Here is a 72,089-nt window from a genome sequence, read left to right as displayed (position 1 = left end):
TGACTTCTGTGTCTCCCTCTCTTTCTGCCTCTCTCCCACTTGCACTCTCTCTCTCTCTCAAAAATAAACATTAAAAAAAATTAAAAGTCACTTTTATTAATAACAAGATACCATTTACCTTTATGGCTCTGAAGCATTTTCAGAAACTATGGATAAAGACAAAATATATCTGAAAAACATATATTATAAAACATTATATCACAGTATTATTGTGGGTAAACATAATAGGTTCAAAGTTACAGTAATTTTTTATGGCATGTTTTTCATGAATCTAGATATTAATATCAATTACCAAGATTCTTTAATCCTTTAAAAGGTAAGTTGTTTTTAATTCACAAAATGACACTTAGAAGTGCACGGCTTCTCATAGTGCGCAGGGGTGTGACTTTTAATTTTCCTCTTCATAACCCTGGGCCAAATATTCTTGGAAGGCATAACCACACCTCCAAATCTATTTAAGGCCTTTCTGTATTCCAAGTACCATCTATATCAATGTGGGACAAGTACAGCATATCCCATCATGAAGTGAGAGGGTATCTAATGGAAAGAGACACATATATAAGGAGATTTTTTATTGGTTGATTTGGGGCTGCAACTTCCCACAATGGTATTTTAAAAATAAACTTTGTTTAAAGAAATAAATCAAAAATAAATAAAAATAAAATAAGCTTTATTTTACATTTACAGAAAAATTGAGATGATAGTGCGAAAAGTTCCCATATACGCCATACCCAGTCTTGCCTATTAACATTTTCCATTAATGTGGTTAATATGCTAGAATTAATAGACCAATATGGGTATATTCCTATCAACTAAAGTCCATTACTCAGGCAGATTTCCAGTAGTATTTTTCCTTTTATAAAACATATTTGAAAAAAAATATATATATATATGTATATATATATATATTTGAATTTCCGAGGAGTTCAACATACTTAGATTATAATAATGCCCCTAATTTTTAAATAAGTTGTTGCCTATATATATAATATAAAAATGTATTTTAACCATGTAGATTGGGACACCTGGGTGGCTCAGTTGGTTGGGAGTCAAACTTCACCTCAGGTCATGATCTCATGGTTCGTGAGTTTGAGCCACACATGGGGCTCTGTGCTGACAGCTCAGAGCCTGGAGCTTGCTTCAGATTCTTTGTATCCTTCCCTCTCTGCCCCTCCCCTGCTTGGCGCTCTCTCTCTCTCTCTCTCTCTCTCTGTGTCTCAAAAATAAATAAACATTTGCTCTAAGAAATATTAGGTTATTATGGTAACATGGCTTCAATATTTTATCTTTAAATATGATTTAGAAATGACCATAAAAGATCTTTCAGAATCTGAAATAGAAAATGTGAAGGGCGTCTTGAGAACTACTATAGAATTTATTTTTAATTCCTCAAAAAGTTATTTTAAAGTGCTTCTATCTTTCTATCTATCAAAAATTTTGTTTCTGGTTTTGTTCTGTCTTAATGTGAGACTGTATCCACAGGAAACACAAACACATGTATGTGCAGGATAAAAGTGACTCTAAACCACCCCTTATGGAGCCTCACCCATGATGAGATAGAACGATAGAACGTAGCTGGTCCCCCAGTCGACTCCATGTTTCCATTTGTCACTCCATTTGTCACACTTGCCCTTTCAGAAGTATCCATTATCATAACTTTGGTGAGACCCATTTCCTTGCTATTCTGTATCATTTTGTTTCCCTCTGTTTGGGAACTTAATATAAATGTAGTAATATTATAGGGTTATCTTCTGTATCTTACTTCATTTGTTCAAAGTTTTCTCAGAGACTTTGCTGTGTGACTGCATGCAAAACTTTCTCATTTCCAATATCTGAATATCCCACAATGTTTGAAAATGCAATTTGGTTATGTATCATGCTGTTGATAAATACGTATATTCATGATTATGGCTACGATTATATCTATGATTATGATTGTGATATATATGATATATATATGATTATGTTGGTGTGTGTGTGTGTGTGGGGGGGGTATGTATGTGTGTGTTTAGGTTGGAAAGTGGCTTTCTTGCGATCTCTTTCCCTCCAGGAAGGAAAGAAGGCTGATGATACAGTCTTAACTTCATGTAAATATGTTGAAAATAAAAATTCTGAAACACTAATGATTTTGTTCAGTAATGAGTCCTTATGCATGGGATGCTTTTGGCCAGATGTCTCTATGTTAGGATTGCTTGTGTCAACCTAGTATCTGTAGATTTACAAGGCATGGTTCCTGGGAAAATTTTAAAGAACTCTGCAAATATCTGTATATAAAATAAAAAAATGTGTCACAGTATCAACTGATTCCTTCTGTGACATGCCTGCTGTGCTCATTTAGACACATCATCTTTCATTCTCAGCAATCAGCATGTGTCTGATGGAGAAAATATCTGGGGAGTTGTGTGGAGTCTTCTGGATCGTTCTCTGCTTCTCCTGGGTCTCTTCATTGCTTGTATCCTAGAAATTATTTGTAAAATGTGTTATCGGGTACGATCTTGGATTTGTGTGAGTCTGATTGCCACAGTCCTATCCGTTATGCTATCTCAGGAGTAGACACAGCTCCTGGGCCTACACATGTGCATTCCAGCTGCTGTAGAAGTAGCTGAGAGTAGCTCACCACATCCTGCTCTGTAAAACCGCCCTTGGCTGGTGAGAGCCACTTTGCTTGGAAACACCTGGATGGCTTTGCATTGTACAGCTACCCCAAAGTTTCTCCCTCACTCTATTCTCTTGAAACTTGACATACCCAGCTTTATAAGCTACCTTCTTTCTTCCTTCTGCCCTTCTCCTAATGACTAGGCAGAGTAAATCAACTTTGATGAATTTGTCCCTTCTTTCCCTGTTCACCGAGCTCCTCATGTCTGTGTCTCATTTTTTTTATTACGTTTTATTTTTTTAAGTTTATTTATTTACTTTGAGGGAGAGAGAGAGAGAGAGAGAGAGAGGGAGAGAGCACAAGTGGGGGAGGGACAGAGAGAAAAAGGAAGAGAGAGAGAATGCCCACTGTCAGCATGGACCCCGATGTGGGGCTCAAACTCAAGAACAGTGAGATCATGACCTGAATTGAAACCAAGGGCTTGCATGCTTAACTGACTGAGCCACCCAGGGGCCCCTGTTTCTCTATATAAGACTTGCTCAAACTTTTAAAGTTGCTTCACAAGCAGGTGGTCTTAACTCAGTAAATACCAATAATTGGTGATTGTGCTGATAGTGCAATAGTGGGTTTGGCTTTGGGCTTTGTCCAGCAAGGCCAAGGATGGCAGAAAGGATTACTCCACACTCCATGCAAGTCAAGAGAGGTGAGTGGGAAGCTACAGGAAGTCTTCCCGAACTGCTCTCAAGCTCCCATATTTATTAAGGATACATTTAGGGAAACATTGCACAATATGTCAATGGGCTACATGCCAGAAAGTATGTACAGAAAGCGTGCAGAAAAACAAGTTAAGGCATTCCCAAGACTACAAAAGAGAGGACGTTGAAGGCAGGGTGGAGAACAAGATAAGATAAGATAGTCCATAGATAATATGGTCTAAGGAATCCATGAGCACAGGCAGAACCCAAGTCCTCGAAACATTAACTAGACAATCAAAGCAGGGGTCTCTGTTTTCAGCAAGGCCAGAAAGCAGTGTTCTGTTTTGCAGTGCCTCTCCTGTAATCTCTTACCCAGGATGTAGCTATTTAATTTCCCACAGATAGAAGTTGGTAATAATAATAATTGGTAAATAATTTTTAGTTTTTCATTATAAATGCAATGGCACTATAATTTCTTATTCATGCATTTTGCTAATTTTTCTATTAAGGCCCTATGTTTTCATTAGTTTGTACAAAGTACAAAGTATATGGTAATGACTTTAATTACTATGTTATATATCTCAGAGATACTTCTTCATTCTTTACTTTCAGTGACTGATTTTTAATATGTTACCTCTCTTTCTCTTCCTGTTGTTTTTAACCTATGTAAGCATGTTCAAGTTTGCATTTGCGAGGAAGTATCCCATCAATATCCCTGTGTCCCCTATATTCCCAACCTTCCTTACAATTAAGCTGATCATGAATTTATCCTTGTTAATCGGGTGAGCCAAACTATCACAAATCACTTCCAGTTGCTTCGCTGGGAGGAGAGCTCTCTGAGATGGTGGAACCACAGAAAACAATTGGCCCAGGCAGTAGCCCAGAAGAGTTTGGCTTCTATTTGAGTGTTACCTGAATGAGACACATGCAAATACACAACACTTTCCACTATGCTGAGATTTCAGGAGTCAGTGGCTAAGCAGGTAGCTTCTCATTCAGGCTACAGGTCAAATGTGAATTGTCAAAGCCTTTGAGAAATGGCAATGCTTATGAGAATTAGTTGCCTAGATTCTCATTATTCTCACCATATGATTTTATAATATACGTACAACACAGAAATGCATATAAGTGCATTTATTACAGTCCTACTTGGGGTGATATAATGGAAACACAATGAATATGTATCAATCGTTTAAATATGTGTTGATGTTGCAAACTGTGGAATATTACGCAACCACTAAAATAATGAATTTGATCTGTAACAGCCGAATAGGAGACATTTTTATGATATTTTAGTAATTGAGAAAATGAAGGCACTAATTTTGCGTGTAGAGAAATGAACTACAGTCAAACAAAGCGTGTGTGGTATCTATAGTTGCTGGGTAACAACGCGCTTTTGTGACTATGTGATAAGGGTAAAGGGACCGGAGGATGTGTGTCAGATTCCTGAAAGTTGGATGGAAAAGAAGGAAAATATGAAATTCAGGAGGCGAAAAGAATAATACTTATTGAGACAACTCTAAATTAGTGCCCAAATAAAAAATAGAAAGGGGGGTGGGGAGAGAGAGAGAGAGATGGAAACAGTAACTTAGCTCTACATTCCTTGAACCAAACAGTAAGAAACTAAATCACTCATGCAGTTCTGCAAGCTAGGTATTTTATTCCTAGTTGGGGGTGATCCAGGGGAATAAAACAATCACTCCACATACAGGAGGGAGAACACAGAGGTGTTTGTAGGAACATACATACACGTCTTCTGAAGGCTCCTTTCACTTACCTTCTTGGCCTTTTCATCATTTCATGGAGGAAAGCATACATGCCTCTAAACTCCCTGACCCCAAACTTTCTACCTGTACTAACTGACTCAAATTTCCCGCCGCGAGTAAAACCGATTTCTCTGGTGATGGATATTGCCGTAGTCCATTAGAGCTGCTATCAGGAAGTACCACAGCCTAGATAACCGAACCACAACAGGAATTTATTTCTTACAGTTCTGGAGGTTAGAAGTCCAGGATCCGGGTGTGAGCTTGGCTAGGTGAGGACTCTCTTCTGGGTTGCAGACTTCTTAGTCTAGCCTCACGTGGCAGAGGCAAGGGAGCCCTGCCAGATCGCTTTCATAAGAACATAATCCTATTCGTGATGCTCTACCCTCATGATCCAAGCACCTCCCAAAGGCCTCCCGTCCAATATCATCCCACTGAGGATGAGGATTTTGACATATGAATTTTGAGGGAACACAAAGCATTCAGACCATAGCAAATATTATCTCACAAAACATGTCAATTCTGTCCTCTGCTTCTTGAATGATGTCTTCCTTTAGGTTGACCGTGTAAAAACATATTTGCGAATTTATTTTATTCCTGAAAACAGAAACAGATTTCTATTCATAGAATTTATCTAGAATGCCCACTGACTTGTTTGTTATTTACGTATTAGGTGCCTATGATGTTGGAATAGAACTGTACATGACAGCGAAAACATTCTGGGCAGGGAGACCATGAGTGAATTCTCAAAAGTCATCAGGTAGTGACACATGATATGAATAAAACTGCAGTAGGTCAAAGGAATAAGAATGCCTTGGATGGGATGTGTTTATGTTTTAAATAGACCAGTCAGGGAAAGACTCCCTTATAAGATGAATTTGGCAGAAACTTGAAGATACAGATGAGGTAACCACAGACTTCCTTGAGAAAGAAAATTTCAGGTGGGAAGAATCAGAAATGTAAAGGTCCTTTGTTAAGATTACTTGGCCATAAGGAGATTAGAATTGCATGAGGTGGAAGAGATTATGGAGTGTACTTGATGCGGTCAGACTTTTGAGGTCATTTTAAGGACATTGTGTCTCACTCTTACTCTCATAGGAAACCACTGGAGGTTTGACTGAAGATGTATGCTCCAACATATTTTAAATGGGTCATTCTGCATGCTGTATTAATAATGAGATATAGAGAAGCTGATATAGTGAAAGCATAGGGAAAGATGTTTGCAGTAATATAGAAGAGATGTGATAAAGACTCGTAGCAAGGTGTTAGCATCGATGGTGCTGAGCCCTGAGGCGAAATCATTCATTTCTGGATGTATTTTTGAAGGTGGACGTTACATATTGTTGATATATTGCATAGGGGTTGGTGGATTAATATAGGAACTCAGGCTGATTACAAGGATGTGTAGACTGACAATACCATGTACTCCAAGGGAAATATACCAAAAATACCAATTTTGGGAAGGAACACAGGAGTTTTGTGGGTATTCATGTAAAATTTATTAGTGGTGAAACTAATAACACAGTTGAGTCAAGATAGAGTTAATGGAAGGAGATATGGAGACGATTAGGAATGTTATACAATGGATCAGAAAGGAATGAATGTCAGAGAGGAGAAGGGGGGTAAAGTCTGCGTCCTGGGGTATTCCTGTGTTTAGAATTCGAGGAGGTGAAGACACACCATTTCTTTGTCTACAAAAATACTCATATGGAGAGGACTATAGGCGTATGGATTTCGTACTGCATAGGTGAATTTCTGATACTTCCTTGTAATACTCTTAAACTATTAATTATTTCTTTACGCAGTGTAATTGTTCTTCTACTGATTTTTTTTTTGCCAGAGATTAGTGATTGTCTTTTTAATTTTTCTTTTCCACCCTTAAAATACTTAGCTTGCTGCCTAACATATAGGAGGAGTTTTTTTTTTTTTTTAATTTTTTTTTCAACGTTTATTTATTTTTGGGACAGAGAGAGACAGAGCATGAACAGGGGAGAGGCAGAGAGAGAGGGAGACACAGAATCGGAAACAGGCTCCAGGCTCCGAGCCATCAGCCCAGAGCCTGACGCGGGGCTCGAACTCACGGACCGCGAGATCGTGACCTGGCTGAAGTCGGACGCTTAACCGACTGCGCCACCCAGGCGCCCCAGGAGGAGTTTCATCAACGTTTGTTGAATGGGACCTCTGGATATTTCACTTTAGCCTGAGTGAGTTAAAGGTTACGGTGACAATGAGTCAAGAAAACCTGGGTTATATGAAATATTCAGAATCTGAGCAGGGAATGTAGATGCAAATGAGTGGTTCTTTGGATGCTATGAAGTCATCAGATTGTAATAAGAGAAGTAGTGAAATTGTCACTGACAATAACACCAGCTGGTATGAGACACACTAGTTGGCCAAAGCAAAAGGGAAAGATTTTCTAGGCCATCATTCTGCTCCTTCATTTTAGCAACAGCTTATTATAATGCTAATAACATGCATTTGTGAAGAAAACATGTAATAAAGTATAAATAAACTAGCAAGTTGTGTTTTATAATGCTCAAGCAATGTATCCAAATGTGCAAAGCGTTTGGCTACTTTGTTACAGATTTTATTTTATTTTATTTTATTTTATTTTATTTTATTTTATTTTATTTTGCAAACAAGAGCACAACATTCATCAAAGCCACCAATTCCTAGCAGACCACAATGACTTTTGAACACAAACAGAAGATTGAATGCAATTCCTTTCTTTGAACGGATACTGATTTTTCCTCAACCTTCCTAAAAGTCTTAAGAGAAAATAGCCTATTAGCTTAGAGAGATCGATATATTTTTGGATAATTTACACGTGTGGAATTATTTCTGTGAGAAGAGAAAAATCAGTGTTACAAAATTGGTATCTTAATTTAGAGAGACAAAGAAATTCTATGAATAGGTCTTGGTGTTTTATCTCCGTTGTGTTATTTCAATGAAACTTTTATAAAACTTAATAGTGCATTATACACAGGGAAGCAATTTTTCTTTATTAGACTACAATGTTTTACGGATGCTGTAGGTTAATTGTGTCAATGTTTCAACTTAAGAACTATAATTAATACGACCCTTCAATTTCCCTGTGGGCACAGGTATTCCTGGATATACAGATAAAATGCTGTGACTAGTTTCATAATTGAGAAGCAAACTTCATAATAATGAAATGTTCAGAAACTGTGAATAGAATAACGATTACTTCGTGAAAAATATAATTTTTAACACAGCAGAGAGGACTATAATACCGTTGTGCAATTGTTGGATCTAATAGCGGGTACAAGTTTCATTTGAATTTAAGTGGATGAAAGAAATTTAAAGGAAAAATATCTTTAAAAACTTTTCACAGGAATATGGAAAAATAATAAAATGAATCTGAGTTGAATGGTACCCCCTGCGAAATGAAAAAAAAAAAATAAATAGAATGAAAAAAAAAACCTCACTTGTGCAAATTACTTTCTAATTTGAATACTGCTTGTTGATTGGTGTTTCCCCAAACACTGGATGAATCTTTCAGATTTTGGGATGCCCTGGTGGCTCAGTCAGTTAAGACTCTGACTTCAGCTCAGGTCATGATGTCATAATTTCAAGCCCCGCATCCAGCTCTGTGCTGACAGCTCAGAGCCTGGAGCCTCCTTTGGATTCTGTGCCTCCCGGTCTCTCTGCCCCTCCACTGCTCATTCTCTGTCTCTGTCTCTGTCTCTGTCTCTGTCTCTGTCTCTCTTTCTCACACACACACAAATAAATAAACATTAAACAATTTTAAAGATTTCTGCTCATACACTTTAAAATTTCAGAAAATCAGGGTGTTCCTGAAGAATAAATGTAATTCCAACAAATGCTAGAAGGAATGCCAAATCCAAAACAGACTTCATGAAAATATAACCTGCACTTCAAATTATTTCTATCTATCAAAAAGAGGTGAGAAAATGTTCTAAATAGGTTCTTTGCTTTTTGTTGTTGTTGTGGGTGAGGTGGAGTCTTGTAACTCCCTCTAAGTTCTTCTTCATCCTTCTTTAACTTAGATTTATACACACACACACACACACACACACACAAGATTTGGACAACACAATGAAGCCTTAATTTTAATGATAAAATAAGCTATAAATAGCAACAGTGCTTTAGATAACTCACCAGACCCGAGTGTTTTGGGCTATTCCTGAAGTTCTGTAGGTCAGAGATTGTTTATTATTATTACTTCTAACACTCCCCCCACCCCACCCCTTTGGCTGACAGGGAGACAATTGGCACACTTTGTGTTTTCTCTACGTCCACCTAAATTCTGAATCTAGAATTTTCTGCAACACCCTGCTGGTAATTGGAGAATTGGAACATTCTGAACTAGGCTACAATCTATGGAGATGTGAGTCAGCTCTCAGTATCCGGCCTCGATTTGGTGAAGCATCCCTGTATTTGGAAGTTTTATTTCATGGATTGCAACTTGGATCTATGGTGTTTTTTAACCAAAGGCAAATGGAGCACCCTAAAGGGAAAGGAATAAGCCAGGAAGCATAACTGTGTGAGCAAGAACATTCTGAGGCAAATGACAAAGGTCAATGTACCATTTACTGTAACAGATTGCTAGCCTATTTTTCAGTGTATTTTTTCAGGAAAGAGCTGATCGAAAAAAATAAAGTAAAAAAAAACAAATACCAAACCAAAGCACATTCCCACATAAAACTATGCAAGAATGAGAAGAGCGGCAGCGTGAGACTTCTACAGATATTGCCAACATTTAATAAAGTCTATTAATTAGGACAAAAAACCAAAAACCAAAAAGTAGAGAACAGAAAATTTAAGTACCGCAAGATGGAATAGAAGGAAAAAAAAGTGAACAAATATATTCGGGAAATGATCCCAAAGAAATTTTCTTTAATTAAAAAAAATTTTTTTTGATGTTATTCATTTTTGAGACACAGAGCGTGAGCAGAAGGGGGCAGAGAGAGAGGGAGACACAGGATCCGAAGCAGGCTCCAGGCTCTGAGCTGTCAGCACAGAGCCCAGTGCGGGGCTCAAACCCACAAACTGTGAGATCGCCATCTGAGCCAAAGTCAGATGCTTAACCGACTGAGCTACCCAGGCACCCTGATCTCAAAGAGATTCTTAAAGTAAGCACTCTAAAGAGGATCTCAAGAAAGTCATTGGCTTCTAAAACACAAGCCTAAGATCCAGCAGTCTTTCAGAGCAGAGAGGTACCCACGCAGAGATAAAGTCCTTGCAAGGAATCAGCTAATTTTGAGGCACAAAACTTCCCTATCATCAATTTTCATGTCTACTGCTTCCTGAATGCCTCCCTTTCTCCCCCTCTTCCTTTTTCTCCTCCCTCTTATTTGCGGGGGTGCTCTTAGCCTCTTAATTCCCCACCCCCACCCCTGAGTCTGCAAGATCAATTTTAAAAGTATGTGTTCAATACACATTATAATTGTTGAACTTTGATCTGAGGATTTCCCCGTTTGTGCCATAAAATACAACTCACTGCTATTGTGCTCCCCCTAATCACCACTGATGAGGGGCTTTGGGAGCCTGTGCTGTAGATGTCCTTGAATGTCCAAGGCATCTTGACATACCTTCATGTTAAAATGTGATTGCCTCATACAAATACAGTTTGCACAGTTAGTTTTAGTAGAATATATTGTTGCAAAACTAAGGTGATTATCAGGACTTCTACCACTCAGGGTATTTTTGTCTAAGGCACCTGCTCCCTGGATGATACATACTCACACAGTGTTTTGCAATTTTCAAGAAAAGAACAAGGTTTTCATGAAATAAATGGAACAGACTTGGTTGTATTTGGGAAGGAAATCAGAGTACCATTTGTGATTCTTTTAATAGGGAGGTACAGAAAATGCAAAGGATAATTCTTTGATATGGAATATGATCATTGCTTTTCTGAAATACGACATTTAGATCCGCTACGAGACCGTCTTGAGAAGTGGGAATAAATTTGTTAAGACTTGCTCCCTAATAAAAAAAAATATTTAAGAATGTGTTATCAATCCGCTTTTGAAAAAGAAAACCTGAGCTAACTTAGTTCAAAAGTTATTGCATATTTTTATTAAAATATAACAAGCAAAGGAATGCATACATATATGCTGAGATTTTTATATTGTAATAATGACTAGGAGAAAGAACTGTTATGCCAAAGGAAAAAAAAAACTATTAAGATTAAAATACAGCTGTCAGAAATCTTATTCTAACCTATCTGAAGAAATAATGAGTATCTCCAGGCACAGACTCACGTAAACATTATTTCACCCTTGGCAGAGGGTATCTAGGATACTAATGGAGGATACCTACCTAATAGAATACAGAAGGCCTCACAGAAAAAAATCATATAGGGCACCTTTATACATTGTTTTAATTAAAAACCTTAACTGAAAATGTGCAGCAACATCTCATTATATTTAAAGATGGAAGCTTTACTCTGTTATATAGATGATAAATGTCATTCCAGATACTTTCTGTATGTCTAACAAAGGTAGTTTTTAAGCCGGCAAAGAGGACAGACAGAGCTTCAGGAAGTTAATCCCTGTTTATACCCATAAAATTTGTCTTCTCAGAGGTCTTATGAAATCAGAGAGAATTGGGTCCATGAAACATACACAGACACACACAAATACATACGGCATGAAAGTAACTTTGGAAAAAAAAATATGTTTAGAATTTTCAATGGGAAAAAAATCAAAACCTACAAAAGGAAACAAGGTAAATTTTAATGAATTTATTAGAAGTTATACTTCTTTCTCTTCCCATGTCCTGTATGTGTGTCCACACAGCCCTATGCTTATGTATAATTATTTTGAACAGTATGTAAATATAAAATAACAACTCAAAGTTGACTTCCCTGTTAATCACAGACCAGACTTCTCATTGTGATTCAAAGCCTGAACCTCGCTGCTTCCTATGTTACCAACTTCGAGTGATGTCTATTGATGCTTTTTTGTGAAAGATATAAAACTTATCTCACAATAGAACTTCTCAGAAGTATGTTCTGTTACATTGCCAACAATTGTGCCGTTATTTTTAGCTGTTTTATTCATTGTATCAGTGACTTTAAATATTGTAAGTAAAATTGTCTTACCTTTTCTTCAGTTTTAAACAAAGTCTCATCTGCTCACATTATGGAAGATGAAGAAACCCATGCCTTTATTTTTCTTTCGTCGGTCTTTTCAGCGTTATCTTTCAGCCTCTGTACACTATATTTTTCTGTACTTTTAAGTTAACATTATTTATAATTATTGCACTTACATCCTTTCCCAAAATGCTTTGACCAGTGGTAATGACATAACTCAAAAGCAAGGACTAGATTTTGTAATACAGGGGTTGCCTAAGGTACAGCCAGGGAGTGGATTAGGGCTGGATAGAAGAAATATGACATTATACCACTCAGCCTGTGGCACTTGATGGAAAATATCAATAATAAAAATGGATAGTCAGTGGGAGATAGAAAACAAAAATATATCGTCATAAGAGGTAAAGAAAAAAAAGAGACATATTGCCATTAGTACAAAATACACATATAATTTTAGCTGTAGGTTATTTGCAGACTCCCTTTGTAAGCTGAAGGCTGTCCCCTTATATTTTCCACTTTGTTACTTTTTTAACAAACGGATGCTGAATTTTGAGGGTCATATGATTTTTTCATTTTCAGTGTGTGTTGATCAGGTGAATTACATGAATTGGCTTTTTTTGGATGATAAACCAACATTGTATATTTGGGATTAAACCAATCTTGTTCATGTGTATTATCTTTTTCAGATATATGGCTGTGTTTTGTTTACTAATATTTTGGTGAGGCTGTTTCTTTCCCTATTCATTAAGGGTATCGATGAGTAGTTTTCTTGAGGTGCAGTATCTTGGTTGGTATGGTTTCAGGGTTACATCTAGCTCACAAAACAACTTGAGAAATGTTACTTTCTCTTCTAATTTCTCAATCAGTTTGTGTAGAGTTAGTATTAATTCTTCCTTAAACATTTGGCAGAGATCAATAGTGAAACTGTTTGGCCAGACGTTTTTTTTCTGTTTGGATTTTCTTTGAAACTTCTTTATCTTGAAATAAGTTTATGCTAATTGAAGAATTGAGAAGATAGTACAGAGCTCCTATAGACCCTCATTCAGCCTCTCCTCCAGTTAACATCTTACATATTTAGGGTGCAGTTCTCAACACTAAGAAATTGACTGCCGTGCACTACAATGAACTATACTACAAACTTTATTCAGATTCTACTTGGTTTTTCCCAATATCTTCTTTTGTTTGCTTCCACGATCCAATCCAGGATACCACATTCCTTCTGGATTTTGTGCTTCCTTAGTATTACACAGTCTGTGACAGTTCCTCAAACTTTTTTGTCTTTCTTGACCTTGGACAAGGTCACTCTCTTTGAATCTCTTAATTTTCACCAACTGGGAGTTCTCTGATGAGTTGGTGATTCACTTCAATCTCCAACCTCATTCCTCATGCCAGAGATTGGGGTTGGAACATAAAGTTCCAACCTCTAATCACATAGTTGGCTCCAGTGGAACTTTCCAAAAGGCACCTTATTAAAATAAAAAAGGACACTTTTTTTTTATTGCTTTTATCACTTAGGAAATTCCAAGACTTTTAAGATTTCTCTGCCAGAAACAAGGGTAAAGACCAGACACATATATATATTTTTTATTATAAATCATTGATATTGATCACCTCCATATTATGAGTTTGTATGATTTTTACTGGTGGTTAGAATGATCTTATGAATATTTGAGAAAATACTTCAGAGCCTCATTGTATCATATCAGAGGATACAGATAATAAATGTATCTTATTACTGGTGACTTTAATCTTGATCAGTTAGTTAAAGTTGGGCCTTCCAAGTTTGCTCACTGTAAAATTACTGTTTTTCTATTTCAATACTCTATTCCTTCAAAATGAGCCACTAATTACAGCCCACACTCACCCTAAGAATTGGGGGATCAAACTTCACCTCTTTGAGGGAGAAGTCAGAGAAACTGGAGTAACATGTGTTAACAATCACAGAGATTAGTAAGTATTTTGGGGAGATACTTTGCGCATAAAAAAAAAGATCTTCAACAATTATTTGCAGATGTTCTAGTAGCAATTTTCTGTTTTTCTTATTCCCTCTACATTTTTAAATTAGAATTTTTCTAAAAGGATGAGCTGGATTTTTTTCTCTCTTTTTGTCCTTATTATAGGCCTCTTCGGAAAACAACAACAAGAACTTTTTTTCCACTTCCCTACTTTTTGGAACCTCAAGAAAATTCATTTTGCTTTTCCCTGCCTCTGTTTAGGGGTAATGATTTCTCCAAGGACCTGGGGCTGCTGTTAATGGAGAATGATATTTAAAAGCCAGGATCAGCATTTGTTAGGTGTCTTTTTGGTCCTGAGATGTTGTTTTTCTAAGCCCTCCAATCAGGCAGTGCTATGAAATGTAAGTATGTAGACTAATCCATGTGTACACATATACATGTATTTATCTGTGTGTATGTATACATATTTTCCTATGTGTGTATGAATGTATAATAGTATGTATATATAGTGTGTATGCATACATGGTACATATTTGTGTGTATACACGTATTTAAATATGAATTTATATCTCTGTCTCCAATCTAGCTTACAGGACTCGAATTGGGTAGTTTTTAATAATATATATAACTTACTTACTATGTACCATATTATTAGATTTCCTATATCTTCCTGATTGAGTTTTGGTAATAATTGCTTTTCAAGGAGTCTTCCAGTAACTTAAACTTATCAGGTTTAATGACATAATGTTCTTCGTAATATTCCCTGTATTATCCTTCAATGCCTGTAAAGTCTGAAATTATACCTTCTCTTTCATTTCTAGTATTGGAAATTTGTATTTTGTTTTTCTGATGCTTATAGCTAGAGGCTTATCACTTTTATTGATAATTTCAAGAACTATCTTTAGTTCATTAATTATCTCTACTCTTTATCTGTTTTGTTTCATTGATTTCTGTCTGCTTGTGTTTAATTCACTTTCTTCTATTGTGATTATGTGGTTGGAAGTAAAAATCATTGATTTGAGGCTCTCTTCTTTTCTAACGTAAACTTTATGCTATAAATTTCCCTCTAGAGACTGTGTTAGCTGCATCCCACACTTTTTAGTATATGATGCTTTCATTTTCATTCACACCAAAATGTTTTATAATTTTTCTTGTGCCATTCTCTTCTATTTGTGGATTATCTGGAAGCATGCCACTTTATTTCTACAGAGGTAGGCATCATGCAGATATACTTTTGATAATGATTTCTTGTATTTTTATTATTTTAAATATATTGAGTTTTGGTGTCTGGCCCACAATATGGTCTGTCTTGTTCACTCAGTCATGGATACTTAATAACATACATTTTCTGTGTTTCTGTCTGTGAAGCTTCACTTAGCACAGTGCCTTTTGCCCCTCAGCTTTATTGAGGTATAATTGACAATAGAAGTTGTGTATACTTAAGGTGTGCAACATGAGGTTGTAATTTGCATATGTATTGTGAAGGGATAACAAAAATCAAGCTCATTAACATTTCCATCACTTCACACAGATATCATTCTTTTGTGTGACTGGGGAGAACACTTAGGATCAACTATCCTACCAAGTTGCAAGTGTACAATTGTATATATTGACTGTAGTCTCTGTGCTGCACCTCAGGGATCTAGAATTTAGTCTTCCTGCATAGCCGAAACTTTGCATCCTTTGACCAACATTTCATTATTTCCCCCCACTCATTCTTTCTGTTAGCAAGCTCACTTGTGTCCTTTGTTCAAATTAGGTAAAGTATTCTTTTGGGAGGAAGTTCGATGCATAGGACTTCGCCAGTGGAAGACAGATTAAATTTTATACCCCACTCACTGAGCAACTCTGCAGAGTTTACGAACGATAAAACTGGTTTATGGTTGTCTCATAAGCAGTCATCTGTGTCCCCGATACTTTATTAAAATTTATTAAAATGTGAACAATCAGAAAAGCACAGAGTAAAGAGCAAAGATGTCTTTAATTTACCCACAATTCAATGCGTTCAAAAGACTATGAGTAAACAGTAAAGATCTTTTATTGTTAATCCAAGAGTAACTGACATACAGTGTTATTTAGTTTTAGGAGTAAAACATGGTGATTCGACCATTCTCTACATTGTGCAATGCTCAGCACAGTAAGTGTAGTTACCATCTGCCAGCAGACATAGTTGAGTAAAGATCTTTAAACTCAAACTGTAGCCTTTTTAATTAGATGTAATCTGTGTTAACTGTTTTGTGAGTTTTATCCCAGACATTTTTTCTGTTCTACATCAATTAAAAAATAGTTACATAGATATCTCTTCTGTACATTTATTTCTTATACTCTATCACATTACAAATAATTATTTATTCCTAAAATATTTATTGAATTCCTGTTGTGTGCCACTGTTATAGAAAATTAGAATATATCACTAAACACATGCACACACATACACATACACACATACAAACTTGTTCTTACCGAACTAACATTTTAGTGGTGAGATATGGACATAAACCCTAATATAAAAAAATTTAAATGTGTATAATTGTTATAATGTACAAAATGCTACAAAAATAAATCTAGGTATGGAGAAACACAGGACTGAGGATATAGGTTTTGTTTTGAAATTGTAATTTACTTATTTTACAGATTATTTGGAATAATATTTTTTATTTTATTCAATTATGTTAATTTTTCAACTTAACTTTTTTGGGAGAATCCTTATTAATTTTCTACCTCATATTTTACTTTGCTTGAAATTGTTTCCTTCGTTCTTTATATGAAAGCTTAAATAATTATTTTATATTTTTAAATAATTTATATGAATTTAATCCATAATTTCATATTATGGATTTCTCTGATTGGCAGTTTAGCTAAATCCTATCAATATTCCTGAGCAGAGTTCGTTTTGTTGTTTATCTTAAATAATTTGAATTCTTCATTAGCTAGAGTCATGTTGGAATGCGTTTTTAATATTTAAATGTAAAATGTGTTTATATATCTGTGTATGGTATTTTTTTGTCATAATCTGGTAATATTGCTTTGTGGTCAGTGATCGTGACTTGCACAAAATTTGTTTTGGAAAAGTAGAGAGTTTTCCTTAAAGATATATTCTGTTCAGAACTTCTTAGCTGTCCTTCAAACATTCCTTATCTTTTTACTATATTTTGTAATCCGTTGATTCCTAGGAGATGTATGTTAGATTCATCTGTCATAGTACTATATTTGTTAAGATCATCTTATGTTTACTCGCTCAGTCTTGTGTACCTGGAGCTTGTGTTGTGATAAGAAAAATTCTCAGCTATTGTATCTTATTGGTGGATTGTAAACTTTATGATAAGAGGTATTACTTCTCCCCTTTGTATCAGTTGTATTGAATTCTATTTTATTTGATGTTTCTATTAATACAGGTTTTTGTTTTTGTGTTTGCCTGTTCCATTCCTTCTCATCATTTGTCTTAAGAAATCCCCAAGGTGCTTTATTTAAACTAGTAATATCTTTTGGCGATTACTAATATGTTTGCCTTACTACGGGATGTCTGAAATCATCTTCTCCATTTAAGATGTGTGTGGTCCTGAGAAACATGAACTTTTACATGCCCCAGCTTCTGCATGGGAAGTTATGAGAGTTAAATCATTTAACATAGGTAAAACTGTAATATTATTGTTTGGCAAAACTGTAATATTATTGTTTGGCAGGCTGAAAGCATTCAAAATCATGACTCATTTTTAATATTTGAAACATATTTTATCATATTTTAATTGATCAACATTTCATCATTCAATATTTTAAAATATATTCACACTTAAAATGTCTATTTCTTTCGAAGTTACAACCAAATTTACAATACAGAAAAGAAAAGCCATCTTGACCTACCAGAGTGGCATTAGCTGTGTAGCCTTTGAAAAGGAAGGAACCCTGTCTTCCTTTCACCTTTCTTCTCCAGAGGAAAGTCTTGGGCTGCAAGCACATAATCTAAAAGCATGCAGAGACATTGCGAGGATTGTTCAAATAGTTGACACAAACTCCAAAGGGACTAGTCTTGTCAAGTGTAGAAGATGTCTCAGCACATAATTTTTTATAGGGAGAACTCTACTTCTTGTTTTCCAGAATTGTTACATTTATGTTTAAAATAAGTTTGTACTTAAACTAAGCCTTGGGATCTTGAACTTGGAGGTACATTGGAAGGACGCTTGATCTCTGCTACTAGGCACTGAGGCTACACACGAATAAATACTTTATGAGCACCTGTCACCCACCGCCGTAGCGCAGTGGCACCCATGGCTTTTCCATCTTCATTCCGTCTACAACGTCCAAAGGTACAAAGTCTTTCACTCACCACCGCCATTTAAAAAAAAAAAATTAAACATTTTTATTCATTTTTTGAGAGACAGAGACGGGGTATTAGCTGGGGGTGGGGGGCAGAGAGAGAAGGAAACATAGAATCTGAAGCAGTCTCCAGGCTCTGAGCTGTCAGCACAGAGCCTGACAGGGGGTGGGTGTGGGGGGGGGTGGTTCAAAGCCACAAACTGTGAGATCATCTGATGGAGTCACCCAGGCGCCCCTCACCACTGCCAGTTCTAACTCCATGACTTAAACACTTAAAAATCTGGGATGCATTTTAACAGTGTTATGCTTCTGGAAGTATGCCATTGAAACACACATCCAAAGAGAGTTTTTAAAATTAAAAAATTGGGGGTGCCTGGGTGGCTCAGGCATTAAAGCCTCCGACTCTTGATGTCTTCTCAGGTCATGATCTCACGGTTGGTGGGAGCGATCCCAGCTCCCTGTCTGGCTCTGTGCTGACAGACTGGAGCCTGTTTGGGACCCCTTCTCTCTTTTGATGCTCCCCTGCTCATGCTCGTTCCCTCTGTCTCTCAAAAAAGAAAGTGATAAATTAAATTAAACATATGAGAACATGGTAGTCATATTAGTCTGAAATGTGTTTCTTCTTTCCTGAAAATATTTTGAAATTCTTCCAAATCAGTCTTCCTCCATTAAGAATCCATCACATTCTTTTAATGTTTTTAGTGGTTACATGGTATTCAATAATATTTAAATGTATCCCGTTACCACATTAGTTTCCATTTTTTTATTATAATAACAATAGCACTTTAATTAATACACACATGGATTTCTCTTTTATTTCTGTAAGATAGACTCCTCAAAATGTAATTAGGACCCTAAAGGTGTATATATTCTTTGTCAAATTATTTTCTAAACTTGCTGTGGTAATTTATGTCCTCCAAGAGAATAACAAAATTCCTCTCTCCGTGAACTTTTCCAAGCACTCAAAGTATAAAGCTTCTATAGGAAGTCCTACGTCTGAGACAATGTTACTTAATAGAACTAGCTGGTTGTGTGATGTAAAGCCCATAAATGATTTTTCAATTAGATTTACTTCATCAATCATCTCTGAAAGCTATATATCACAGTCACTCATTATGTTGTGGTTTTATAACCTTATCTTTGTAGCTTAAGACTTTTGCTTTATGTATTTCACTACTATTGTCTTTGGCTCATTAAGATTTATAGCTGATCTGGCTTTCTCAGAGTGTGGATATTTGTTGAGCAAAAACACTCCTGGGATTTTCTTTAAAGGCTGCTGTCCCTTCATTCCTATTTATTGGGTATTTGTTTTACCAACCTTACAAATTTATTTGCATTTGTCTGATGTATATTGGACTATCCCATGACTTTTTCACTTTGCTTTATCATTGAGTTGATGCAATAGTGTGTGTGTGTGTGTGTGTGTGTGTGTGTGTGTGTGTGTGTTTAATGTTTATTTATTTATTTTGGGAGAGGGGCGGGGGGAGAGAATCCCAAGCAGGCTCTTTCCTGTCAGTGCAGAGCCCAACACAGGGGTCAGTCCTCACAAACCACGACCTGAGCTGAAATCAAGAGTCAGATGCTTACCTGACTAAGCCACCCAGGCGCCCTTGAGTGGTTGTATTTTTATTATGAAGCATATAGCTGATATTTTTTCTTTAATCTAACTTAAGGATTCATCATTTGACAGGCAAATTCAATCCAGCTTTTATGTTGGGTTTTATTCCTTGACTTTTAGGTTATCACTGAATAAGTTCTTCCTTTACGTCAGCCCCACTGTTCAGGCCAGGAAGCAATGATTACCCCAAGCTACATCACCACTAAGTACGATACTTGTCATAAAAATGCTGTATGTCTTTGCTCAGATCTTTCTAGGTAGTGACCAGAATTCACCATATAATACCTGCGTACTCCAGTTACCTACAGATCAATCTTTCTTGTAGATCCTTTATCACTTAAACTCTCTGTAGGCATTGCCTTATCTTTTGCCATCCATTTCCCTATCCTTTCCAAGCAAACTGTCTGCCGTCCATCTTGAATTCCCTCTTTGACGAAACTGTGTCTCAACCCTGTTGTGAAAATATCACTTCTACCTACTTTGTCGAAGTCGTGTCTTGATATTGTCTACGTGAACCCATGCATATTGCTACCAGCTCAAACAGAGCAAGTATCCTTCATACTCCACCTACTTTAAGGACAGAAGTTGGAGCATGAGGATAAAACTTCCTGCTGTTTTGCAGCTTTTATTATGCAGCCATATAATCTTCTTTCTATCTCAAATCTATCACCTACAGAATCCCCTTTATTTTCACACTTTATGGATAATTCGAATACTGACCTTGTCTTCCTATCCACTCCGATTTCCGTCAAGACTTTGAAAGTATCAGAACCCATTGCATGATCCATTTAACACCTTAGCCTCAGTTTTTGACATTTTCCCCCTTGCTTCGTTAATTTATTCTCACAGTCATGGCTTAAGTTGCAGCTCACTTTCACATAACTATAACTTGGGGATATGTTAGGTAAGATAAATGTAGACAAAATATGTCTAAGACCAAAGGACGTGGTAGGAAGTGTGGCAAGCAGAAGACAAAAGAATAAAATAATTAAAATTCAGAATTTGTATAGGTTTGTTTACCCAAAATAGATAAAGCAAGTCTTCACGTTGCTGTCATCCTTTACGTAATTAGTTTGGATCTTTTGACGAAGAACAATGACTTCTGAAAACACCTATTACAAATATCTTACACATCAAACTCTGCCTCCTATTTTTGCGGTCTCCTAGTTCTTGCATACTTACTTGTGTAATTATTGGATTTCAGTGGGCCTTCCAATGAATTTACTGCCCCGATCCCACTCCCCACACGTTCCTTCTAATCTCATTTGCCTCTAGTTTAAACTCACTTGCCTAGTGTAGTTGCCATGGTCCACTTTTAACTTGCTTCCTTCAAAATATATATAATCCCTGTGTGTGTCTTTTTCTCCATCCTAAATAACTGGGAACACTTCAGGGCAGTTGATCATATTTTCCCTTTTCTGTGTTTTCTCTAAAAAAATTGAAGGTTCCACGCAGGTTCTGCTTTAAGATGAACTGTACAAACCTCAGATGGCCATACCCCACCCCAGCAGTTTTAATTAGATGACCTAGTAAGTTATGTTTTGATATTCTGGGGTAATAGTATTAAATTTTCTCTTCTCTCCTCAAACCTTCTACTTTTCCAAAACAATTGTGTGCAAGTATCATTCAATTTACTACCAGGAAAGCATTTTGGGGGCACCTGGGTGACTCAATCAGTTTAGCGTCCAACACTTGGTTTTGGCTCAGGTCATGATCTCATGGTTTGTGAGTTCGCGCCCTGTCTTGGGCTCCGCACTGACAGTGCAGACCCTGCATGGGATTCTCTCTCTCTCTCTCTCTCTCTCTCTCTCTTGCTCTTTGCCCCTCCTTTCCTTGTGCTCTCTCTCTCTCAAAGTAAATAAACTTTTTGTTTTTTTTTTTAAAGGAAAGCATTTTTCCTGGTCTTGTAAATACTTTGATTCCTTCCATACACCTTCTTTCCACCTCATTATCAATTTTCTATTCTAGCAGATAATACATAACCACCTTTTTCAATCTTATTCTTCCCCACACATTCCCTTCTCTGGCAAGAGAATTACCAACCACCTTCCTGTCCAATGCCAACACCTAGGAATCATATATAATTGTGATCATTCTCTCACATCCCAAATACAATCTCAGCAAGTCTTGTAAAATTATTAAAAATTATTGTAAATATAGTCAATATCTCAACTCTTCCATTACTATCTACCTAGTTCAAGACAATGTCTTTTCTCATTGGAGAACTACTTGTTCTAACTTGTAGTTAGAAATTCTAGTAACTTGTAGTTACCAGTTCTAACTAAAACTCCCTATCCACTCTTATCTCCTACAATCTAATGCCAACAACACAGATGGAGTGGCCTCTTAAAAAGATAAGTGACATTGCTGGGTCATAGGGTAGGTCTATTTTTAATTTTCTGAGGAACCTCCACACTGCTTTCCAGAGCGGCTGCACCAATTTGCATTCCCACCAACAGTGCAAGAGGGTTCCCGTTTCTCCACATCCTCTCCAGCATCTATAGCAGCACTCTCAACAATAGCCAAATTATGGAAAGAGCCTAAATGTCCATCAACTGATGAATGGATAAAGAAATTGTGGTTTATATACACAATGGAATACTACGTGGCAATGAGAAAAAATGAAATATGGCCTTTTGTAGCAACGTGGATGGAACTGGAGAGTGTGATGCTAAGTGAAATAAGCCATACAGAGAAAGACAGATACCATATGGTTTCACTTATGTGGATCCTGAGAAACTTAACAGGAACCCATGGGGGAGGGGAGGAAAAAAAAAAAAAGAGGTTAGAGTGGGAGAGAGCCAAAGCATAAGAGACTGTTGAAAACTGAGAACAAACTGAGGGTTGATGGGGGGTGGGAGGGAGGGGAGCGTGGGTGATGGGCATTGAGGAGGGCACCTTTTGGGATGAGCACTGGGTGTTGTATGGAAACCAATTTGTCAATAAATTTCATATATATATATAAAAAAAAAAAGATAAGTGACAATAGGGGCTCCTGGGTGGCTCAGTGGTTAAGCGTCCGCCCTCGGCTGAGGTCATGATCTCACCGTCGGTGAGTTCAAGCCCTGCGTCGGGCTCTGTGCTGACAGCTCAGAGCCTGGAGCCTGCTTCCGATTCTGTGTCTCCCTCTCTCTCTGACCCTCCCTCGTTCATGCTCTGTGTCTCTTTGTCTCAAAAATAAATAAACGTTAAAAAAAAGATAAGTGACAATATAACATTCTCAGGCTTTAAAACTTGCCAATGATTTCTCATCTTAATGAGGATAACTTTTCAATTTCTTTCTATTTTCTAACAGATTCTACAGGTTTTAGCCACTGTTACCTTTCTGATATCATCTCCTGCTATGTTTAACTTCATTTTTTATATTCTAGCAATCTTTTCGCTATGCTTTGATTATGCACACAAATTCAATAATCCCAGGAAATCAAACAAAAGTTCAAATTTATTGCTTGTTTTTTTTTCTTGAACGTGTTCTTCCTAGTTTTTTTTTTTTATAGATACTTACTCCCCATGATTTTGGTTTTAGATCAAATACTCCATTATTAATGAGACCTTTCAAAACTATTCAAGCTAAAGCAACATCCTCCCTCTACCCTAGGAATTGTCTATCACATTGCAATATTTTATTTTGCTCCATGACACTTTTAAAATTTTAATGATTTTTATTTGTGAATAAATTGTGCCTCCTCTTAAAAATATGCTCTCTGATGTCAGGGACTTGTCATCTCAGTATCCTCAGAGCTTGAAATGCATAATAGAAAAAAAATCAATAAATATTAATCTCTTTTGCATAAAAGCATGCTATCAATTAACAGGCAACCCATAAAATGAAAAAAGAAAATATCTAATAAGCCAAGCGCCACAGATACGGTCAATAGAATATGAGAAAATCTGTCCTGGAAGGTGGAGAAATAGTTACTTGCTTTCCCAAGAGCAAACCAAGAGAGGCGTCTCTGTGAGACTGTGCTACACTTTGGGATGCCACTGCCCATCTGTAGACACAGAGCAGTTTACCTGTCGAAATTATTTGGGCAAAGAGCTGTAAATAATTCAAGTCTCAATGTTTGAGCCACTAATTTGCCACACTATAGACCCTCTCCTTCCAGGAATCTGTTTCCAAATAGTGTTTCCGTTAATGTTTAAGCTTCTTTTAATTTTCTTTATAGTTAAGCTTCTTTTACTTGGTTTTTATGTTACCAGCAGCCAAAAGCATCATAACAATCATGAACTCTCTTATCTGCTCTCCTTCACAATAAAACTTTTCAAAACAACTGCACCTGCTGTCTTGTCTCTAATTTCTTACTTTAGTTCACTTTTAGCACACAGCAATCTTGTTACAGCCTCACTACTCCAGAAATCTACATATTGTGTTGTCATTAATGACCTCTATGTTATGAAGTTCAATGAAGAACGTTGTATTCTCATTACTTTACAAATTCCAGAACTTCCAACTGCAGATAGCTATCTTCCCCTTCCTTGCCTTCTTGATTTCCTTGGAAATTCCATGAGCATTTAATCTCAGTTTCCTGTTCTGGATATTTCTTCTCTTTAAATTTAGGAGTGCCCTTACGGCCAGTTTCTTCACCTTTAAAAAAGCTTCTAACTCTCCCCTTTTGTCCCTTCCCATGACTTTAAATAATATATTTTGTGCTTGACTTCAAATACATATCTGAAATCTCTCCTGGGAAATCTGCCTACTTGGCAGGTCAATTTGGATGTTTAATAGGATCACAAATTTAGTAAATCTAAATCTGAGCTCTTTATTTCACCCTCTTGAACCACATCGGTTCTTGTGCCTGTTTCCAGTAAAAGGCACTGCCATATGCTGGGTTATAAGGAAGAAAGAAAGAAGGAAAGCAAGAAAGCAAGAAAAGGAAAGAAAAGAAAGGAAGGAGGGAAGGAAAGAAGGAAGGAAGGAAGGAAGGAAGGAAGGAAGGAAGGAAGGAACAAAGGAAGGAAGGAAGGAAGGGAGGGAGGGAGGAAGGGAGAAAACAGTGAGTTATTGACCATGTTTGATATAAACACCCTAATTTTCAATTTTATAGTAAGTCTTGACAATGTTAGGCCATTATCACAGGTGTCTCCTCTGCTTTGCTCCTTCTTTTCTGGCGACATCTTGTTTCAATCTCCCATAATCTTTTACCTGAAAAATCAACGCCATGATGATTCTGGATATGACTGATTTGACTGGAAGTTGAATTGTGAATAAAAAACAAATTATGCAGATTAACAAAATATGTGATGAAATGAGCACCAAAATTAATCTGGGTAAATTATATTTTTGCGCTCACAAACTAAAACTGGAAAATATGAATGAAATGACACATTTGACAATAGGAGCTGGACATAAAGGAGTGAACAGGACAAAAAAAGTGCTAGAGTCAATCCAATGAAGGGTCATGGTAAGATACATTTATAAGGAAATAGTTATAAGTAAGCAGGCATCAGATAATAAGAGATATATACAGACCGGAAGAAAGGCCAAGCCAATCAACTATAGAAGAAAAATGTGAAAAGTAAGTAAAGAGATAACCTTGTGAAAAAGAAACGGTATGTGAAAGAGACTGAGAAAGAGAGAGGGAGATTTCTCTACCCAAAGTAGTTTCAATATATCGACTTTTTTTAAAATGTCTTATCAGTTGAATGTTTGCTTATTGGCAAAAGATAATAACTATTGTGTCCTTTTATTTTCAATGTAACTCTGGCACAACGTTCAAGAGGTAGGCTGAACCTATCCATGTTTGCTGCCGTGTCTCTCCCCAGATGTTAATCCAGGTTGCTCTGCCTTCCACATCACCACTCAGGATGTGCCATTGCTAAGTGCTTGATTAGAGACATTTTGGGTAGCATTAATTTCCTGGATATTTTAAATAACTAGCATGTAATTCTTTCTGCACTTAAAATTAAATACGTGCATATGAAATAGTTTTGATTTATCACTTTAGAATCTCTTAATATCATCAAACTAACAAAAAAACTAAAATAATCCAATATTAAAACACAATATATATCACAAATCATGTGTGAGTGTGTGTGTGTGTGTGTGTGTGTGTGTGTGTATGTGCTAAATGCATGTACCTTATAACCAAAACAATTGTTGGACTAAGTTTAGGTATATGAAAGTTGTAAACATTTGAATTTAAATTTGGCCAAAGTGACCTATAATCTCAATAATCATATTTTAAAAATATTTTCCTGGAGCTATGCTCTAGTAAAGTAAGATGGCAGCTGTCAGGGAAATTGTCGGTGTATTAAAGGACATGTGTCTTTTTTTTTTAATACATTTTGCTGAATTTTTTCTTCCTGCGTGGTTTGCCCAAGAACATACAAGAGGACATTTTTTAAAAAGATACTGTGAACTGGGGCTCCTGGGTGGCTCAGTCGGTAGAGTGTTTGATTCTTGGTTTCTGCTCAGGTCATGACCTCCTCGTTTGTGGCAATGAGCCCACGGGGCTCTGTGATGACAGCTCCTCGGATCCTGCTTGGGATTCTCTCTCTCTCTCTCTCTCTCTCTCTCTCTCTCTCTTTCTGTCCCTTGCCCACTTGTACTCTCTCTCTGTCTCTCAAAGTAAATAAATAAACATTAAAAAAGAAGAGATACCACGAACATATTTAAGAAACATGTTCATGTTGTAGAGGCTCATTAAGGAAAAATCGGCTTCCAGTTTCTGCTCCAGTGTATAAAGAGCTTGAAAATTATTCTATCTGAAGAGTTAAAAAAAATCTGAACAAACTGAACATCAAGTTTTTCTCAAACCTGTCAGAAAATTAAGATCACAAGGGAAACCGCTATGCCCCAAATCGGAAAGACAGACACATGGAATCACAACTTACTGGAGCAGAAACCTCTGTGGGGATCAGGGTAGGGGCAGGATCTGAGCTGTAATTCACGCATTGCTGTAGACTCAGGGTGTAAATCTGAGAGCTACTCCGTCCCCAGCGGTGTCCACTCTAGAAAGAGTTCCTCACACTTGTGTGACTTTTACCCCCAGGATCACTACCAGGTTTTCACAGTGAAGATCGGAGGAAAAGCCCCCATGCTGCCCCCCAGAAGAAGGGAAAAGCAGTTATTCTGAAATATGCCCAAAGTATTCTGTCCTTAGCAAGGCCTACCCTAAAGAGAAGCTGTTTATCAGAGCCTGACCAAAAAGGTTTCATCAAAGGGGCACCTGAGTCGTTCAGTCAGTTAAGCATTTGACCCTTGGTTTTGTCTCGGGTCATGATCTCACATGAGTTCAAGACCCCCATTGGGTTCTGCGCTGACATTGTGGACCCTGCTTGAGATTTTCTCTCTCAACTCTCTCTCTGTCCCTGCCCCACTTGCACTGTTTCTCAAAATAAATAAATCTAAGAAAAAAATAAAGGTTTGTCAGAACCTGACCAGCTTGGGTGAGCAAGTACTCCCCCCACCCTCCGCCCCTGCTAGCCATCCTATCCCACCTAAGCAGGGGCAGGGGGATGGAGTAGTGAGAAGCACTTTGGAAGTTCACAACTCAGAAGTAGGGCTCACTGAGACAGAAACCTACTTATGATACTAGAGGATGTTTCCCCTCCCAACATACCTTCTAACCATATCCCCCAAAACCTATTAACCAGAGTTCCTTTTACCCAGTACATCATGTAGAGTTATCAAGGATAAATAACAATGCATACTAAAAGACAAAATCATAGTTCGAAGAGACAGAGTAATCTTCAGAATCACACTAAAATATGGCAAGGATGTGGGGTTATCAGACCCAGGAATTTAATAACCAGGTTTAATATGTTAAGTACTATAATGGAAAATCAGACAACATGCAAGAACATATGTGTGATGCAATTAAAGAAATGGAAATTTTAGATAGCATCACAAAGAAATGAGTGAAATAAAAAAAAACTGTAAGAGAAATGAAAAAATGTGTTCTGATGGGCTCACTATTACACTGGGCATTGCAGAGGGAGGAGTCTGAGTTTCAGGTTATGCTAATAGAAGTTTCCAAACTAAAAAGCAAAGAGAAAAAAAAAAAAGAAAAGAAAAACAGAAAAAAAAAAAAAAGGAAGACAGAAACAGGACATCAAGAACGAGGCATGGGGCAAGGACAGAAGATGTAATACATGATAATAGCAATGCCAGAAGGAGAAAAGAGGAATGAACATATGTTTTGAAGCAATAAGGACCAAGAATTTCAAAAATTCATGGCACCAATGAAAAACCGGAGATTGTCAGAATGGGTAGAAAAATAAGACGCAACAACATGTTGTCTATAATAAACCCACTTTAAATATGAAGACTAAAAATAAACGGATGAAGGGCTACCTAGGTGGATCAGTTGGTTAAGCACTGACTCTTGATTTCAGCTCGGGGCATGATCTTACGGTTCGTGGGTTTCAGCCCCACATCAGGCTCTGCACCAACAATGCTGAGGAGTCTGCCTGGGCTTCTCTCTCTCCCTCTCTCTCTGCCCCACCCCTGCTTGTGCACATGCTCTCTCTCTCTCTTTGAAAATAAATAAATAAGCTCAAAAGAAAAATAAAAGGTTAATGAATAGAGAAGGGTACATCACACTAACACTAAATGAAAAGAAAGCTGGAATCACTATACTCATTTCAGACAGAGCAGGCTTCAGAGCAAGGAAAATTTTCAGGGAAAAGAAGGTATTACATAAGAAGGAGACACAGCAATCCACAATGTGTATGTGCCTGACAACAGAGAACCAAAATGTGTATGTGCCTGTATGTGCATTTAAGGATTCCCGTTAAAAGTATTAGAATAAAAAGACACAGAAATAGATATTACATATTATCTCACATACAAGTGAATATATATGCTTAAGATGCATTTAATAAGTTTAAGAATATATACCTTCAACAAATTATGAACAAGGGGACGCTCTCTTAACATATAAAATACTAGTCTCTAACCAATATCTCACAATCTGAATGCAGAAACAGATATGCCTATTAAAATCAGAATTCACAAGGATTTAATAATTCTCTGATTTTTGAACAAGTTCAATCAGAACTTAACACAAAATAATAGGAACAAATATTTTGTAGGAAAATGGATGGTTGAAAATACCAATTAAATTAAACATTTTTCAAAAGACTGTGCAGGACCCCCCCCCCACAATCAAAACAAAACAAAACAAAACAAAACAAAACAAAACAAAACAAAACAAAACAAAAACAAAAGAACTGTATAACTTTACTTAGGATTTGAGTAAACATGCAAATAAATGCCATTTTCCTTAAAGGGAGAATTCAATAAAAAAACCTATTTTTTTTTGGTAGCAGACTTAGGTTCACAGCAAAATTAAAAGGAATATTTCCTATCTATTTCCTATATATTCTATGTATTTATCCTATATGTTCTATATATTTAATATATATTCTATATATTATCTATTCTTAGATGTTTCCTATATATTCTTTGTGTTCACATATGCATCATCTCCCCCACCACCAATATCCCTCACCAGAGTGGTATATTTATTCCAACTGGTGAACCTATATTGATGCATCGTGATCACCCAAAGTCCGCAGTTTACATTAGGATTCACTCTTGGTGAGGTACAGTCTGGGGGTCTGGATTTGTGTATAACGACATGTGTTTATCATTTTGGTACCAAACTGGATAGTTTCACTGTCCTAAAAGACCTCTTGCTCTATCCATCCCTCCCCTAATTCCTGGCAACCACTGATTTTTTATTGGCTCCATAGTTTTGTCACCGCAAGAATATTATATGGGTGGAATAATAGAGTATAGCCTTTTCCAGTTGGCTTCTTTCTTCTAGTAAATGTATATAAGGGTCCTGAATGTCTTTTCATGGCTTGATATTTCATTTCTTTTTAGCACTAAAGAGTACTCACTCATTGGATGTACAACAGTTTATTTAACTATTCACCTACTGAAGGGCATTTTGGTTGCTTCTGAGTTTGGCAATTATGAATAAAACTTCTATAAACATCCGTGCACAAAACTTTTGTGTGGACATAAGTTTTCAAATGCTTTGAGTATATACCAAGGAGTGGAATTGCTGGGTCACACGGTAAAAGAATGGTTTTGTAGGAAACCTCCAAATTGTATTCCAAAGTGGCTGTTCCGTTTTGCATTTTCACCAGCAGTGAATAAGGTATCACCAGCATTTGGTGTTGTCAGTGCTCTGGATTTTGGCCATTCTCATAGTGTGTGGCATTATCGAAGTGTTATTTTGATTTGTGCCTCCTTGATGATACATGATGTAGGGTATATTTCATATGCCTTTCACCATCCGAAGATCTTTGGTGAGGCATCTGTGAGAGTCTTTGGCTCATTTTTTAAATCAGGCTATTTGTTTCTTACTGTTGAATTTTAAGAGTTCTTGGTATAATTTGGATGACAGTATTCTATCAGATGTGTCTTTTTCATATATTTTCTCCCAAGCTGTGGCTTGTCTTCTCATTCTCTTGACATTGCCTTTCTCAGAGCAGAAATTTTTAATTGTAGTGAAATCCAGCTTGCCAATTCTTTCATGGACTGTGCTTCTGGTGTGTCTATAAAGTCATCACCATATCCAAGGTCATGGACATTTTATCCTATGTACTTTCTAGGAATTTTATAGTTTTGAAGTTTACCTTTAGTTCTATGATCCATTTTGAGTTTATTTTTGTGAGGGAGAATTCAATTTTAATTATTTATTTTATTTATTTATTTTTTTTACATTTTGTAATTCTGTTATTTTTGAGAGAAAGAGAGAAAGACAGCGAATGAGCAGGGAAGGGGCAGAGGGAGAGGGAGACAGAGAATCCAAAGCAGGCTCCAGGCTCTGAGCTGTCAGCACAGAGCCTGATGTGGGGCTTCAACTCATGAACTGTAAGATCGTGACCTGAGCCAAAGTTGGACGCTTGACCGACTGAGCCACCCAGGTGTCCCTAATTTAAAATTTTCCATTCCCCTTCCAAAATTATTGATAAATTTCAGAACGTTTCAACAACATATCTTTGGAAATTTTAATAGATTGACATAAGAATCCTTTTTCTTTCTTTGGGAAAATACTCATAAAGTAACACTTTTTATAGTTTGAAAATGAAGAATGGTGAGAACCCAATGCCTTTTTTGATTGTATAACAGAAATATTATGTTTGAAATAGGCATGATAATAAATAAGTAAAACGAAGGACTGTGTCAAGAGAACACAGAAAGAAAAAAAATTAAGCATTTAGAAAACAATAAGTATATCGTAGAGAATAATGTGAAGTTGATGTTTAACAAGTAAGCCAAATACAATTGTTGAATACCTGAAGAATATGGCTGAATAATTTGTTGATAACGTAACGTCATTGAAATTAACCACAACATGTCCAACTGCAAATGAATGTTGCAGTGCTGTCTTCCCTTTCTTGGGGATGATATGGTTACTCATCCCTGCTCTTCAAAAATGTCTACTCCATATCCCTTTCTGCAGTAGTGCTTCCACACCTTCAAATTTTACTCTTGTAACTTAACTTATTTCTTTAACGAATAATCTTACTGGCTACATGATGTCTCCACGCCTGCACTACTTTAATGTGCAGCCTGACTCACAAAATTTGCAGGCCCTTTTTGATTTGTTAAAAAAGAAATCTGTTAAGAATGATATGGTGTGTCCAGCTTACATTAGGTGACATCCTGTGATAGAGCTATGACCCTCTAAACTAATTCTGCAGGGTTTATTAATATAGAACAAAGAGTTCTCAAAGAGAAGAGACTGCTGTTAAGAAATATGGCAAGTGCTGTTCATCTCCTAAAACAATGTCCCAACTTCTCTTTTACCTTAGTGACCAAATTCTAATTTTGAGGGGTGGAGAGCACTGAAAATAAACTCATCTTTCTAAAGATTCTTTGGAGATAGCTACAGGCACATGAAACATTTCTGACAAAAGTAAAGTAAACAGAAGTTTACTGGATGGTCCTCCTAGGAAGATTTTTTTTTTCTGATCAAAAATATGGCAAAGAATAAAGCTAGAAACCTCAATCCTTGATGATTTCTTGAGCAACTATATTTTCTTGGAACCACCCATCTCTTCACTTCTATTTATGGTAAATCTCATTTGAATAAGCAAATTGCAAACTATATTTACACTTGATTCATGTAGTCAAATGCACGTCTAACTAATATAACATACTTTGAACATATCTACTACACTTCGCATCTTTCCCACCTGAAACATGTAACTTTATGTTTGTGCATATAGTCCCCAAAGGCTTTGTCTATATTGACCAACTCTAGCATATGTATTCACTACAACAGTCAAACTTTCTGAATGAGAGGTAACACCTGTCTTATCCCCCTACTAAATGTGGATTTGATGTCATGGGGTCATTTCTTTCAGATTTCACAGTAATAATGAGAGACAGGCTTATAATCAGTATTAGGTGTATATAATTCTCATCTTACTATCTATTGATTAAATGATGTTGATATGTACTATGTCTAACAATAATTAACTGTATTACTATAGAACTACAGTGATAACAGACAAACACACAGACACAAAATGAAACAAAGAAACGATATATAGAATTCTCCAAAATACAACCATATTTCAATTTCAGTAACCAAACATATCAGAGCTTCTGCTTCCTCTGAGCTAAGAACGTACAAATGCAAGATAGCCTTTGAGGAAAGCCACTTGTGGATTGTCAGGTAATTGTGAATTACCACCCAAGAACATCAGTTTTTATACAGTTACCAGTTAATGAGCTGATTTCCATATTCAGAATTGCTGCTTTGACTATTAATGGCTGCTACGGAGATATCTCTTCTCAACAATCTCAACAAATCAGGGATTCACTTGCGTGGAAATAATGTGATATACCAGGACATCTTAAGCAAAGTACTGCTGACTTTCTTTTTGGAGGGACAAGATTTTGTGCTGTAGATGTTTGAATAAGCAGAGATACCCCCGTTCAGTAGGTCATGGGGTCTTCTGGCAATATGGCCTTCTTGAAGCTTCAGTGAGAATTCTATCAGAATCCTGCTTGGCAACAAGTTTTAAACCAAGAAGGGGTATGGTTCTGCAGTATCCCATTTCCTTGCTTGATTCTTGACAGACTGCCTGTTCTAAACAGCTGTATCTGGCACAGAAGGGAAATGACTGATGGGCTTCTATTGCTTGGAAACAATATGGCACAGGACTCCATCTTCCTGCACTGTTACTCGCTTAATGGTCCTCACATCAGGCTCCTATTTAGAAACTAATGGCGGACACTAGATGCAAGGAACATTTGCGTATCACCCCCATTCCCCAACCTCCCTTAGCTCGAGAATGAGAGTGAACATCACTGGGTCAGAATGTGCTAAGAGGTGGAAAGTTGGGTCTAGAAGAAATACCCAATAAGGACCCGTGATGCCAGAATCTCTTATATCTCCCTTACATTCCCATTCCCATTGCCAACTTCTTTGTCTTTGAAAATATCCGTGCATTTATGTCTCAAAAAGCTAGTGCAACACAGATTTTGACTGTCAGTCAAAAAATACCTAGCTAATTCTCACATTTAAAACCTGGTAATTGTTCTTCAATAGTTTCACTTTCTGCTTCAGACAAATGGAATTTCATAATTTTGCATAATTATCAACTTTTACCATTGGGCATTTAGCCAGGAATTCAGGAATTTGTGTTCTTTTGAAGTCTAGTATAAATGACACGCACACACACACACACACATATATATACATATGTACACACACATATATATGTATATATATGTGTGTATATATATACACTATGATAAGAAGCTATGAGAGTGTATATATATGTATACACACATATACATACACTCTCATAGCTTCTTATCATTGGCTACAAATGTCACCAATCTCTCACCTTTACTGGTAAAGGGGTATAAATTAATGGAAGTGATTTATTATGAAGCTCTTTTCTCACTACAAGACATAGAATGGAGTCTTTGCAAACCAGTTTGTTTTTTTACTATTTTTCACTATTCTCACTTCATTATGATTCATTATTTATATTTATTTTCATTTCATCCAAGGCTCATTGAATCATGTTCATCACTAGCCACTCTACAGAAAACCTTTATGTAAATTTTTAAATTTACTAAACTTTCCCAGTAGTAAGACAGAGATCTATAGCACAGAGTACAATATTTATTCCCCATTTTCTGTGGCCAGATTCCCTTGGACAGAGCACACACTGTATACCTGCATGTGGTCGCCACGACTATAGCTACAAAACAGAGCACTGCACAGACATTTTCAAATTTAAAATAAGAATTAATAAAAAGGTAAAGGGACAGTTTATAGAAATGAGATGCAGGAATAAAAGATAGATCTTGGGGAAACATAAATGTCAGGAAATCACTATCTTTATCTTCCTGCATGGCTAGGTGATCTGTAGACAATGCTTTTCTTTGTCTTCCTTGAAAAATACCACGAATTTTGGTTTGTTGTTTCCTCATGGGGTCTCTTCCGCTTTTCTACTTTTGTTTATTCTAATTTTGCCTTTTCTAAGGCTTTGAATGGGCAGTGTATCCACGTTGGGCTCTACAGGACAGGAACTTTATGCCAAAGACATCTAGCTCTACATTATATAATTACTGTGTTTCTTCATTAAGAGCTGATAGCAAGGGTGAACTTCAGCAAAAGGAACGTGGTTGGACAAGCATGCCAAGCACGATGACTTTCACTAGGTAAAACTAAGCTGTTCAGAATATACATATACTAACCTAAGCTGAAGAGCAAATAAAAGCAGGTGACATAATTACCATCTAAAGAACAACTAAAAGTTTAATATCCTTAAAATATTCAAAGGTCTTCTCAATCAAAGAGAAGGGTCACAGACGACATATAACAGGCCCCCAAAATATGCAAAGACAAATCAGCGAAGATTTTTTCAGCTGATTAAGTATGTGGCTTCACTAATAATGACACGAGTTATATGAGACCAGAGGGAAAAGATAAGTTTTTCCCAAAAAATGGGTGTGGGGAAACTGGATACTTAATTATAAAATAAATAGAGATAACTTTGCCTTTTTTTATATATCAGGTAATTCCCAACCATATCAAAGTTTTAAATGTAGAATTTAAACTCTAAGTATTATACAGAAAACACAGATGATATTTTTAAATGGACAAACTTTTATAGTCAAGACATATATCTTACAAGGAAAAAATGAAAAGATGGGTAAAATTTGCTATATAAAATAAACATTTTCCTACATAGGCCAACCACAATTTTTTTAATCCATGTTGGAAGAAAAATATTATATAATACATGACATAAAACAATTTTCTTAACTCTAAAAACCTTAGTGATCAATGAGAGAAACTATTCAGGAAAGATGGATTAATGACGTCAATAGAAAATAGGTAGTAAAGAAATATAAATGACAACCATATGAAAGCATGTTCTATCTTACTGATGATGCAAAAATGCCAAATAGAACACCTCTCATATATTGAATTTGTAATTATTACAAATGATGATAATACATATTGTTAGTTAAAGCATGAAACAAGATTTCTTCTTAAACACTTCTGGGGAGAACTGAATACCCAGTGTAAGTTCTGTCTCCAGTCATTATGGAGTAACTCGTATCAGACTGGTCCTTTTTCTAAACCAAAAGAAAACTAAGCCAAACATAAGAAATAATTTTTTTTCCAGATATTAAATTTAGGCAATGTATGGTTCTGATCACATAGAGAAAGAAGGTAAATGAGGTGACTGTATATTTGTGTATTAGTTTCCTGGGTTCTGTAATAAAGGACCACAGGGTAGCTTCAAACAATACTAAATTCTTCCTTCAGAGTTTTGGAAGCCAGAAATAAACAATCAAAGTGTAGGCTATGCTCCCTTTGAAGTTTCCAGGAAATAACTCTTCCTTGCCTCTTCCTACCTTCTTGTACTCTCAGGCATTCCTAGATTCCTTTGGTCTTTGGGTTTGTGACAGCATAACTTCACTTTCTGTCTCCAATTTTTCTTTGTGTGTCTGTGTCTCTCTCTGTCTTCTCTGATGAAGTCACTGGTCATACTGGATTTAAGGACAACTTTAATCCAGTATGACATAATATTAACTCATTACATCTGCAAAGACCCCATTTTCAAATAGAGTCACATTCTGATCTGCAAAGACCCCATTTTCAAATAGAGTCACATTCTGAGGATTCAGGCTGTTATTTTGAATCCCTAACCCTCAGTATGGCTGTATTTAGAGATAGGACCTTTATGGAGGTTATAAAGGTTAAGAAAGTCATAAAGTTGTGACCCTGATAATAGAATTGTTATAAGAAAGGGCCTTTTTTTTTGACAGCTGTATGTCAGGAAGGGAGGCCTCATCAGAAAATGAACCAGCTAGCACCTTGATCTCAGACTTCCTAGTCTCCTAGAACTATCAGAAATATATACATATATATATATATATATATATATATGTATATATTTATGAATTTAAGCCACCTGGCCTATAATATTTTGTTATGGAAACCTGAGCAGACTAAGACAATGGTGGGTATGAAGTTTGGGGAGATGCTATTCATTCACTTGTTTGGCTTTGTGCCTGAATATGTTTTCCATAACTGAGCACAAGTGGTGAGGAAAACATGCAAACAGAGCACAGTGATTCCCCTGAGTTAAAAAAAGAGAAAGAGATCAGAATTTAGAAACACTATAGTATCTATCTGCATTTGATGACGGAATCCTAGAAAGGGGGAATTTATATGGAGAAAGAGTTGTCCATATCTGGACTGGTGGCCTTAAGTCTTTGTCTGAATTTTAAGCTTCATAGGCATAGGATAAATTCCATTAGGCCAGGAAAATTATAATTACCCAGGAGTTATAAGATAAAGTATTATCAGATTGTACATAGGGCTGGGAAACAATCAAGTACCCAGAACCACAATGGAGAGATGTCTGTGAGCACCTTAGGCATCTAGCAGAATGGCACGAAAGGAGTCATACCTGAGTCATGGGTGCAAACACACCAAACAGTAAAATCTACTTTAAACTTATCCTTCCAAAAATTAAAAGCCAAGTCTTAAAAAGACCGCAAGTAAATGGACTTCCTGCTAAAATTAAATTTAAACCTTTTTTTAAAGGAAATATACCAAATCTAGATGCTCAATAGTGAAGAATTCACAATGTCCAGGAACAGAAATACCTAGTTCATGGGAAAGAATAAGAAATGACAGAGATAATGGAATGAGTAGATAAGGACGTTAGACCATCTATTATGAATATGCATAATATTTAAAATAAAACTTGGCCATAATGAGGTGAGCAGTGAAGTAAAAAATAATGAAGTGGAAATTACGGAGCTAAAAAATATAGTATTCCAAATTAAAATTTCACTGGATAAACTCATTGACATGCTAGACAATACAAAGGAAATTTGTCAATTAATTTTGAAAACATCCAATAAAAAATATAGAAAGTGAAACTGAATAATAGTTTTTAAAAAGGACAAAAAGTATAGAATACAATATTCGATCTAAAATCAGGTAATTGGGATATCAAATATCACTATCAAAATGGGGTTATAAGGTATATTTAAAGCAAGCATGTTTGTCAATTTCCAAATGTAATGAAAATTATCAGACCATAAATCCAAAAAGTTTGACATATTTTAGGGTGGGGCAGGGAAAGTAAGAAAGGCACTCCTCAGTTAAATTGCTGAAAACCAATGATAAAAAACACATTACATGCAATTAGAGAAAAAAGACAAATCACAGGCATAAAAGAATAAGAAAGTTCATTGATATCATATCCAAAACAATGAGAGTCAATGGACAGCAGAATATCTTTAAAGCACTGAAAAATTACCCCATCAACTAGAATTCTATATCCAATTACAACATCTTTTTTTAAAATGAGGTAAATTAGGGGCACCTGGATGGCTGAGTCAGTAGACCACGTGATAATCTCAGGGTTGTGAGTTCAGACCCTATTTTGGGTGTGGAGCCTACTTAATAAAATAAAAGATAAAATAAATGAAGTGAATTAAAGCCATTTTTAGATATAAATAGCTGAATTATTCCCCTTTATACCTCTAGGAAAGGAAATGTTATTGGCAGTTATGGCTGTGCACAAGTAATTGATATCCTGGGGGAAACTGAGTCTACCCACAGGGATAAACACCTCCAAAAAATGAGAAATATATACATTAATGATAAAGACTTTTGTTTCCTTCTGTTCTAATTTCCTTAAAAGATTACTTAGAGCAACAATGATTATACTGTAGTATGGAGGTTTAAAAAGAATATTGCTGGATGTTTCTTTTTTTTATTACTTATTTTTTAAATGTTTATTTATTTTTGAGACAGAGACAGAGCACAAGTGGGGGAAGGGCAGAGAGAGAGGGAGATACAGAATCTGAAGCAAGCTCCAGGCTCTGAGCTGTCAGCACAGAGCCTGACGCCGGGCTCCGAACTCACAGACCACCAGATTATGACCTGAACTGAAGTTGGACGCTTAGCACACTGAGCCACCCAGACTTCCCTGGATATTTCTTATGTTATATAGGAGGATGCTTATTATTTGGAGGTAGATTATGATTTTTTTTAAGTTTATTTATTTTGAGAAAGACAGCAAGGAAGGGGCAGAGAGAGAGGGAGAGAGAGAATTCCAAGTAACAGCGCAGAGCCCCATGTGGGGTTCGATTCCACAAACACAGAGAACATGACCTGAGCTGACATCAAGAGAGGGGCGCTTGGGCGACTGAGTGACCCAGGAGTCCCTGGAGATTGTGGTATTTTCAAATGCACATTGGGAAATGGAGATAATCTACCACAAATTTAAAGAAAGAAGTGTAGCTAATAATCCAATAAGAAAAACAAATGAAATACTAATGAATTATCAACCAGTCCAAAAGATGTCAGGAAAAGGGACTAAATGACAGATAAAACAAACAAAGCAAATACTAAAATAGTAGATATAAACCCCATAATTTTGAAAATTATATTAAATTTCAATATTATAACACTACATTTAAACTCAGTTTTTTCAGAACAGATGAAAAAAATACAGATCTAATTCTGTGTTGTTAAAAAGGCTCACACTGTAAATCTAAAGAACACAGACAGGTTCAAAGTAAATGAATACAAAATAAATATCGCATAAGCAAAAATGACAAGAAAACTGGTATAGCAATGTTAATTAAAAAAGTAGAATTCAAAACAGGAAATGTTACTAAAGATAAAAATGATATTTATAAAGCTAAAAGGATCAATTCATAATAGCCGTCAGGAGAAATGTGTATTTTCCTAATAACATGAAAGTAAAAGGTGAAAGATATAAAAAATATGATTGCAATGATAGTTGGAATTTCAACACTTTCTCAATATCCAAAAGAACAAATAAACATCTAAGGGGACAGTAGGAGATTTAAAAATCACTGTCAACCTGATTAATCTTACACAGCAGAGTGACCAGCTTTCGTGTGCTTTTATTGTAACTTGCTTATATCCTGGAATTGTCACTCAGCATTAGTACTGCGTGGCGTGGAGTGCTTATAATTCCAATAAGCTTCTCTCTCCTTTCTCACCACTTCATGGGATAATTTTCTCCATATTAGCAGAATGAAATTTGCCAAAATGTTTGGAGTTGTATCAATCTTCTCACACAATATAATTCTTACATTTGTATACACTCATTTCCTTTACTTCACTTATATTAATTAAATTATTTTACTCCACACATATTGATTGTATGACTATTTAATATGGTTGGTAAATGTTTTACCATAGGAAATCATGATTCTTCAAAGTACTTGTGATTAATGATCAGTTTTAGAACTTCTTTAAAATAATAGGAAAAATGGCATTCATCACTACCAGAGTCCAATAAGGCAGAAAACAAATATTATTTTGCTCTTCATTATAAATCCTGAGCTTACATTTTGATGGACCTTAAGTTGCCATTCAGCAAGTTTTTTGTTTGCTTGTTTTGAATTACTGAATGAAGAAATGTATTCAGGATAAGAAAATATTATAAAGATTGAAATATAGTATTAGAAATTAAAGAAAGTAATTTTCTCATATAGTGTCCCATTATTATAAGAAAGATCAGAACTGGGAAAACTGAATAAATTTTAGTATATATATACTGTATTGATATACTGGTCATGCCAACTTTCTCCACATTCTAGGCCAATTTTGGATCCTTTTATTGGACGTGGTTCTCATAATTTAGCAGTTCATGTTTGCTTGATCTAAGCTTTACAGATGGCACAGTTTAATGTGCATAATGAACAATTATTTGCACGATTAGGACATATGAATGGTGACTTCTTGACATTTTGCTTTATAAAAAGGACGAAAATAATTCATTGCTGTTTGAAACCAAAGTATTGTGATATTTTATGCTTGAGAACATTGGACTTTGAAAACTGATGCAGAAGATACAATCATTTGCATACGTAGCGGTAGCTATGATTTTATTTATTTATTTATTTTATTTATTTCATTTTGCTTAAAAATACCACCACCTAGAAGTTAAACATAAGTTTTGTAACTTTGCTTGTTTCTTTCTTTGTAGTTGGCGTTCGTCCTATTTATTAAAAGAGTAGAGTGTTGAAATAAAGTTACTACCAGGCATTAAAGCCATGATGCAGCATGAAATAGATGATAAAAAAAAATAACATAAGAATTTTCAGCAAAGATAAATGATAGGTTTCAATCACCTACCACATCCTTTTAGGTTATGCTAAGTTGAATTAACTTTAAACAATAGATCAAATGCTTTATAGTGAATTCAAACTCATTTGGGGTGCGTTTCATTTTCACCATTATTTTCTTAGAAACTTATGGATATATATGACTAAATTAAGTGGCTTATAATTGAATTGGGGTACCAATATCATCAAAATAATTATTTTTTCTTGTACATCTTAAAGATCATCTCATTATGCAAATTAGGTCTATCAGTTATTATGTACATCCTTTGGATAAGAGGCAATGTATGATTAGGTTTCCAGAATGATGCATCTGTTCTGCTTTAATTTAACTACCCATCAGTGACAATAAATCGTTGGGTAATTTTGTCTGATTGGCAAAATAATTTTACAGCACTTTAAGCAATATTGTTGTATATGTGCCTGAATTCTCAATGTATTTTTTTTCCTGTGGCATATGAAGTGAAAAGATACCGATAGTCTATTTCCCTCCTAAGTCATTTAAACTTATCATAGGAAAAAAATGAAACTACCAATTCCACTTTAGTTTAAAGAGTTTTCCAGTGTAATAGAATCTGTTTTTATCATACTCAATATTAGTTTTGTATATGATAATAATTTTCTCCTTGTGTTTTCTTTCAGAGAAATTAAAGCATCATCCTTTATTTATGAAGGAGGCACTAATCCTTCAAATTTATTAAATAGAAGATGCTAATTGTTGTCTTTGACTATTCCGTCTTTCTTATACTCTACACCCAAGGCACCAATGAATTCGGTTGTCCCTAGCTTAAGTTTAATCACAAAATCTGACGGTTTCTTACCTTCTCTACCACTGCAACTCTAGTCTAAGCCACCCTGAACCTTCATCTGGACTTTAGCAATGACCTTTGACTGACCCCCAGCTTCCTCTTTTGGTACTTCTTTGTCCGTTCTTACCTCTGCAGCTAGAGAGATCCTCTGCTCAGAAGCATCGAGAGGAGTTTCACATAATTCAAAATAAAGGCCAAAATCCTTAATCTGAATTGTATCATCCTTATGATTTTACCAATGTTCACCTTCTGACCTAATCTCCTGTCACTTTCCACATGCTTTGCTTTTGGAGAGAATCCAAGATGGCCACTTGATGCTCCTAATGCACACTCAGTATATTCCTGTCTCAGGGCCTTCAGGGCCTTTGCACTTTCTATCCCCACTACTAGAGCACTTTTCCCCAATCATGGTCATGGCCAGCGTGCTCACCTGATTCACCTGTCTGTTCAAATATGACTTCTCCCGAGGTGCTGTTTCTGGACACACCATATATATATATATATATATATATATATATATATATATATATTCATGATCTGTCTCTATTTTCCTTTTTTGTACTTGGCCTTATGATTCCTTATATCATTTATCTTCACCTGACAGTAAACACTTGTTGCATAATTATCATCTCTTTCCTCTGCCTTAGAAGGGGGAGTCCAAGAGAGGAGGGGATTGGATTTCATCCTGGCAGTATCCTCAGCTCTAAAATCAGTGTCTGGTTCATAGTATACAGTAAATAATTGCTGAAGGAAGATGTTCTCCACCTGTGTGATTATTCAACTGAATGAATTTAAAAGTGAATTTATGTTCTTGAACAACATGAAGAGGAAGATTATATAGTTAACCAAACATGAAATGCCATGAACTCTGATTCTGTTTTAACAGCAAAACTATAGTGTCATAGGTATATTTATTCCAAGTGACGCATCAAATCAGCAGAAGATCTTGAAATAGGTCTATTTTTTTATTTTTAATTTTTTTTATGTTTATTTATTTTTGAGAGACAGAGAGACAGTGTGCAAGCAGGGGAGGGGCAGAGAAAGAGACAGAATCTGAAGCAGGTTCCAGGCTTTGAGCTGTCAGCACAGAGCCCAACACGGGGCTCAAAGTCATGAATCATGAGACCATGACTTGAGTCGAAGTCAGATGCTTAACCGACTGAGCCACCCAGGCGCCCCCGAAATAGGTCTAACTTTTTAAAAATTCAATTGTGTTCATGTTATTTTTGTTTTAGTTTTAAGACTATTTCTTGGTAATTATGAAGTGATTCTAAACCTGAAGGCCTGCAATTCTTTCATGTTTTATTTGTCTTATTACAACACCATGGTATAGAGCAAAATACCTTTACATCACGGTTCTCAAGAAACATTTTTAAAGATGAGAAATAACGTCAAAAAATTGTATTTATCTTGGAATCTTCCACTTGAACAACAAACACTTAAGAAATCAAAAAAAAAATCAAAAACAATTACAAATCTCAGTGAGCAATTTCTTTGAAGGAGTAGATGTGTGATATTGTAGCTGTGGGTATAATCCCAGCATACGCACCATTATATTATTAAGGAGATATAAAAGCAAGGGTGGGTCTTTCGTTTTCATTATTTTTTTCTAGGAAGAGGTCACTTTGGTTATGATTTTTTTCCAGGAAAACTGAAATCAATTTTAATACAAATTACTCATCTCTTTAGGTCAGCCTTTCCACATTTAATAGAATCTCGTTAACGAATAAGTAGAAAAGAAAAAGGAGAGGACAACGATTAGATTAAACCATTTTGTCGCCCCAAGAGATGTGAAAGAGAGAAGATGTAACACTTAAGAGAATGTTAAATATACCTAAAGGAGACAGAGCGGTGAGCGAAGCAGCTTAACCCCTACTTGTACAGTCTTCAGCTAGCTCTGCGGCCACGGGGGGCATGCGATTGTAATTCCTCTTTCATTCTGTCATCGCTCTGCACTGTCTTCCTACATTTCTAAGACTATTTCTAAGACACACATAAAATTAAGAAAAATTAATATACATAGGAGTGTATACTTAGAAAGCTAGGTCTAGGGATAGATACAGATCATACATGACGTCAGTAAACGCAATCATTTTTTCAAGTTCATTTATGTATTTTGAGACAGGGCAAGAGAGAATACGTGGGAGGGGGCAGAGAGAGAGAAAGAATCCAAAGCAAGCTCCCATTGTCAGCAAAGAGTCCAGTGTGGGGCTTGAACCCATGAACCGTGAGATCACGATCTGCGCCGAAACTAAAAGTTGGACACTGAACCGACTGAGCCATCCAGGTGCCCCTGCATAAACTAAATCCCAATGTTTGTTTTATCAGTTTTTCTCCTTCACTTCCAGGGGAGGCAGAGCTAAAGCCATATTCATTTCCTTCTGTTCATGTGCTCTTGTGTCTAGTTCTTCTGTGTTTTTGTTTTTGTTTTTGTTTTTGTTTTTTGTCTCCTGGGATCCTCAGTTGCAGAGATCACAATCAATAGCCGATACTTACACAGGTCTCATCTGAGGAGTGACCCAGAGTTCTGTTTTCCTCCCCGAGTAACTCTAAATTATGTTCATCATACGTATCGCTCGCTGTTCCGGAAGAAGGGAGAGTGTTCTGCGTTGCTCTAGATTCTTCATTCGTTGTTTGAAGAGTTGCACATCTCTTCTGAGGGCCAAGGGGATATTTTGTCTTTCAGTCACTGCTCTGTGACGTCTGTCCAGGAGTCTCAGCTTCCAATTCATAGAGACAATTTTGCAGGTAAATAAAAGGAAATCTTTTGGAACTTCTATAAGCTGGGTTCAGAGAGAGAGGAAACACAACAGCATCAGTAACAAAAGCAACATAGCTTTAGTTGTGTATTATCTCTAAAATGTCCTATCCTGTATAATAATAACCGAAAATTTCCTTTATCTAAGAGGTACCACCTTTCAGAGCTTCTGACAAACAGTCTATTTGCCCCAGTTCTTTCCCATGCACCATCATACTGCCCCCCCATCCCTAATAACACTAATTCCATGTTACATCCAATTATTTGGAAGCTTGTTTGGATTTGAATTCTGTCAGGAAGAACAAAATGTCCAAAATGCCAACCACCAAAGAATTATATCCTTTTAATGTATACAATTAGTTTGGGCAAATTTTTAATTTGTGCCAATGAATATGGATTATTATTATTATTTTTTTTTTTTTGAAAATAAGTTTCCCAGAGTGATTGTAGAAGCATTTTTCAGGCATGGAAAAATAAACAGAAGAAATGTGTCAGAGTAAAAGATGGCGATGCCTTGAAGAATTAGGAAAATAATCTGAAGAGCAAGATAAAAGTATGTGGTTAAACACAAGCACATGAACAAAAATCCTTGCGCGGGGAAGTTTACAGCGTTAGAACTGACAAAAGATCTTAAGAAATACAATATTGCTCATTAGTAGAGAAACTGAGAAGAGTAATGAGTGAGGTTTGAAGAGTAGGTCATAAAAGAACATATCTGACACCAAGGCACAATGAAACGCAATTAAAATGTTCTCAAGACAATTCGTAAAAGGATGAAATGTATTGCACCAAGTTTTATGGCCTAATAAAACTAAAATGTACCTTCACTCCGTTGGAAAGGTTTATGAAGAGGAAGGAGAGAAGAGGTAATATAAACAGGCGGTTTCTATGGCTTCTGAGGTACTATCTAAAGGGACAGATGAACTCTCCTTCACTTATAATAAAATAGAAACATCCTGAAGTAAAACTACTAAGCCTAGTCTTTCTTTTACTTTTTTTTTTTTTTTAGAATGGAAACAAAGGTATCTATATTGCACTAAAACTTTTAAAAATCAAAATTTAAAACTAGAATTCGGTTTAGCAAATTACCCTGAGCATCTTCAATTACCTTAAGATATATATTCCTTTCTTTGTAAAATAAATAGATAATGATAGGTAGATAGATAGATAGATAGATGATTCATGCTATGTTTTCCCAGAAAAACGTATTTTTCCAATATAGCAGGTAATATGAAGTAGAGAATAAAATTAGCACATGCATTTATCTCTGTGGATGCAAATAGATAACTACTGTTATACCGTGATAAAATTGACCCATGAGTTAATTGCATTTAATCTTAAGAAAAATAAGGGCAATTATGTGGTTCATGTTAACATAATGTAAAAGAGTTGGGATGTTATAGGGATCTCATTTCCTGTTCACTTATTAGCATGTAAAGTCATGTAGTTCTCTGGGTTTCGCTGTGCTTCTCCATTAAACGGGATCCTTATCTTTAGGGTTTTAGTGATGACGATGTAACATTGCTTAAAACGTGATGACTGGGGTCCTTGTAAGGAGGGGACAGACACAGACAGGAAGAATGCCATGTGGCGACAGGAGCAGAGACTGAGGCACCACAGCTCCAGGCCAAGGAGCACCTTGCATTGCTGGCCACCAGGAGAGGCTAAGAAAAGGCAAAAAAGAACTTCTTACAGGTTCCAGAGGGAGCGTGGCCCCGGTGACACCTTGATTTTGCACTCCCAGCCTCTGGAACTGTGAGGTAATAAATCTCTGTAACTGCCACCCGGTTTGTGGCATTTTGTGTTGGCAGCTCCAGGAAACTAACACAGAAAACATTTGAGAGACTGACGTACAAAATGCTATTTTCTAGTCATTAGAAAAGTTACATAGTTTTGTTAAACAGCAATTTGATTATTGATGATGTTGTAACTAAGGAAGGAACCGATTTATCTGAGGTATTATTCCCCTAGTGTAAATAACGTCCTGATTCTCAGTTGATTTAAAAAAAAAAATCCCATATTGTCACCACTCATCCTATAACAAATAAGTGCATTGAAAAAAATAAATGTCTTATTTTTAAGTTGTGCTTTTCTTCCATAAAAGAAACAGTAATAGAACACTGTTCAGGGTATAATATCAAGACAGTCCCTAACTGATGATAATTCAACTTACAAATTTTTGAGTTGACGATGGCGCACAAGCAATGCATCCTGAAAAGGAACCGTATTTTGAATTTTGCAATTGGTTAGTGATAGGTGTGTGATCCTCCCTCGTGATGCTGGGAAGGGACAGGACAGCAGCCCCAGCTCTGAGTCAGCCACGCGATCATGAGGTCAACAGCCGATACGTTGACAACCATCCGTGCCCATACAGCCATTCTGCTTTTTACGTTCAGTACAGTCGTCAATAAATTACATTTTGGTCAAGACTTTATTATAAAATCAGCTTTGTGTTAGATGAAATTGCCCAGCTGTGGGTTAATGTAAGAGTTCTGAGCACATTTAAGGTAGGGCAGGCTGATCTCTGACGTTCCATAGGTTAGGTGTATTACATACATTTTCACCTTAACGGTATTTTCAACTGGGATAGGTTTATTGGGATGTAACCCTGTCATGAGTCAAGGGAGGTCTGCACACACATTTTTAATTTTAGGGGAGAATAAAAATTAGACATTTTGCTTTTTCTGTGTGTTGCAATGTCAATCCTTCTGAGTCTTTTAAACTTTGTTTTTAATGTTTATTTTATTTTTGAGAGACAGAGAGAGTGGGGGAGGGGCAGAGAGAGAGGGAGACACAGAATCGGAAGCAGGCTCCAGGCTCTGAGCTGTCTGTCAGCACCGTTCCTGATGCAGGGCTCGAAATCACGAATCGTGAGATCATGGCCTGAGCCGAAGTCAGATGCTCAGCTCATTAAGCCAAGTAGGCTCTGTACTGTTAGTGTAGAGCCCGATGCTGGGCTTGAGCCCATGAACTGTGAGATCATGACCTGAGCCCAAGGCAGACACTTAACGGACAGAGCCACCCAGGCTCCCCAGTCTTTCTGAGTCTTTACATAATAATGATTTTGAGTAGCCACATGGCCGAACTATTTCTAAATTCTTCCTTAGACAAATGCTTGCCTCATTTTAATAATTCATTGATTATAGAAAAGAAACAGGTAGGGATATAAAAAATACTAAAACAAGTTCATTAGGGAAGATATTTGTAGCTGCTATAACTGATAAACCTTCAGATCTCTATGGCTGAATACAGTAGTCAATTTAAAACCCAAACGACCATGGAGTTGGTGGTCAAAATGGCTCTGTTCAACTTGTATACTTAGAAACCCAATCTGACGGGTTCTATTTGTCTGCAGCACATGTCTCCCAAAGTCACCCCAGAACATCAAATCATGAGATGACCTATGTTGATGACAATCTGTGAAATCCCCTTCTTTTGAATATGTGGGTTTGCTGTCATAGGCATATATAGAGACCTACAGGCACAGGCTGAACAGGGGGCTTGACAAATATATATGTTGAAATAGAATTAATTCCTCTGCATGTTTTGGACTCAAAATTCATCAAGCAAGCTCTACTGTCTTGAAACCTGGTGACATGTGAAATAAGAAGACAAAAAGACTCCTCCACTCAATTATTATAAAATATGAATCTGGGGGCGCCTGGGTGGCTCAGTCGGTTAAGCGTCCGTCTTCGGCTCAGGTCACGATCTCATGGTCCGTGAGTTCGAGCCCCGAGTCGGGCTCTGGGCTGATGGCTCAGAGCCTGGAGCCTGCTTCTGATTCTGTGTCTCCCTCTCTCTCTGACCCTCCCCCGTTCATGCTCTGTCTCTCTCTGTCTCAAAAATAAATAAACGTTAAAAAAAAATTTAAAATATGAATCTGAACGGGGCATCTGTGTTTAAATCTCCCTTTAGAAAGGATATCTAGCGTGCAGGGAGCCTTTGTGAGTTTCCTTTCCCTAAAAGGATTTGTCCTTGATTAGACCTTCTCTCCTAGGGGGCTCTTCTGTATTCTTTACCCTCTTTGGCTGCACAAAAGCTACAGTTTTCCTACAGTTCTACAGTTTTCAGCGGGCTTCCTGGCCGGGCAAGTTCATGGGGGCCACGGGTTTTGTTGTTGTTGTTGTTGTTTTCATAGTTGAATTCCCTAAGTTTATTTTAGTCCTCGCTTGGAGATTTTCATAGGCAATACAGTTTCCTAAAAGTGTGTGGAAACTTTCCGTGTCTTCTTCCACACAATTTCACATGCAAATTTCTATATCCACATTTCTTCCCAAAACCCTGTTCTCAAGGTCACTATCACTCCTTTGGTTCTCTTCTTTCACTATCACTCCCTTGGCGTCCTTCCTTACAAAGTAATGGCAGCTACCTTGAGACCCTTTATCTCACTTTGACTCATGGTTGAAACACTTTGTTCCACTAAGTTTTACTGTCCTTTGTTGCTCAAAACTGTTTTAGGCTTACTGTTTGTTATTGGGATCGAGGAGCACTCATCCTCTCCGGTTACAAGGCCTTTGAACATTGAGGTCTCTATCGAGGTTTAATTTGATCACTGTTTAAGAACCAGCCAATTCTTCCTGTTTCCGATTCTGTGTCTCCCTCTCTCTCTGCCCCTCCCCCGTTCATGCTCTGTCTCTCTCTGTCCCAAAAATAAATAAATGTTGGAAAAAAAAAATTAAAAAAAAAAAAAAGGGGCGCCTGGGTGGCGCAGTCGGTTAGGCGTCCGACTTCAGCCAGGTCACGATCTCGCGGTCCGTGAGTTCGAGCCCCGCGTCGGGCTCTGGGCTGATGGCTCAGAGCCTGGAGCCTGTTTCCGATTCTGTGTCTCCCTCTCTCTCTGCCCCTCCCCCGTTCATGCTCTGTCTCTCTCTGTCCCAAAAATAAATAAATGTTGAAAAAAAAAATTTAAAGAACCAGCCAATTCTTAAGGTGTCTGGGCGGCTCAGTCAGTTAAGAGTTTGACTCTTGATTTCGGCTCACGTCATCATCATCTCATGGTTTCTGAGATTGAACCCCACGCCTTGCTCCGCGCTGACCCTGCAGAGCCTGCTTGAGATCCTCTCTCTCTCCCTCTCTGTCTGCCCCTCCATGGCTTGGGCACACACTCTTTCTCTCTCAAAATAAACAAATAAACATTAAAAATAAATTTAAAAGAAACAGCCCATTCCTTCCTGTGATCATATGTTCTTCAGAGTAGCTTGTTGAAAACAAACAGCATACAGAATATGCTGATTCCTTCTAATCACTTCACTCAGATATACAGGCTTAAGTGCATTTGGTCTGTCTTTTGAGAAGTTTTCCTTCCTAATAGATGTTGAGATTTTCAGTCTGGCCATTAAATTTTTATTATGTTTTTATATTTTTACAAAGGCAGCAAAACCATTTCAAGGTAACATGTCTGCTTTAGTTAGGAGAAGATTCATCAACTGCTAAAACAAAAATTATTCACATCTCACATTCTTTTTTTCTAAAACCAGTGGATGTGGGGGCGCCTGGGTGGCGCAGTCGGTTAAGCGTCCGACTTCAGCCAGGTCACGATCTCGCGGTCCGTGAGTTCGAGCCCCGCGTCGGGCTCTGGGCTGATGGCTCAGAGCCTGGAGCCTGTTTCCGATTCTGTGTCTCCCTCTCTCTCTGCCCCTCCCCCGTTCATGCTCTGTCTCTCTCTGTCCCAAAAATAAATAAACGTTGAAAAAAAATTAAAAAAAAAAACACTAAAACCAGTGGATGTGGCTATATTCCACATAAATATATTATATACGAAAAAATATTGATGAGCCCTGGAAATATCTGCCACATAATCGATGTCAAGCTTTGACACTAAATTTTCTAAATTTGTTGTTTGCAAAATATTCTCCCCGATGCTCTATCTTAAGAAGAGCTGGAGTGATACCTCATTCATTTGCTTAAATCTTTTAAATGGCTCATCACCTCACATAGAATAAAAGGCAAAGAGCTTGTCAAAACTTACAAGGATTACAAAACTTATAAGTGAACCCTCAGTTCCCTTTCTGACCAAATATCCACGAGGCTCCTCCTTACCCCCTCCCTCTCCCCCCCCCAGTACCTCCCGCCCCCACCCATGTAACCACAACTGATAAACCTCCTTATTCGTCCCATGGCAAATATCCTCCTATAAGTCAATGCTTGTGACTATTATTCCCTCGGGGCCAGGATGCTCTTTTCTAATATATTCAAATGTCTCACAGCCCGGGTTTGTCTAAACTGTCGGCTGTCTGCTCAAAATCATTGATCAGCAAAATCTTTCCTGACCGCCCTGGACAGCAAAGATTTTTCTTCTTGTTTCCAGTGTCACTCTTGTGAAATTCCTGCAGCTCACACAGCTTCTCTAGATTTGTTATTAAGACCAACACATTTTACAGATAGAAGAGATCTATGAATTTTCAGCAATAGTATTCTGACTGGAACTTTATAAAACACTGTATCTGTCCTCACGTTATGGATATTAAAGGTTTTGTTTTATGATTATGCTACTAAAGGTTTTGTTTTGTAGTCATATTAATGAATGTACTTATATTCATTTTTTGGTATAATTAATATGAAGTCACTTCCTATTTACCGTGCGTGCTTAGAGTATCCCTTCAGGTGTACCAGGGTCTTATAGCAGTAGGCGCATCTTTTAATACTTATGTTGATTATTGAACTATATCTCCGTGTCTATATTAATGAACCTTGTGATTGCCCAGTTTCGCATAATGAAAACAAAGGTAAAATTATGATTCTATCCATATAAACATAATTTTGAAAATGTTAACAGCGAATATTGCACAAATTCTCTGTTATCTGGCAAATGTTGTAGAAATTCTGTGTCATAAACTATTGAGATATGTTTTCGTAAGATGTAGCTCACACTGACAGCTTTATAAGAGTTAAAATTCTGTAGATTCCCTGATATCTGGCAAGTTATATTTATTCATGCCCAATTCATTTTGACACTGGAAAGATTTCTTCCGTTGATGAATGTGGGGGCCATGGACCCATTTCTTAGAAAGTTGACAATGGAAAAGCTATTGAAACCATGAATTGTATATTTTGCTGTCATACTTTTTTATGATCGACTTCCAGTTTTTCGTTGTTCTGTGAAATCAAATAAAAATGTGTATGTGTGTGCAATCAGAGTGCATTTTTTTTTCCCCTAGCAGATGTGGGAACAAATTCAGTTTTAAATTACCTTCCACTTTCTCATTGTAATTCATGGCTATAAATATTGCCAGAGATTTTGACAATTTTATTTTGTCATTACTTTTGTAAAGTAAATTTTTAATACAACCCCCCACATTAAAGTCTATTTGGGGCTGTGTGTCTTGTGCATAAGCTGGTAAAATTCGTAGTTCCCCAAATATTAGTCAATTCGGTTCTCCCATATCCTTCTACATATTTGAAGATGGAAGGACTTTCAGAATAAAAGCACACAAATCTATGAGTTAGATGCACGTGGAACATATTTTGAAAATGTATGTGGAGGGATCTGTGGTCGGCAAAGGTAGAGTGAGCTCATTTCCACCTTATTCCTTCCACTGACTGCAACTAAAAATCCTTGATTCTAAGTAAACGATAGCAGGTGTATTGGAATAGGAAGTCCAAATTGAAGACCGGTTTGCTGGGGAGTATTCTGTTTTCTTCCTTCTTTCATCACCCAAGGGTGGCCCAGCTTGATGAACTGTGAGGAACGTGGGAACCACAAAAATGGCAATTTTAGCTACAAAGCTCAAGAGTTTAGGGTCATGCAATTTTTTCTCCACGCCCTGCTCTGGGGACACTGTCACCCACGAAACTGTACTCCGTTAGCAAAGCTGCAAACACCGCACACTTGTGACAGAACTCCTACATCTCCGTCCACAGGGACCAGGAATTAGGAGCCGTGTCCTCCAGAGCGTGGGAAGAGTTCTGTTATTTTTCCCCCTTCCTCTTGCTGCTTTTCTCCGAGCGCAGCTCGATTTGTGTGGACATGAGCATCGGAGTAAAGTGGATGAGACTCTGAGACAAATCTGTGTTTGTGTGGGGCCAGAAAAATCAGAAAAAGCGGCCCCTGGGATCCAGAGACTGTGAAGGAGATCCTGGTGAGAGATGACCCTCATCCTGGTCCTGTGATTCTGACCCTGTCATTCTCTGTGGGGATCAATTGATATCTCAAGCTTGCCATTCACAGAACAGCAGACTCCAAGAAGCACTGCAGAGGTTTTGAGAACCAAAGAGTCTATAAATCAGGTTTGAACAACTACCTTCCACGGAACAATGCAGCCCAGATGAGCACAGCCCCATGAGCTAAAAATAGTTTTATATTTTTAAGAGCTATACAACAAGCAAGGGAGCAGACAACAAACAACAGCATGCAACAGAGACCATATGTAGTCCACAACACCGAAAATATCATCTAACTCTTTACAGAAAAAAAAAATACTGGGGCGCCTGGGTGGTTCAGTCGGTGGAGCCTCCGACTTCGGCTCAGGTCGAGATCGCGCAGGCTGTGGGTTCGAGCCCCGCGTCGGGCCCTGTGCTGACAGCTCGGAGCCTGGAGCCTGCTTCGGATTCTGTGTCTCCCTCTCTCTCTGCCCCTCCCCTGCTCATGCTCTGTCTCTTTCTGTCTCAAAAATTAAAATAAGAATATTAAAAAAAATGTTGTATAGAAAAAACTACTGAACCCTGATAGGAACTATCCAAATCCCAGATGAACCTCTAAACGGTATGTGCACAAACAGCATAACAAAGGCCGTGGAAGCTGGACTGATCCTGGAATCACCACTTACGGAGATGAGACAGATCTGTGGGATTAACCTAACCACGTTAACTGCCTGAAAAAACAACAAACAAACAAACAACAACAAAAACAAACAGACATTTCAACATTTTCCAAATGATTTTAAAAGAATCACGTGTCTCCAAAATAATATTGAAAATACCCGAATTCCAAAACAAAATTACACGGCTTAATAACAACTACAAAGTATGACCAAGTAACAGCTGCGAACTCCAAGTTGAGAAAGATTTTAAAGTAGGTATTCTAACTGGGTTCCACATGGTAGAGAGGGAAGCTCTTGGGGCGCCTGGGTGGCTCAGTCGGTTAAGCGTCAGACTTCGGCTCAGGTCATGATCTCGAGGTTTGAGAGTTCGAGCCCCGCCTCTGGCTCTGTGCTGACCGCTCAGAGCCTGGAGCCTGCTTGGATTCTGTGTCTCCTTCTCTCTTTGCCTTTCTTCCATTCTCTCTCTCTCTCAAAAATAAATAAACGTTTAGAGAAATAACAAGTGGACACGTTAGAACTGAAATTAACAACATCTGAAATAAAAATTCACCATGAGAGCTTAGTAGCAGAATGTAGACGATAGAAGGAAATGTTCAAGAACTTGATGATATATCGATAGAATCTAACCCATTTCAAGAACAGAGGAAAAAGCAAGAGATAAAGAATAGAGCCTCAGAGGTTTTGGGACTATAAAAAAGGCTAACATTTATTAATTTGGTGTCACAGAAGGAACGAAGACAAGTTCTATTCAGGATTTTAAAAAAAGAAAAAAAAGATAATGCTGAAAATTTTCCAAATTTGGTTTAAAAATCATAAACGTACACATTAAAGAAGTTCAGACTTTGGAAAGTATAAGTCATACCCAAGCACATCATGATCAAAGAGCTGAAAATTGAAAGTAAAACATATATTATCCAGAATGCAGAGAGCGGATAAGGAAATTTTGTATATAGGGGATGAATAATTCAAATTGCTGAGTTTCTTTTAGAAATTCATGCAGAAAAAATGCTGCCTACAAGACATTCGGACAACATATTTAAACTGTTAGGGGGAGAGAGGGACAAACCTCCAAAAAATCTCAATCCTGTAGTAATAACCTTGAAGAATATATGCTAAATAAAGATATTCTAAGATGAAGAAAAAAAAAGTTTTTGTGAAAAGTTTTTCTCTAAAAAATACTACAGAAGATCCTTCAGGTTTGAAAAAAAAAATCATTACAGAGGAAATCTTTGGACTGTGAGAATTTGGTAAATATAAGACCATTGTCTTGTGATTTAAAATAGTTGTAAATGTCGAAACCTAAATTTATAAACCTTTCTAGTAGGGTTTTCAATACATTATATATGAAAGTGTAATATATTTATGACAATCATTACATAAAATGAAGACGAAAAAGACACCTACGGGGCTTTAAAATAAAAAATTTAGGGGCGCCTGGGTGGCGCAGTCGGTTAGGCGTCCGACTTCAGCCAGGTCACGATCTCGCGGTCCGCGAGTTCCAGCCCCGCGTCGGGCTCTGGGCTGATGGCTCAGAGCCTGGAGCCTGTTTCGGATTCTGTGTCTCCCTCTCTCTCTGCCCCTCCCCCGTTCATGCTCTGTCTCTCTCTGTCCCAAAAATAAATAAACGTTGAAAAAAAAAATTTTAAAATAAAAAATTTACTTGAACTGGTAAAATGCTATCTTTAATTAGATTTTTAAATGATATGCATCTAGTAATTGCCAGAGCCACCAATTAATAAATGAAAAGAGATCCTGGCAACCCATTATTCGACTCATAATCTATACACAATCCTTATCAAAATTTCAGCAGGAATTTTTGCAGATTTGGACATGCATGCTGCTCTAAAATTTATATGGACTTGAAAGGGAATATAGTAAACAAAATAATTGTGAAAGGAGGAACATAGTTGCTAGAAATCATACTAGCTGATTTGAAATCATACTAGCTGATTTCAATACCTGCACTAATGGTACAATTATCAAGTCATAGATAAAAATAACAGAATAGAGAGTCTCAGAATAGACTCAAATGGATATGGTCCGTTGACTTTTGACAAAAGTAAAAAGAAAATTCTATGAAGAAAAAGAAAACCCACTCCTTTCAACAAATGATTTAGAACATTTGTACATCCATATGCAAAAAAATAAAACAATGCATGCTTCACACCTTACATAGCAATTAATTCAAAGTGGGTTATAGAGTGGCATGTAGAATGTAAATGTGTAAAACTTTTAGACGAAAACTGTTGAAAAATTCTGCAACATTTCTAAGGCAAAGTTTTCTACATATGATAACCCAAACATGACCCACAAAAGAATACATTGGTAAAATTAATTTCATCACAATTAAAATTTTCTTCTGCAAAGACAACACTAAAGGCGTGAAAAGACAAAATACTCTTATCCAAATATACAAAGAACACTCAAAATCAACAATTCTACACTAAACATTCTCATAAGAATTGGACACAAATTTGAACATAGACTACACCAAAGAAAATATACAGATGGCAAATGGATACACAAAAATGTGATCAGTATCATTAATAATTAGAGCAATACTAGTCTAAACCACGATGAAATACCACTATGAAACTATTGTAATCTTGAAACTATTCTTACTTATGATGGTAAGTACTGGCAAAGATACAGAGCAACTGAAATTCTTAGATATCTTGTGGGAATTAAAAATGTTGCACACACTTTGATATAACTTTCTGGCAGTTAATCATAGACTTAAGTATACACTTATCACCTGAAAACTTCATTCTACTCTTAGGCAGGCGACCAAAAGAAATTAAAATTTGTGTTCGCACAAAGCCTGTATTAATTATAACAATTTTATTTGTTAAAAAAATTTTTTTACGTTTATTTATTTTTGAGAGACAGAAAGAGACAGAGCACAAGTGGGGGAGGGGCAGAGAGAAAAGGAGACATAGAATCCGAAACAGGCTCCAGGTTCCGAGCTGTCAGCACAGAGCCCGACGCGGGGCTCGAACTCAGGAACTTTGAGTTTACGACCTGAGCCGAAGTTGGACGCTTAACTGACTGAGCTACCCAGAGGCCCCTATAATAATTTTATTCTTAATTATCAGACACTAGAGAACAACTTGTGAATGGCTACACAATATGTGATACATCCATACACTGAAATATATTCAGTAATAAAAAAAAGATTTTTTAAAAATTTTTTTTAACGTTTATTCATTTTTGAGACAGAGAGAGATAGAGCATGAATGGGGGAAGGTCAGAGAGAGAGGGAGACACAGAATCTGAAGCAGGCTCCAGTCTCTGAGCTGTCAGCACAGAGCCCGACGTGGGGCTTGAACTCACAGACGGCGAGATCATGACCTGAGCCGAAGTCGGACGCCCAACCGACTGAGCCACCCAGCTCTCCAAGCATTTGTTGATATGCAATATAATTCGAAAATCTCAAACACACGTATCCCAAGTGAAAAACATCAGATTCACAAAGTTACTTACTTTACGATTCCATCCCTATGATGTTCTGAAAAGAGGACAAGTACAGGGGACAGAAGCAAACCATTGATGCTGTCAGTGAAGGCTGGGTTTGAGCAAGAAGAAATTTTAGTGGGTGATGACACTTCTGTGTCGTGACTTCAGTGGTATTTATACAACCATATTCATTTTTCATGACTCATAGAACTAGTCATCAAAAGTGAATTTTTTTTCCCTATCCATACAAAATAAATTTTAGAAAAATCAGGGAGAGAGACATATCCTGACCACAAACCAACGTGACATATTTATTCTGTCACCTGTATCTTGGCAGTGACAAAGCTGAAGCTGTCCTCCATTTGTGCTATTCCTCTTTCCAACTTCACATGGGCTTCCCTTCATTAAGTAGTTCATTGATTTAGTTTGTTTACTCTCAGAATAAACGTTCATCGTTGTGGAATTTTTGCCGTCTTCAACCACAAAGGGAATACCGTTCGCTAAAGGGAATTCAACAAATCCAGACAAATAAAAAAGAAGTAGGAAAAAAAAGTTTCTGCCACCTGCCAATAGTGAATATGGAGAAAATAGTTACCTGAGTGAAATGGGTGACCAGCATAGGAGAAGTGATTATTGTTCCTACCAGGCTGGGGAGAGGATGACCATGTAGTTGACAATGACATGCGTCAGGAACATACGTCGATTTGGATAGAAGGGCAGAACATGCGTGTGGCGAAGCGGATGGCATTCAGTCAGTAGGACGGGAACGCTGCCGTGTCATAGATTCACAGGTTACGTTTCTTGCTCTATTAAGAAGGCTTACTGAATGGTGTGCCATTTTTCTCTGAATATACCAGGTCAAGAGGCTGCAATAAAGATTTAACCTTTATGTAAGAATTTCCCTGAATGCCTTTACTTTATTTATTTTATTTTTTACTTTTTTTTAACGTTTATTTATTTTTGAGACAGAGAGAGACAGAGCATGAATGGGGGAGGGTCAGAGAGAGAGGGAGACGCAGAATCTGAAACAGGCTCCAGGCTCTGAGCCATCAGCACAGAGCCCCATGCGGGGCTGGAACTCACGGACCGTGAGATCATGACCTGAGCCGAAGTCGGACGCTCAACTGACTGAGCCACCCAGGCGCCCCATGAATGCCTTTACTTTAAATATGTCATTCCCAAATTTTATTTTATAAGAAGGTAGCACAGGCAGAAAGAAAGGACAGGCCATCAACCATCCAATCTTTGAAGGGTATGGCTTCTGGTACATGTTAGTCTTACCCTTGCATAGGTACAGGCACAGATATGTTCCAAACGGAAAGGAACAGCATTGGATTGGTGTTTCATTTTGACCAACGTGATGTCAACTCTCATAATCGAACACAGTATTTTTTAGTGTTGTGATGGGCCCAGTGGTGTCTCCTCGGTTGGTTTTGTTTCTGGCTCTGGATTTGCTCTGAGATGCGAAGAATGAATCCCAAAGGCTCGCTGCAGCCAGCAGAGGGCAGCAGAAAGCTTCCACCGGCTGACTCGAAAGAACAGGCATCTAGAGGTAAGCAGTCTTGTGGGAAGGTCAGAGAAGCAGATAAAAAGCCCGTCACGACCAGGAACTGACATTAGAAGGGGTAAGAGGCAGTGCCACAAGAGCCATCTGACATATGCAAGCACAGGCTAATTGTCACAGAGGAGCGGTTCACTGTCATGAAGGACTTGATCGATCTATTCATTTGTGTTTCACCCTAGTGATACATTTAGGGCCTTCCATTCTGGCTTCAGTTTCCTCATTTACGAAGGGCTAGGGTGCTAACAACAACCTCATAAGATACGTGAAGACTACTTAGGGCGATTTGTGAAATATCACTGCACGATTGTTGTTGTTGTTGTTTTACACTCTAGCATCTCTTAAGGTATGAGATGACTGTTTAACAGCAGGCTTTTAGGAAAAAATGGTACCACTGTAACAAAGCCAACTACCCCTATAAATGTGCGTCCTGGCTATAAATAGCATTCTAGTTTCAAACTTCTTAAATGAAAAAGACATTTTTCTTTCTTAGATTTAGAGAAATAAAGGGAGAGCCATCCCTGCTCAAGCACACGTAAGTGAACCAAAAATGCCTTCTGGCATGTTTAATCTGAGACTCGGGAGAGGCCTGCTCAGCGGTCCAGAGTTTCAGGAGTTGGGGTAGGACAGGAGGTCCCGCTAGGCAGTGGATAAATCTCAGACAAAGGGAGCTGCCTGGGCAAAGATTCTGACACAGGCAAAAATGCGGGACGTTCACAACCCAGAGGGCAATCTGCCGGGGCTGAGCAGAGAGAGTGGCCGGGAGACGTGGTGGCAATGAGACCAGGGAAGTAGATCCAGGCGGCCACACGGGCGGCCCGTGGGCCTTAGTAAATATTTTGGACTTTATTATAATATCATTTGGAAACCTTTAGAATGAATTCAGCGGAGGAGAATTAAAGCTAAATTAAAGCCTCAGTGTAGGAGAGACGAGAGGGCAAAGACAGGGACCATCACAGTGAATGTCAGCTCCACTGCTTAAAAACTCCAAGACCTTGGTTAAATAATTAACTAGATTTCCTCAAGTCTAGAAGTCAGAATTCACCAGCAGGTAGCTCCGGAGTCACGAAAACCACAGCGTCGTATGTGACAACGCTTTTGCTCTGAGTAGCATTGCCTCAAGTGCAGACCTCAACCATAGGATCCCTGACGCGTCAGATGCAGACGACCAGACTCAGGATGTGTTTGGTCAATATCTAGCTTCCATGACCTCCCGTGACTCTAGCTTAATAATCGCAGTGATCATTGTTTGCCCATCGTGCCCACAGCAAACATGGCTGAAAAAAAAAAGCACTGTGGAGTGCCTTTGGTATTAAACTGCATAGGAGTTGGAAGATTATAAATTTGTGTAGTACAGAGCACAAGACCTTGCATACGTTTCTGTCTCTGAAAGTTAAGACCCTCCATATTGATGTTACCATGCCTATTTCTTTTTTTTAATTTTTTTTTTTAACGTTTATTTATTTTTGGGACAGAGAGAGACAGAGCATGAACGGGGGAGGGGCAGAGAGAGAGGGAGACACAGAATCGGAAACAGGCTCCAGGCTCCGAGCCATCAGCCCAGAGCCTGACGCGGGGCTCGAACTCACGGAGTGCGAGATCGTGACCTGGCTGAAGTCGGACGCTTAACCGACTGCGCCACCCAGGCGCCCCAACCATGCCTATTTCAAGATCAAGACAATGGGCACCGCTGCAGCATATGCCGGAAAACGTGTGGAAATTTCCAAAGGGGCTACATAAGGATAGGAGAAAAATGTAGAACAGAGACATCGCTAAGCCCTCTTATCTGCGGCCTTTAATAACATCAGGGCTTTGGAACTTGTACTCGAAAGTCATATTCATTTCTTCTCTTTCATGTGTGGACAATGACTACCACCACCACAATAAAACTCATTACTTCAAGAAATTCACACACACACACACACACACACACACACACTCGCAAATTGGCAAATCCTTTTATTAATATACTGACTTGCTTAATTTCTTTTTTTTAAATTTGTTTTAATGTTTATTTCTGAGACAGAGAGAGACAGAGCATGAGTGGGGGAGGGGCAGAGAGAAGAGGGAGACACCGAATCAGAAGCAGGCTCCAGGCTCCGAGCCGTCAGCACAGAGCCCCACGCGGGGCTCGAACCCACGAATCTTGAGCTCGTGACCTGAGCCAAAGTCAGTCGCTCAACCGACTGAGCCCATCCAGGCGCCCCATAATTTCAAACACACTGGGGTAGAACATTGGGGCAGATACTTATGCTATCCTATCATATCATGTTATATTGTAGACCTAGAATAGTAGCAATAAGTCAGATTACCACATTAATCGTTTTGGAAAGATAGTTTCTCTGACTGAGGCAAATAGCAAAATATAGTTTACATTGACTACTATGAGAAACAAACAAACAAAAAAAGGTCAAAATAAAAAGACAAAGATGTACCAGTCAATTGTAAGCCAAACTTGGGCATGTTGTGCGTGTATGTGTGTCCCCATGAGTGCGCACGTAGTATTAATGACAGTATTAATTAATTAATTAATGGTGGTATTAATGCTATAATAGCAGAGATGGCACGAATACCAGTAGTAATCGAGTCGCATCAGCAAGTGTGATTAAATGGGAGGCGGTCTTGAGATGGAAACTAAAGTTACCCTTGCATGTGGTCAAATTCACCGGCATCAGATTGGAAATTGATACACCACCTCACAGTCTAATACACCCAATTCTTTCCTGATTAGGAGCAAATGCTAGTGCGTGTCCTTGAGAGCATGTCCAATCTAAAGAGGATAAATGTCTAGTTCCCACTGCACAACGTATCTTTAGGCTCCTGAAATGTTTAACTGTTTCAACTTTGGCATGGGGTGAGTGATTCTAGTAAAAAGGATTGGGCAGTTTACAAGCAGAAATAGCTGACTTCTTAAATTCTCAGCTGTGAGCTGACTTCACGGTTCTCCAACAAAGTTTAACTCCCCAAAAGAGAGAACCGGGCTCACTACTTAATTGTCGGTATCTTCATGGAGACATATCCCACTGGACATAAACATGTTTTTGTATATTTGAGTGTGTGAACGTCCTCAAAATTGCAGAATCAGGCTTTTAATTTTGATCATAGAGCAATAGAAAAAAATCAATCATTCATATGCCCCCAAAGTAAACCTTAATCAGTGCTTAAAATAATAAACCTTATAGGTCACATGTTGTGACCTCACAGTTAAGTAAAAGCAGTAACCAGGGAAAATTCAGATGAACAATTAAAAGAAACCTAAGTACACCTACTTCATTACATATCAGCCTTCTAGAAACTTCTTGGACCCAGCAGGACACCAAATTGTAATTACAAGAAGACAGTTTATCTGTTAGCAACAACAAAGAATTCATGAGACCTAAAATAATAGAGGCTGAGGAGACACTTCGTTTTTGTGCTGAGTGTATTCATCTATCCTAATGTTTGCAAATGTAGAGTACAATCAGATATTCTCACTGAATTTTTCAATTCCATTGAAGATCTCTGGCTCCAAAATAGATCATGATGGTTTTTGTTTTTAGTATCTGAACCTCCCAAAGTATCCTGTTCATTAGATTCAGATTTAGAAGAACTGTTAAAAACATATAACAGAAAATAAGTAAAAAATAAAAACTAAACCCGTGCTAACACAGAAAGCATCTATTGATAGCAGTGATAATTAACTCTAGGAAATAGAGAGGTAAAAATAAAAATAAAAACAGAAAAAGAGACCTAGAGACTATATTTGTAGTGGGAATAATCCTGAAATATAGCAAGGACTCAATTTTACTCAAAAGGATACATAACTGAGTGTGTTTTAAATCTTAAATTTGAAGTTTTAAATTTTAAAACATTTTAAAGCTTTATAATGTAAACAACTCCATCCTCTACTGATGATAATTTGATCAGTAATCACTGATCTTAGTGAGGGAAATAATTAAGAATTCTAATATATAATAATCAATCTGGACTATAAATGAATGATACCATATGTTCATATATTTTACTGTTAAATCCTATAAACAAAGCCTCTTTTTATAAATAACCGTGGCTAACCATTTCTTCACCAGAATTGAGAAGTGAATAAAACATATTTTTTTAATGAAATTTTGTCCTAACTCTTCTTTTTACTACCTACTTATTTTTAAGGTGAAATAAGAATTATACTTCCAAAAAATAGGTTGAACTGATGCGTGGCTTTTTTCATGTGGTTTGTGGATTAAAGCGAACTAACGTAGTTGCTGTATTATCAGATGTAATCAACTGTATAGCTTTCCCCGAGTTCAATAGGAACAGACACAATGTTAATGATTTCTTGTTAAACAAATGTCATTCCCTCTGCTGTGACATTTTATTCATTCTTTAATTAGGTAATAGATGTAACAACAGAGACGGACAATTATTTCTCTGTTAATTTGAATTAGTCTCATTCTCGAAGAGATATCTAAAATCTTTTGTTATTACGCCCTTTTTTTGCTAGGGCATGCATTTAAATTCATCAGTCTTTTGGAAGTGCAAGTAATATTTAGGCTATGTAAGAGTACTTTTGCTGTCTCTTTACCGGAACTACCCGCATCCACCCAAAACAATGGTATACAATATTGTTTTGAAGATTTACTGTTTCGAGCGGCATTTGCCAAGTGGAATTTGTCGCAGTCTCTCCTGGTTACTAGTACAATACCAAGGGGAAGTGGCGTCAAAAATATCACAAAAACTTACCCCTTGAGAACTACGAGTCATAGTTACTATATTACAGTTTTGGAGGAATTTCTCCAAACCATCAATCTTAGAAAGGGGGGAGGGGGGAAGTACAATGATGACCCATGAGTGATACAAGGTACAGCTCAAATGAGTGGACAGGCACTAGGTGAAAACAAATTTGGGGACACGTAGTCTTCACCCTGAAACAGAGCACAGTGGAATTCAGACTTTTTCCTGGTTGACACTTGTTTTCCTTGTCTGCCGGCTAGGTCGTGGGAAGGGAGCGAACGAACACAGCATCATGAGTGGTGTGGCTGTGTGTCTGAGAAAGCGACACCGTCAACACCTGGGTCTCAGAGAGCTTCTTCCAGAACAAGCTGTAGGCTTCCTTTTAACACCTCTGCGACTCAAAAAATCTCTCTTCATCTGAAAATATAAAGACATTAAAATAGACACGAGACTTCAGAGAACACACTGTGGAACAAATAAATGGGACATCTGTAAAGATTCAAGAGAAAGAGGGAGGCAGAGAGAGAATACCTGGAAATGAAAGTGACTTACCCACCTCAAGGTCTAGGGATACAAAGCCACCAGAGAAAAATAATAAAAATAAAATTAAATAAAATTAAATAAATTAAATTAAATAAAATAGAGAAGATAAAGCACATAACTGACAGAATGATGATCAGTGGTCCCCTGGGACAGGTGGAGGGTTCTGGACCAAGTTTACAGCTGTAGGTGCTTGGGCAAACTTTTGGGGAAGACGGATGAATATGTTCGATACTTGGTGCTGATTGATCCACAGATGTACCCGTATGTCAGAATTTATTATGTTGTACACAGTTCGTGCAGTTTACTGTATTTAAATTCTATCTCACTAAGGCTGAGAAAAAGTAGAAAAACAAACAATTGAAACGACCATCCCTTGTGGGGAATACATTTCTCAGGGGGAGCAGTGTCCTCAGGGGAGAGGCGAGTTTCTCTTAGAGCGAGCACACGAAGGTGTTGTCCGGAGAAGGAGAGAACATTCTGAAATGGTGACAACAGCTCAGGAATTGGACACTCCAAATCTGTTTGCTTTTTCTTTTTCTGGTGTTGGTTTTGAAATGAAAACATCACACGTGCCAAACCTACGTATCTACAGGACGGGGCACATATTTAGGTCATTCATGTTCCATATGCCATAAAAGTACTTACTAATTAATGTTGAGGCACGATGACAACCATGATGGTTGAGCGTGCGAACAAAGAAAAGAATCATGGAGATAGAAAATTTCTGAAATGGAAAAGTTTATCTGAATGGGGAAATGAGTCAAATAGTTGTCTCAATATAAATGAATACTATTTAAGCAGGGCTTATCCATACACATTTTTGATAGGAGAGTAAAGCCCCTAATGTATCAAAAATTTAGTGTTTGAAACTGATTAATTAGCAATTTCAATTTTAAAGTAAATTAAAAGTCTGCTAATTGAAAACTACACATTTTTACGTTAAAAAGACAAAGAAGCGTTCATCATGAAGTTTGATGAGTTCAAGTCCAGGGGACCGTAGGGATTCATTTCATCTAATGGATATTTTATAGACAGTTTTATTTTCTTTCAATGGCTTTATGGGAGATATTTCATTTTTCATTTCCCTTCATGTCAGTTAGTCAGAAAGTCTTTAAATGAATATGTAATGATTCCTGATTAATATTTTAAAGCACTAAATATTTTAACAATTCTGACAGAGCTATAAAACAACTTCTAATTACATTAATGTGTAAAGGAAGGGGAAATGTGATAGAGGAAGGGAAATAACATTCAATAAATTGCAGGCCTATAAATTTGAATTCCAATCATAAATTACTTAAAGAACATCACATCGTATACTGAAAAATAACAATCACTGGTAGAATATTACCAAAAAAATCACTGTGTGATAAATGTTATCTTATGTTTCGAGTAATTAGATCGAAACATCCAAGGGTCTTATCAGTAGAGCAACAGTACAAATGTTACTTTGGCCCACATAGTGTTCAATAAATATATTTCAGATAATATATTCTGATATATTCAGCTAATACAGATATGTTTCTCTGTATATTTATTATTAAATGAAATATCTGCAAAATGTATACCAAACAATAACTTAAGTCTCCATTTTTACTTAGACCACATCTCAATTAAATAGCATTTACTAACAATTATTATCTCTAAGTACTGTAAAATATCCATGGAGATTGCACCGTTAGCTGCAGTGTAATGGCAAATAAATAATATTTATGTTACATAAATCAGTGCTTTAAGCAAAGTGCCATTGTCCAGGGTCTATTGCTGCGAATTCCGATTTTAAAACAGAGGGCAAGTTTAAACGTCAAGTTTAAACGTCTAGGTTCCTATCGATAACATGGTAATAATACTACTTACCTGACAAAACTCTTGGGAGGTTTACTTAATTACATACAACATCAAAAATAAATGCTAAATTCATGCGAACATTTACTTTTTTTGTAGTGGGACTATTAGCTATGGACTTTGGGCCAAATGAGATGTACAGAGCAGCAGAGGGTTTAAGGAAACAAAACACATGAACAGAGGGCAAGGGGAGGAAAAATAAGATAAAAACAGACAGGGGGGCAAACATAAGAAACTTCAATACAGAGAACAGAGTGGCCTCAGGGGAGGTGCATGGGGGAGGGGCTAAATGGGGGATGGGCATTAAGGAGGGCAGCTGTTGGGATGAACGTTGGATGTTGTAACAAAGTGGTGAATCACTAAATCTACAACTGAAACCACTTTTACACTATTTATTCACTAACTTGGATTTAAATAACGCTAAAAAAGGCAAAGAAATAATGAATGATCTCTGAATACTTCTGATGCCTTAAGTCACCTGGACAGTGAGACAAGATGGATTTAACCTTGATCCGTGAAGTGTAAAGGCATTTGTACCTAGCGCGTGTTCACAAAGTTTGTCTACAATTGCTAAATAGCAGCTAGTGATTTAATAGCAAGATTCCTGTAGGGGTTTAGTTTGCACAAAATGAAATAGTTAACACATACTAATTCTTAAATAATAAATGCTCTCATTTTCATAGGGAATGCTAAAAAGATTATTTAGCAAACTTTTATTAACCAAGAGAAATATTATTAGGAGTAAGATTCTTTATTTCACAGTGTTTAGGTGTCAACCACATTATAAATAAAGCATGAAATAAATGTTCATTTTAGTTTAGCATGATAATTTAAACTGCGTTATGTAAACGCTTTTCTCAGAGGAACAAATGTAGTAAAATGCAAATTGTGGACAGTTAAAAGAGCTGACACATGTTTTTTGGTTCTTTATTAATTTGATACATTTCTGGTAAATTACTGTATGGAAATAAATGTCAAATTATTATTACTAATTTATGCATGAAATGCGAAATATATTCTGAAAACAAATTCATTTTTGTATAATTAGGTCTTATATTTATTCCTGCTTCATTTTTTTTTAAAAGGTAAAAGAACCAAAACAAACGAGATTAAAAAAAAAAAAAAGAGAGAGAGAAGAGAAGTTTCTTTCTAAGTGTTAAAAGAACAAATAAAAACAGATCTCTCATTTAGAGCTACCAAATTTGTCAGAACTTAAATTCAACACTACTAACACATTGATGTCTACTGTGAAATATAATACATACCAACATATAATTTTCAATTTTCTAATATTCACACTAAAAAGAGTAAAACAAAATCAATCAAATGAACTTTACTAAACAAAGTACATCCAAAATGTTACCCCTTCGACAGGTAATTTATGTGAAAATCGTTAATCTAAGGACCATGTTGAATAACTGAGGTGTCCGAAGTCATTGTGGCATAAGTAGTGGAAACATAATGAAAGCAAATGGAATAACTATCGTCTAGTCCCCTGATGGATACCTGACCAAACTATTATGTTAATAACAATCCATGTTCTGTTTTTTTGGATTGCTTGCAATGTAACCATTTTGTCTCCTTGAGGTAACTTTAAGCTGCCTTGCAGTAGTTACCTTAACACCTACCACAATACTTAAATCTCTTAGCCACTCATCCTTTCCTGGGTTTCCAGAAAATTCCATGTTCTTGAAATAAACACCTATCATCAACATATGAATGGTTTGAATTTATTTTATATTTTTATTTCATACTGATAAGGAAATATTGGAATTCTGTTGTCAGTAAGAAAATCTTCTTGGTACTCTGATGAAAACACAAATCAGTAAAACACAGTTTCAGCACTCCAGGAAATTGTAATCTGCCAGAAAAAAAAAAAACAAAAAAAAACAATATGTAGTCCATTAAGGAAAAATGTAAAAATCTAGCACTTAGGTCAATGTTATTTCCTGAAAAATATGATTGAAGAGAGCTTATCCTTAATGCAGATCATGGGAAAGTAAAGTTGTCAGGTTAAACAAAAATTCCTAATGAAAAATGCCCACTTAAATTTGAATTTCAGATAAGGAACGAATAGTGTTTTACATACTTCTTTTAAGTTTATGTATTTATTTTGAGAGACAGAGAGAGAGCGCACATGTGAACAGGAGAGGGGCAGAGACAGAAGGAGAGAATCACAAGCGCTGACAGCTCAGAGCAGGACACGAAGCTTGATCTCAGGATTTGTGAGAACGTGACCTCAGCCGAGGTCAAGAGTCGGTTGTTTAACCTACTGAGCCCCCAAGTAGTATTTTAAGTATAAATGTGTTCCATGCAATGTGAGACATACTCTCTAAAAATTAGAGTTTTAGATCTAAAACTCAAATTCCACTGAGTATTCCATGTATAATTTTGCAAAACTGTTTGAAAGACACTTAGAGGTTTGATTCGACTAGTTTCTGTTTATTAAGTGGTTGCTAAAAACCATGCAACATTAATTCAGGTGAATGTATTGTACTTCATAAGGAAGGTAAGAGCGTTTATGTTATGTGTGAGACAGATGCAAAGTAGTTTTAGTTCTTAATGTTATACGTCAGCAGGATTGTCAACATAATGATTAGGATGGCAGTGATTTGAAAACGATTTCACATGAGTTATGTGGACGGAGCCGCAGAGAAAATTTTGAGAAAGAATGAACTGTCAACAGTGGAAAGGCTGTGATGTAGAAAGGACGCACCTTTTTACAGCTTCATTCTTTTATCGAAATTAAAAGTGATTTATATGTAATTCTTACAGTTCATGAAAAAGGTGGATGAACATAATTTATCTCAAATTGCTTCTCATTGACTATTCTTTTATTCATGTGTATTAGTTTTTTTGTGTTCTTTTCAGTATAACCCTAATTTATTTAAGGGATATATACATTTCACAGAAATTATTTCCTCTGAAATTATCAATATGCTGAACCTTGTTAAATTTAAAAAAATGTATACATATTTCAAAATCAGCCTCCAATAAATTTAATAAAATTAATGAACACATTTCAAAGTCAGCCTTGAGTTCTATCTGTACTTAAAAATCTAGGTTAATTTCATCTGAAAGGTGGCCAATTTTGCTCTGTCAGATAACTTGGAAATATAAATAAATAAATGAATAAATAAACAAATAAATAAATATTAATGAGAATAATGTGAGAAATCTACTGCAAGCATATTGCTATTTTTTTTGAATGAAGGCTAACAAGGAAAATAACATTCTAAAAAAATCATTTATTTAAAGCAATTATCCTTTACTGATAGTCATAATTCCAAATTTAGGAAATCTAAAAACATTATTATTATTATTATTTTAATGTTTATTTATCCCTGAGAGAGAGACAGAGTACAGGCTGGGAAGGAGCAGAGAGAGAAGTGTGACACAGAATCTGAAGCAGGCCCCAGGCCCCAAGCTGTCACCACAGAGCCTGATGTGGGGCTCGAACCCACAAACTGTGAGATCACGACCTGAGCCAAAGTCGGACTGTCAACTGCCTGAGCCACCCAGGCGCCCCGCTAAAATCTTATATAATAAAATGTCAGGTCACTTCTCAAATGTGCATTTCTGAGGCTCTCTCGAGCATTTTGTGCATTGGTCATGTAACTGACAGTAATCTAGGGAATTACAGGGTTTTGTAATTCTTCATCTGAAAGATCATCTCTGAGAATGGACTTGCCATCTGTGGAAATTAAACAGAGAAAGTTGGGCTCCATATACCTATTTCGCCATTAACAACTACAGCAAAGCTATCAACACAGAATTTGATCAATTCTAATTCCAGTATCTGGTTTCCACAAGATGCGGCTTTTTTTTTTCCTTTCTAAAATGTAAAGCCGATGCCACTGTAATGCACCAGTTATTCTCAAGAGGAAATGAAAACATGTTGACGTTACTTGTCTAAGGTCAACACGCCTGATCTCTCCTTGAGGTCCATCCCTTCATACTCATTTATACACAATGAACTATCTACAGTGCCCTGGAGGTACCTATCAAGATACTACTAGCTTTGTTTGGATTTCCCTTTCTCTTTCCTCATATTTATAGCAGACTCTCATCAGATCCTAGAACATTACACGGAGGTCATTTTCACGCATTCATCCACTCAACTATTCATTCAGTGATGCTACAAACATTCTAGGTGCAAAGCTCTAGGTGCTGTGTAGGTTGACAAAGCAAGATAGAGCCTTTGCTTTCACAAACCTTACACACCCCTGGAGACAGAAGGCAAACAAAGATTGAGTATGTGTAATGCTATGTATGAAGGAAAACAATCAAGTGAGGATTAGGGATCGAATGGGAAGTATTTCGTATAACACAGGGATGGTCATTCTGATGCAGTGACATACGTGCAGGACAGGGAGTGATGTGAGAAAACAGACAAATTGATTCTTTGGTGACACCATCAAAGCAGGGAAGGTGGTCCGTGCCAAGACCTGAGAGTGATCAGCACATTTGAGGAATAGGAGAGAAGTCAGTGTGACTAGAATGGACTGTCAAGGGAGAGACATAGAAGGTGAGAGATTAACTGGATGGCCATGGTTAAACATTGCCCGTTGTTATCATGGCAGCCTTGTCCAACCGCTGGGGCCTTTTCTCCTGTGTGCCCCCACAGTACACTGCAGCAGTCCAGCCTCAGGCATGATACGCTAAGTCATGGAAGGACTTGTCTTTAGGTCCTCAGAGACAGTGTTATTCCACAGGTCACGGGCTTGCCTCCTACTAGCCTCTCAACTCTTACCTGCCATCTTGTATAAGAGCCCTTGCTCCCCCCCAAGCATGTCCTTTTTGAACGTTTACTAGTAGTGCATAATGGTCTCCAAGGCACCATTGAGAGTCATGTGGAGACATGAAAGCGACTCAGAGTGTTTTCCTTAAAAAATATTTGTAATTAGGGACGCCTGGGTGGTTCAGTCGGTTGAGCGGCCGACTTCAGCTCAGGTCCTGATCTCACAGCTTGTGAGTTCGAGCCGCACGTCGGGCTCTGTGCTGACAGCTCAGAGCCCGAAGCCTGCTTCCGATTCTGTCTCCCTCTCTCTCTGCCCCTCACCCACTCTTATTCCGCCTCTGTCTCTCTCAAAAGTAAAGGAACATTAAAAAAATTTGTAATTAGTATGTTTAAAAATGAGATATTATTTAAAGAACATTTTTGCTTAATGTCCTGATAGACATAAAATACTAGGGGAGTTTAAAAGAGGAGATTGTTTTCTTAAACTGACTTTTTAGGGGGTTGCAGGAAGAAGTGGCAGCTCGGGGAGGAGACCCAGGAGGTCTTGGAGGTAGGAGTGGCGCTACTGAACCATGAGGCTTGGATGAGCAGTTATTGCAGAGGAATGGGCACATGCCCTGAGTCGTGTGTAACACCCTGGAAGTCATGAACTGCATCTAATATTTTGTTCCCTCACTTATGAACAGACAATATCTCACCCCAAACATTCATTTATATTGCTTCCACACTTGCCCGATTCTCCTCCCCTACAACCAGTTCACAAGATGGCAGTCAAAATGATACGTCAAACATAACTCATTATGTCATTTCTCCCCTGTCATTAATATCTTCTACTAGAATATTGTTTGTTAATTATACTGAAATTTAGGGGAAAAAAATCTGTTGGTTCTCCTTTAAACACCAATAAAATCCATGATTCTTGGTTAGGTTTCCAGAAGAACCTCCGTGACCAAGCCCAAACCTGCCAACCAGACTTTAGTGTGTGGGGTCTCTTCCACCCCTCAGGCTTTAACCAAACTGGCCTTCTTTGTTTCCATACATTTACCAAGCTTTGGGGAAAATTATGGCCTGTTCTCTAACCATTTCTTTTTCCTTTCCAAAGAATGCCTTTACCTTGACATTGTCAAGTCAAATATGTTTTCCTCGTCAAATATTACCACCTGATAACATTCTTCTTTACAACATTAAAAAAGTCAACCACCCTGTCTCTCTTAGCCTACACCCTTTATTTACATACCAGTTTCAACTCCTTGGTATGTTCTTGTTATTTTTATTCATATCCTGTAATAGAATCTGTATGAGAGAAAGAAATTTTGGTATTGATCTCTTCGCTCTTTGGTCGGAACAGTGTCTATTGTATAATAAGCATTCAAAGTATTCGCAGGAGAAATGAATCAGTGCTGAATACATGATGGACTTGTGGGGCACATGATATTTAAAATACAAGAGACAGGTGAGCATTGGTAGCAAGTTGAGAATTTATAAGATCCTCACATTCATTGAGTAAAATCGGATAAATGAGTGGTATATGGGAGAACAAGAAAGGGCATGTTAGTGTGGGCTTATGGAGGATTGTGACTAATATTCATTTTAAGTTGTGATAAATATGAAGACATATTTCTTTTTTACTTCTCTTAGTGCTGATTTGAAGCGATCTGTTGAACCCTGTAGAGTGGGAAGTGAAAGAGAGTCCTTGTTAAGGGCTTTTTTTTTTCCCCAGAGCAGAGATTCTGACATTACCTTTCAGCTGATTAGAACCAATTTTTAAAATATGGAGATATCTTCACATACCCCATAGACAATTTAAGGAGCCAAATAAATAGGGATTTATCACAAGGAGAAAAATTATTCTTCCTTATGGTAAGTTTCTTATTCACAAGTTCCTTATTACATTGTTTTAAAATCCATTGCACATTTCTAATTATAGGGTAATATTTTCCTGCTTGTAATGTTTACCTACTTGTATCTATTGTATGTGAGACTTTGATCCTCTGTGGGTACTGAACCTGTAGGAGAAGACGTGATATAGTTATTGTCTAGTAAGTGATGAAGTGTTCTGAATCGGAAGCCTATCTTTTACTCCTTTAATTCCACCATCTATTTTATATGGACATTTGCATATTTGAGTAATTTATATATTTATTTGACTAATTTGTTAGATTTGAAATGTTCATAAACTTTTACAGGTAATCTAAGGTTGAACTTCTATTTGTGGTTAAGCCTTGCTGGGAGAAAGGAAGACTCTAACAGAGAATATAGAAA

This window comes from Lynx rufus, unplaced genomic scaffold, assembly GCF_022079265.1.
Source record: "Lynx rufus isolate CCGP_SWC_20201006 ecotype Redwood Valley unplaced genomic scaffold, mLynRuf1.p SCAF_1, whole genome shotgun sequence".
NCBI classification, from domain to species: Eukaryota; Metazoa; Chordata; class Mammalia; order Carnivora; family Felidae; genus Lynx; species Lynx rufus.
The sequence above is the reverse complement of the archived record's forward strand: the minus strand, read 5'-3'. Positions refer to the sequence as shown.